Below are 72,089 nucleotides of genomic sequence, written 5' to 3' on the forward strand. Positions count from 1 at the left end.
GGTATACGCGCATGGGCATGGGCCGAAACATGTATTTTTTCCACTCTTGAACTTAGCACAGAGATGGAAGTAAAGCACCGCACAAAAAACAACAAGAAAAAGAAAAGTAGACCTAGAGATAGTCGCTGCTTGTGAGTTTTGAAAACAGAATTTCGAGTCATATTTATAGGATGAGATACTTGCAAATAAAGTTAGGTTTTGGTTTTCTTCAAAAACAAGTAAAAATCGTAAAAGGAATTTCCCACAAATAAAACTCTTAAGAAAATATTTTTGGAATTAATTTCTTAAAGAAAAATTTTCCAAAAATAAATACGAGTAGAAGAGGAACTTGGTGCATGGTATACGCGCATGGGCATGGGTCGAAACATGTATTTTTCCCACTCTTGAACTCAACAACAGGGATGGAAGTAAAACGCCGCACAAAAAACAACAAGAAGAATAAAAGTATACCTAGAGATAGTCGCTACTTGTGTGTTTTGAAAACAGAATTTCGAGTCATATTTATAGGATGAGATACTTGCAAATCAAGTTAGGTTTTGGTTTTCTTCAAAAACAAGTAAAACTCGTAAAAAGAATTTCCCACAAATAAAACTCTTAAGAAAATATTTTTGGAATTAATTTCCTCAAGAAAAATTCGCCAAAAATAAATACGAGTAGAAGAGGAACTTGGTGCATGGTATACGCGCACGGGGATGGGTTGAAACATGTATTCTTCCCACTCTTGAACTCAACAACAGGGATGGAAGTAAAACGCCGCACAAAAAACAAGAAGAAGAAGAAAAGTATACCTAGAGATAGTCGCTGCTTGTGTGTTTTGAAAACAGAATTTCGAGTCATATTTATAGGATGAGATACTTGCAAATCAAGTTAGGTTTTGGTTTTATTCAAAAACAAGTAAAAATCGTAAAAGGAATTTTCCACAAATAAAACTCTTAAGAAAATATTTTTGGAATTAATTTCCTAAAGAAAATTTCGCCAAAAATAAATAAGAGTAGAAGAGGAACTTGGTGCATGGTATACGTGCATGGGCATGGGTCGAAACATGTATTTTTCCCACTCTTGAACTCAGCAACAGGGATGGAAGTAAAACGCCGCACAAAAAACAAGAAGAAGAAGAAAAGTAGACGTAGAGATAGTCGCTTCTTGTGTGTTTTGAAAACAGAATTTCGAGCCATATTTATAGGATGAGATACTTGCAAATCAAGTTAGGTTTTGGTTTTATTCAAAAACAAGTAAAAATAGTAAAAGGAATTTCCCACAAATAAAACTCTTAAGAAAATATTTTTGGAATTAATTTCCTAAAGAAAAATTCGCCAAAAATAAATACGAGTAGAAGAGGAACTTGGTGCTTGGTATACGCGCATGGGCATGGGCCGAAACATGTATTTTTTCCACTCTTGAACTTAGCACAGAGATGGAAGTAAAGCACCGCACAAAAAACAACAAGAAAAAGAAAAGTAGACCTAGAGATAGTCGCTGCTTGTGAGTTTTGAAAACAGAATTTCGAGTCATATTTATAGGATGAGATACTTGCAAATAAAGTTAGGTTTTGGTTTTCTTCAAAAACAAGTAAAACTCGTAAAAGGAATTTCCCACAAATAAAACTCTTAAGAAAATATTTTTGGAATTAATTTCTTAAAGAAAAATTTTCCAAAAATAAATACGAGTAGAAGAGGAACTTGGTGCATGGTATACGCGCATGGGCATGGGTCGAAACATGTATTTTTCCCACTCTTGAACTCAGCAACAGGGATGGAAGTAAAACGCCGCACAAAAACAAGAAGAAGAAGAAAAGTAGACCTAGAGATAGTCGCTGCTTGTGTGGTTTGAAAACAGAATTTCGAGTCATATTTATAGGATGAGATACTTGCAAATCAAGTTAGGTTTTGGTTTTCTTCATAAACAAGTAAAACTCGTAAAAAGAATTTCCCACAAATAAAACTCTTAAAAAATATTTTTGGAATTAATTTCCTAAAGAAAAATTCGCCAAAAATAAATACGAGTAGAAGAGGAACTTGGTGCATGGTATACGCGCACGGGCATGGGTCGAAACATGTATTTTTCCCACTCTTGAACTCAACAACAGGGATGGAAGTAAAACGCCGCACAAAAAACAAGAAGAAGAATAAAAGTATACCTAGAGATAGTCGCTACTTGTGTGTTTTGAAAACAGAATTTCGAGTCATATTTATAGGATGAGATACTTGCAAATAAAGTTAGGTTTTGGTTTTATTCAAAAACAAGTAAAAATCGTGAAAGGAATTTCCCACAAATAAAACTCTTAAGAAAATATTTTTGGAATTAATTTCCTAGATAAAAATTCGCCAAAAATAAATACGAGTAGAAGAGGAACTTGGTGCATGGTATATGCGCATGGGTATGGGTCGAAACATGTATTTTTCCCACTCTTGAACTCAGCAACAGGGATGGAAGTAAAACGCCGCACAAAAACAAGAAGAAGAAGAAAAGTAGACCTAGAGATAGTCGCTGCTTGTGTGGTTTGAAAACAGAATTTCGAGTCATATTTATAGGATGAGATACTTGCAAATCAAGTTAGGTTTTGGTTTTCTTCAAAAACAAGTAAAACTCGTAAAAAGAATTTCCCACAAATAAAACTCTTAAGAAAATATTTTTGGTATTAATTTCCTAAAGAAAAATTCGCCAAAAATAAATACGAGTAGAAGAGGAACTTGGTGCATGGTATACGCGTAAGGGCAGGGGCCGAAACATGTATTTTTTCCACTCTTGAACTTAGCACAGAGATGGAAGTAAAACGTCGCACAAAAAACAAGAAGTAGAAGAAAAGTAGACCGAGAGATAGTCGCTACTTGTGAGTTTTGAAAACAGAATTTCGAGTCATATTTATAGGATTAGATACTTGCAAATAAAGTTAGGTTTTGGTTTTCTTCAAAAACAAGTAAAACTCGTAAAAGGAATTTCCCACAAGTAAAACTCTTAAGAAAATATTTTTGGAATTAATTTCCTAAAGAAAAATTTGCCAAAAATAAATACGAGTGGAAGAGGAACTTGGTGCATGGTATACGCGCATGGGCATGGGTCGAAACATGTATTTTTCCCACTCTTGAACTCAGCAACAGGGATGGAAGTAAAACGCCGCACAAAAACAAGAAAAAGAAGAAAAGTAGACCTAGAGATAGTCGCTGCTTGTGTGGTTTGAAAACAGAATTTCGAGTCATATTTATAGGATGAGATACTTGCAAATCAAGTTAGGTTTTGGTTTTCTTCAAAAACAAGTAAAACTCGTAAAAAGAATTTCCCACAAATAAAACTCTTAAGAAAATATTTTTGGAATTAATTTCCTCAAGAAAAATTCGCCAAAAATAAATACGAGTAGAAGAGGAACTTGGTGCATGGTATACGCGCACGGGGATGGGTTGAAACATGTATTCTTCCCACTCTTGAACTCAACAACAGGGATGGAAGTAAAACGCCGCACAAAAAACAAGAAGAAGAAGAAAAGTATACCTAGAGATAGTCGCTGCTTGTGTGTTTTGAAAACAGAATTTCGAGTCATATTTATAGGATGAGATACTTGCAAATCAAGTTAGGTTTTGGTTTTATTCAAAAACAAGTAAAAATCGTAAAAGGAATTTTCCACAAATAAAACTCTTAAGAAAATATTTTTGGAATTAATTTCCTAAAGAAAATTTCGCCAAAAATAAATAAGAGTAGAAGAGGAACTTGGTGCATGGTATACGTGCATGGGCATGGGTCGAAACATGTATTTTTCGCCCCACCCACTCCACCCACATTGTTTTACAACATATCCATGAACACATGGTTATATAGTGGAGCACCTCTTTAATTTTCCACAATGTGGGACTAAAGGTTCCATTTCATTCACTCAAAAATGAGTGAGTATCCTTAGACCCTTAGGTCATGAGATCAAACCACACCAAGACCAAAAATTCATTTATTAAATAACTCATTTTCTCCAATAATAATTAGGGGAACTATGGATGGGTGATGAAATTAGGGTTGAAGTTTAATTAAAGTTCTGAAGTCGACCTAATGATGAATTGTGAAAAGGCGAGGGTACCCAAATATACCTCAAGCTAAAACTTTTCCTACCTATAAGTCCTTTCTCCGAAAGTGATAGTCTATGGACTGAGTCGATACAATACAACTAATCGGTTCACACTTCGTGTGATCGTCTATGGATACGAGATTGAGACAATACAACAACGAAGTATGTTTACTTGATATAAAGGTTCGGACTTAACCAAACACAAAAGGATTGCTTATCAATTAAAAAGTAATTAACGTTTGTGTAATTTACTTTAATTATAATAAAACAATTGTAATGCGGAAAATAAAAGTAAATGACACAGCAAGATTTTGTTAACGAGGAAACCGCAAATGCAGAAAACCCCGGGACCTAGTCCAGAATTGAATACTCTCAGGATTAAGCCGCTACACAAAATTACACTTAACTTCGTATAGTTTAGACCAAGTAACTAACCCTATAGTTCACCTAGTTCCATCTGTATTCCCACGCCTCCGACTTATGAATAAGTCACGTACTTGGAACAATCCCTTTGGTTCTTATTCCAAACATTAAAGGAACAAGAAATCTGTTTGGTATCAATTCTATTCAACCAAGTGATATGAGTCGGACAAAGGCTCTTCCGTTTATCTCAACATAAACTACTTCGTCGGGTCTAGATCTATCTTATGTTCAATCAACTAAAGGTAATCGATTAAGATTAAGCCAACAACACCTTTAATCCGAAGAACCGTGTTGATGCCTCTATACTCAATTAATTAATACAATCTACCACAAGGATAAACCGATTATTAATTGGATCCACTTTTACCCAAAAATGTATTGTGCACACCAAAGATTATAAAACCCAAGTCAGATCTTCAATATCTTCTTTGTCTAAAAAATCTTCTTAAATTTTCAATAAAAACCTGCACACAATCACTTGAATCTCTTGTGATCAATCACGCACAGAACGGAGTCTGTTAACAATGGATTATCACAAGATCGTCTAGAACTAACAACAGTATAAAGATCCCTGTCGAAATTCTGAACTAGTTTGAGTGAATCTTATATCAGAAGAGAAGATTCTCAAGAATAAACAAACTAGATGCAATCAGATTTCAACCACCGTTAGTCAATCAAATCAATCGAAAACAAAGATAAACCGCAATTATCTAGTTTCCCACCAACGGGTCCAACTAGAGATTCTCAATCCCAAAGAAGACTTTAAAAAGAGCGGCCTTAAGATATTTCACCTAATTAGATTACTCTCCTCTCCAATAGGCGCCTTCACCAGTAACAAAGACAAATGAGAAAGTCTGTTGTTACGAAGGATTAGTTTGCTAGAAAGGAAAACTTCGTGTATTTATAGACAAGGAATTTTGGACACCAAGGAATTTCCAAAACCGAAAATATTCTCAATATATTCATAAATGCACAAATTCGATTTTCATAATTCCTGTAAATGCTCTGTCCAAAATTAACAACCGAAATCTCTCGGAAAATCTAATTAGTAAATGCACATTACTAATTCTGTAATTTCCCTACAAAGATAAATTAATAACCTTAATTAAAAGATTCTTAACTTACTTATGTTTCAATCCTGGGATTCTCTTCCCTTAGCCGTTAAGGAATATCTTTGAAAAATTATAGAAACAAACATTCACAGCACGTGTTCAAAGTTTGTCGACATCTTTACTTTGTAAGTTCTCTTTCACACTTACAACCTTGAAACCGATTTTCCACACTTCCAAACAAGTTTAGAATTGGTTCACCTGACTTTCAAGAACTATGTGATTGATCAAACCAGCATTCAATCACAATCATGGGTTTGCGGTTATACCAAAACAAGTTTCGGTTCTACCTCCATGCGAGTACTACACATAGTCACACTAGCTTCCCAAAGATTCGGTTGAATAGGTACTAGGATCGGTTCCCCACATATATATGGTATCTAACATATATGTGTTGCACATGTCCATAGGATCAGTTCCCTTTTCTGCTATAAACCTTGCTGCACTCCATACAAGGATCGGTTCCCCTTGATGTATTGCACCCCTTACTAGGATCGGTTCCCTTTACTCAAGGAAGACATAATCCAATCATACCACAGGTGATTACTTAATATTGGTTTTACTAATAAAAGTTATACCCATACAAAAGTCAAGACTTTGTTAATAGTTCTACCAAGAACACAATAAGTTGTGAGTGGTTATACTCTACCACACATATTGGTTGTTCATATGCAATGAATAAAAAAACCAATAACTCCTGGGAATTTCCTTTTCGGTTCACAAACAATTTTATGAACATACTTCCTTAGAACACATGTAAACATTGTTCCCTAGGATGAAATCCTCACCTCATACCCATACATAATCACAATAGCATTCAAATGATTATGACGATGTCTTATCTATAAAGTTTAATTGTTAAGAAATAAACCTCGTATTGTATTCCTTCATACTATGTCTATCTAGAGTTCATATATGCTTTACAGTTATGTTTTCAATATGCACGACTTGAAAGATACGTTAGGGAATGAAACAGTTCAAGTCAAATATCACTAACCTTAAGTGGAAGGATGATTGTTGTCCTTGTAGATCCTTGCTTCTTCACATCTTCAAGACTTCGCAATACTTGTAATGTCTCATATCCTAATGCTTTCAAGCTAACCTATACAAAGTTTAACTCTAGTACATAATCAAGCGACTCTTAACATGAGTTTTGATTCACTAAAATATGATAACCAAACTTGACATACCAACGCTTGGTGGGTTCAACCGAGCAATGCTCTAACAATCTCCCCCTTTGTCAATTTTAGTGACAAAACTCTTATATCATATGGATAAACAAATTACAAACATTCATTACACTCCGCTTGATTCCCGATTCAACAACACAGTAAAACTGCTTACATTCAATCATTGAAAATGTCGCTGTTGACGTTATAATAACAAAGCCAATACTCCCCCTAAGGAAGATATGTATATATTCAATCCACACGTCTTTTTTATACCAATCAATATGACATGTTACCCCCCCTTAGTCCGTGCTTTCACTCTTTCGTTAGATAAAACATTCAAGTACCAATGTTCTTTTCCTTAGTGATACCAATTAATATAAAATCAATGCCAGTATCACTTGTTTACTCCATATATTTCTCCCCCTTTTTGTCACAAAAATGACAAAGAAACTAAAAAATAAAGGACAACACGAAAAGAATCTTACAAATCTCAGAATAGACTTGCAAACCTGTAGAGTTAGGCACGAGGGTTCCACACATCACGTTCTGATAACCACTATCAAAACCAAAACTACAAGTAGTCTTATTTTTATATGTTACCAAGGAAACAATTGCCCGAAACAATTTTTTCCATTTAGTTTAGCAAACCAAAAACAACTAATCACATTATTCCCTTTGCTAAACTGATTGTTCAAAAACAACCGTTTAATTCGATAAGACCAAAATAAAGATAAATTCCATTTTTCTCACCATGTTCTAATTATCCATAAACTTAGACCTTTAAATTTTAAACAAACCAAATACTAGGTTAGTTAACTAGCATTTCCATTTTTACGCATTCGATTATACTTGAATAACTGAAACCTCACTTCAATAAGACAAACTAAGATCAGAATTAACTTAGTTTCTTATCCGAAATCGAATTGGACTAAACAACTCATCCCGTACACATATTATTTCGTTAAGCCATAAATAATTCATACAAACCAACATAAATCAACTTGCATAATTATTCACCTCAACCGGAAGCAATTGAAACAACATAGACATTAAAAGCACCGCAATTGCACCGTAATTTTGTAAGCCTAAACCATTGAAACTATACAAAAGCAAGATAACAATAGTTTTTCTTAACCGGAACCAATTGAATCACACGCACATCAATTGTACCGAAATTTTGTAAGCCTAAACGATTGATATCACACAATAAAGCAAGATAACAATAATTTTTCTTAACATGAACCAATTGAAACACACATCCACAGACACATCATGGAATAGATATCAATTGAACCTAAATTTTGTTAAGCAAAAGCAACAAATATATATAATATAAACTCAGGCTTTTCTTAAATAGTAAAACAATTAACTAACAAGATTGTTACCTCAAATTTCGCATCCACTTCTCCAATATGATAGCATCTTCGTCCAGGGAGAATTGATATCAAAATATCACCACATTTTCATCCTTATGCATAAACAAAAGAATAACAACACACCTCAACCTTTACCATAGAAAGGTTGAAAACCGGTTTTAACAATTGCAAGCAAAAGTTGAAAACCGTCGAAACACATATGCTTTTATGCTAAACCAAAACCGATTCAACATATTGTGACTTTTTCACATACTGTTTCTATTAGAACCCCTTATAATCCTTTGATAAATCGTACCTACTAGGGCTAGAACTTAATCCCGTTAAATCAAAAATTCACCCAAACCATGAGGGTTCACAATATATGAGATCGAATATTAAGGTAGTAAAACCGAAAACAAACATCTAATAAATCACTTTGAAATACACCATAAATATTCAATAAATAATCAACTATTTCAATTTCCTTTTTCTTGTAGGGAATTGAATTTCAAAAACAACGCAAAAAGAATGAGGTCATTCCGAGTTCGGACGAAGAAGTTATGTGCAAAACAGTTTTTACACTTCTTCGTAAGGGGACCTCTCACTAGGATCGGTTCCCTTACCATAACATGGTACTAGGATTGTTTCCCTCACCATAACAGGGTACTAGGATCGGTTCCCATGAGTTACTTGTGATAGATCACAACATTAAACTGTTTTCGACATAACTTTTGCATACGATGTCCGAATTCAGTGATTTTTGGCTCGTTTTAACCGTAAAAACAAGAACTACACATATATGATCAGTAGATATCAACATCATAAAGTCACAATTACCGTTTATATCAAAAACTCAAATAGAGATATAGAGAGTATGAGTATAGAAGAAAATAAATCTCCTAAAGATGTTAATTAGTCATATAATAACCGAGAGATCATGTGCTTCCTCACATTTCAAAAGATTTAGCACCAAGGTTAGCATGCACATTCCAACACAACTAGGTTGTGTTGATTTGATCCTTGTCTTGTTCGTCACGAATGACTAAGACCAAATCATCATTCTTGACCTCTTGCTTGGTTTGTTTTCTATTGTTCCATCTATTGTTTTTCTTATTTGAGTTGTGATGAAGAGTGTCATTATCACAATCTTTAATAGTACAAGATATTTCAGACATAATGTCTTTATTTAGTCTTTCAAGAAGACTCTTGTAATTATTGTCACCAACAATTAACAGCTGAGAGTCATTCTTGTGACTAACTTTTGGTCCCTTCTTGGCTATGGAGGACTTAGGGACCCATTTAGAGTTGGGTTTCGAAGGAGCAGCTTTCTCCTTCATAATACCATTAGGACGATTGTCCTTTTGCGAAACATCCTTTCTCCAATTTGGAACATCAAATTTTGTCTTTGCATTTGAAACGTCATCACTCTTTCTATAATTGGGTATTTTATGAGATGACCTTGTCGAGTGACATGTAAAATTTGAACTATCATAATAATAATTCTTTTGCCTAAACTTAGGACAATAACGATCTGAGTTCTTATGAGGAGAAAACTTAGCCAATTCATTTGATACAAAAGAAAGTGCATCTTGCATCTTACGAACATTGCATCCCCATTGCAAATGTCCTATATTAACACAATAAGAACAATGCTTAGTATAAATATAAGAAGTATGAGTTTTAATGTTACATTTTTGTAGATCCTCTTGCATTGGAGCTTGATAAGTTTTCTTCTTCTTCTTCTTCTTCTTATCATTGTTCAACGTTGTTGCCTTCTTGACAGACTTCTCTTATTTACAAGGAATATGAGCATCTTTGTCATCAGTGAAAGCCTATGATTGAGAATAATTTGTAGCTTTAACAAATTTTACCTCTTTGATAATATTTGAAGCATCTATTCCCTCATAGCCCAATTCTCGTGTATCACGATGATTTATACTTGCTTCTAACATTGAGGTTAACTTGTTGGAGCTTTCATTGGATTTTTACAGTTCCAAATTTTCTTTCTTCCAATGTATTGACTTTATCAAGAGCATCGGCAAGATCAGCCTCAAGGCGTTTTTCTCGTGAGAGATATACACCTTCTTTCTCTTCAAAACTCTTTTGTTGAGAGTTAATCCTTGCATCAGATTCAACAAGTTTCTCTTCCAACAAGTGAATTTTTTCAAGAGCAACTTCATGCTCTTTATCTAAAAATTTTGTTTGAGAGAGACTAGCACTGGATTTTTCTTCAAGACCCCGTACTTGTCGAGAATTAAACATTACTTCTGATTCAGCACGTTTCTTTTCCGACAAAAACAGTTCTCTTCGAAGATTTTCACATTCTAATTTCTTAGAATTTAGATCGTTTGTACGATCTTTAAGAAGATAATCACAGTTTTGGTAACCAATATAATATCCTTGAAAAACTTTCTTCAATTTCTTGTTCTCACGACAAAGAGGAGTCATAAAACCAAGAAAATCCGAAGTTCTCAGCTTTTCATTTTTCAAGGGTTCCAGCAGTTTAGAGTATTCTGAGATATCCTCTTCTACTTCTTGTTAAAAACCTGAGTCATCATCATCGAAAATTTCATCTAACCCTTCTTGTAGACGTATTTTCCAGTCGTCATCGGTTTCTATATTATTAACAAGATTAACTTGTCTCGTAGAATCTCTAGAGATGATTTCTTCATATATTGAATCGTAGATGCCATCATCAAGTGTTAATTCAGAACTCTTGATGTCTTGCTTTACGTTAACTGAATCATTCATTAAATTCAATTCTTATAGGTTGGATCTCACCAAACACAGATTGTTAGATATTTTCGTGTTTTCCTGCTCTGATACCAATTGAAAAGGCGAGGATACCCAAATATACTTCAAGCTAAACTTTTCCTACCTATAAGTCCTTTCTCCGAAAGTGATTGTCTATGGACTGAGTCGAGACAATACAAATAATCGGTTCACACTTCGTGTGATCGTCTATGGATACGAGATCGAGACAATACAACAACGAAGTATGTTTACTTGATATAAAGGTTCGAACTTAACCAAACACAATAGGATTGCTTATCAAGTATAGGAATTAACGTTTGTGTAGTTTAATTTAATTATAATAAAAAAATTATAATTCGGAAAATAAAAGTAAATGACACATCAAGATTTTGTTAAAGAGAAAACCGAAAATGCAGAAAACCCCCGGGACCTAGTCCAGAATTGAATACTCTCAGGATTAAGCCGCTACACAAAATTACACTTAACTTTGTATAGTTGAGACCAAGTAACTAACCCTATAGTTCACCTAGTTCCGTCTATATTCCCACTCCTCCGACTTATGAAGAAGTCACGTACTTGGAACAATCCCTTTGCTTCGTATTCCAAACAGTAAAGGAACAAGAAATCTGTTTGGTATCAACTCTATTCAACCAAGTGATATGAGTCGTACAAAGTCTCTTCCGTTTATCTCAACATAAACTCCTTCGTCGGGTCTATATCTATCTTATGTTCAATCGCCCAAAGGTAATCGATTAAGATTAAACCAACAACACCTTTAATCCGAAGAACCGTGTTGATGCCGATCTACTCAATTAATCAATCCAATCTACCACAAGGATAAACCGATTATTAATTGGATCCACTTTTACCCAAACAAATATTGTGAACACCAAAGATTATAAAACCCAAGTCAGATCTTCAATATCTTCTTTGTCTTCAAATCTTCTTAAATCTTCAATAAAAACTTGCACACAATCACTTGAATCTCTTGTGATCAATCATGCACAGAACAGAGTCTGTTAACAATGGATTATCACAAGATCGTCTTTAGAACTAACAACAGTCTAAAGATCCCTGTCGAAACTCTGAACTAGTTTGAGTGAATCTTATATCAGAAGAGAAGATTCTCAAGAATAAACAAACTAGGTGCAATTAGATTTCAACCACCGTTAGTCAATCAAATCAATCGAAAACAAAGATAAACCGCAATTATCTAGTTTCCCACCAATGGGTCGCGCTAGAGATTCTCAATCCCAAAGAAGACTTTAAAACGAGCGGCCGTAAGAGATCTCGCCTAATTATATTACTCTCCTCTCCGATAGGCGCCTTCACCAGTAACAAAGACAAAAGAGGAAGTCTGTTATTACGAAGGATTAGTTTGCTAGAAAGGAAAACTTCATGTATTTATAGACAAGGAAGTTTGGACACCAAGGAATTTCCAAAACCGAAAATATTCTCAATATTTTCATAAATGCACAGATTCAGTTTTCATAATTCCTGGAAATGCTCTGTCCAAAAATAACACTCGAAATTTCTCGGAAAATCTAATTAGTAAATTCACATTGATAATTATGTATTTTACCCACAAAGATAAATTAATAACCTTAATTAAAAGATTCTTAACTTACTTATGTTTCGATCCTGGGATTCTCTTCCCTTAGCCGTTAAGGAATATCTTTGAACAATTATAGAAATAAACATTCACAGCACGTGTTCAAAGTTTGTCGACATCTTTACTTTGTAAGTTCTCTTTCATACTTACAACCTTGAAACCGATTTCCCACACTTCCAAACAAGTTTAGAATTGGTTCATCTGACTTTCAAGAACTATGTGATTGATCAAACGAATATTCAAAGTTGAATAAGCTATGACCCTCTTTGACAATCATGGGTTTACGGTTCTACCTCCTTGTGAGTACTACGCATAGTCACACTAGCTTCCCAAAGATTCGGTTGACTAGGTACTAGGTTCGGTTCCCCACATATATATGGTATCTAACTTATATGTGTTGCACATGTCCATAGGATTGGTTCCCCTTCTGCTATAAACCTTGATGCACCCCATACAAGGATTGGTTCCCTTTGATGTACTGCACCCCTTTCTCTTACTAGGATCGGTTCCCTTTCCCCAAGGCAGACATAATACGATCATACCAAAGGTGATTACTTAAGATTGGTTTTACTAATAAAAGTTATACCAATACAAAAATCAGGACTTTGTGAATAATTCTACCAAGAACACAACAAGTTGTGAGCGGTTATACTCTATCACATATGGTTGTTCATAAGATATGCAATGAATAACAAATCCAATAACTCCTGGCAATTTTCTTTTCGGTTCACAAACAAGTTTATGAACACAATTCCTTAGAACACATGTAAACATTGTTCCCTAGGATGAAATCCTAACCTCATACCCATACATAATCACAATAGCATTCAAATGATTATGACGGTGTCTTATCTATAAAGTTTGATGGTTAAGCAATAAACCTCGTATTGTATTCCTTAATACTATGTCTATCTAGAGTTCATATATGCTTCGCAGTTATGTTTTCAATATGCACGACTTGAAAGATACGTTAGGGAATGAAACAATTCAAGTCAAATGTCACTTACCTCAAGTGGAAAGATGATTGTTGTCGTTGTATTTCCTTGCTTCTTCACATCTTCAAGACTTCGCAATACTTGTAATGTCTCATATCCTAATTCTTTCAACCTAACATATACGAAGTTTAACTCTAGTACATAATCAAGCGACTTTTAACATGAGTTTTGATTCACTAAAATATGACAACCAAACTTGACATACCAATGCTTGGTGGGTTCAACTGAGCAATGCTCTAACAAATTGAAACTAGGGTTTCATGTTCTTCCCAAAATCAGGTAAAATGGGTTTCACTAATTTGAAGGTTTATTTATTTTAATTTGATTGACTAATCGAGTAATTTTTGATGGGTTTGTTCTTAATTAAAGTATAATTGGATGTATTAGGTTTAATTTGAGTTTATTTAGGATAATTGAATCTCAGGATAGGGTTTTTAAGGTTGAGCAGTTGTTGTTGAATCTCTGATGAAGAATTGATTTTCCTATAACTAGAAGATAGAGGTTACTTAAGAGTGGAAGATGTGTTGAAGATCTGGATGAGTTATAAGATTAATTATAGGTAACTACAGGATATAGAGGTGGTGTTGTAATTGCAAATGGTTTAGAGTTAGCCTGGAACCTTTTGTTGTGATACCATGTTGTTACTTATGCTGGATTGAACTGCTGGTGGTTAGGATGTTATTACAGATATGATGAAGATGTTTCTCAAGGAAGAAGATGTTTGGATTGGTTTTAGCTATGGATGTGAACTGTTAGTTGTATACAAATAGAATGAGATATGAAAATGAAGTTGGGATTGATGTTGTGTTTATGAGATTCTGGATGGAGCATGTTGAGTACAATGGATGGTGTTGCATCTGCAACTAATGTTGATAGAGATATGAAGTTTAAGTGATGTTGTTGATGGATTGTGCAGTAGGTGCTTCTATAATGAATGAGATGGAGGAATTTTCTATGGAAATGTATATCCAAAGATGGAATTCTAGTTTATAGAACTAGAGTTTTTGAATGGGTTTGTTGTGCTGGTTCTGAAATTTCTTAGACTGTAGTTGAGATGGTGGTGTATTGGTTTTGATTGCAGTGTTGTTTGGATGAGGGATTGAATGGCATGGGATTGTTGGTGAAGGAAATGAAGAGCTAGATATGATATGGTGTGTAGTGAAGCTGTATAGATACTTAAGATCAATTGTTGTGAATTAGTATAAGCTGGGATGAGTGGCGGAGAAGAAGATTTAGTGATCTGAGGATGTATTGCGGATATGAAGATCGTAACTTTGAAGTTAGTGTTGTTGAGTTAGAATTGGTTGTGTTGGTTGAACTGATTTATATGTGTATTAGAAACTTGAGCTTGTAGTGTTAAATTGTTGTAATTGGAATTTGTTCTCTTAGTCACAGAAAACTGATAAGCTTAGGTGACTCGGACCAGTCAACTGTCTGATTTTAGCTTACTCAGTCTTAGTGACTGAGTTGAATCGGTGTGACTCAGAACAGGCTCAGTGAGTCAAGACCAGACCAGACCTTGACCAGTTGACCACCGACTCGATCTTTGACCCTGGACTTTCACTTGACGTGGACTGATAGTTGACCCTTTTGACTGTTAGCGACCATTAGTTGACCTGGGTGATCAAACTTTAAGTTAATGAGCTTGTTTAGTGAACTTGGGCTTAGGCATAGTTTTTCCTATTTTGATAAGTTGGACCCTTATGGTCTGATTTAGCTCTTGGTTCCTTATACAAAGTTGTAGATATTCTTTATACTTACCAGATGGACTGTACTATCAATTTAATTGAATTAGTAAACCTTTAGATATGCTAAAGATAGATAATCAAAAGGTATGGAACCATAAACGAGCTTAGAATCATTAGATAGTTCACTTAGCTTTTAACTAGAGAATTGTATACGATTATGTTATGAACCTTGTATGAGCCTTTTGGATAAACTCGTAGATTTATTGTGTGATTAACAGTTAGTCCTTTATTAAAAACGATCGATCCAAAGGATGAACCAGTGGATTGAAGATCTCGATGTAGGCGAGGCTTATCATCAAAACAGGTTGGGACTCTTATAACCTTCTCGTAATCATTGAGCATTCTTTCTATCTGCGAGCATGATGGGTCTTTGTTACTTTTGGACGAGTTTTGTGTATATAATTATTGTGTTAATGATTGTGTGTACTTTGATGTGTGTGTAGTGTGTGCGTGTGATTTCCCCGCAAGGAGTGCCTGTGGTTTCCCCGCATATCCTTGCTAAGTCGATGTAGGCCGGGGAAAGCCGGTTGAATATTACGCACTTTACTTTTTAATAGGCCGGGGGAAAGTTGGTTGAATATTACTTATAGTTTGTATATGAGGGAAACACACGTATACATATCATAATTGATTGTTTAAATTACTGTTACACGGGAAGTGTGTTAAAGTTAGCATGTTGATTGTTTAATTACTGTTCTTAGATTGTGAAGCATGTTAGTGATTACTTGAGAGTTATTTATTTCTATTGGGCACCCCTTTGGGATGATATGCTTACTTGCTCCCATTTCAGTTTTCAGTAATCATAAGAAATGGAGCGCCCGAAGATATCCATTCGTAGATTAGAGCTTTATCGAATCTAGTGTTGTTGTATATCTTTTACTACATGTATTATTTCTCTAAACAACACATTAATATATTCTTAGAACTCGAAAGACTTCCATTTATATAATATCAGAGAGTTTGGGTTTTGTTATTAAAACTTTTTTTGTAATTATGATTATTAAAATCGGTAATCTAGTTTTGATGCTTCAATTAGGTGGTAATCCTTTCAGCTAAGCACGTTTAGTATTTTGGGCGTCATAGTATCCCCTTCTGAAAAGGCAGTTTGACTTATATGTTGTTACTCTTTCTTGTTTAAATGCAGTTGAAATACTCAAATAGCTTCATCATGCAGTTGTATACCATCAAATAACGCAATGTAAACACAGGCATTATCAAGGTGAATTATTTTGGCATAATCAAAAATCAAATCAAAGTCATACATCTTCAGTTCAATGATGGTGGGTTTGGATATAGAATTTTAAAGGTGGGATTTATGGGTCCATGAGATTTGGTGGAATTACGTTTCCTTCGGTATGTTTGGTTGCCCAAATGAAAACACGTTTCCCACGGGAATTAATTTTCTAGCAATCCTCCATATAGAGTTCGACCTCTCCCCCCTAAGTTTGCTGGAAAACTTATCAAGGGATTTATGGACCCACTTTTTCTTAACTTTATATCTCATATATATACGCTTTAGTACCAAACAATATATGAACTTTAAACCAAGATAATTCTATGAATCTTAGGAATTTTAAATGAGTTACCAAACATACGAGGGATTTACATGAATCCCAGAATTTGTAATCCCATGGAATTATAAATCCTCGAAGCTGTGAATTCTGCAAACAAACCCACCATGATAGTATTTTCCGATAATCATTCATCAATGCTAACAACTATAATCGAATCACTCCTTTTGAATCACCCAGAAAAACCCCAATTTTCAAACAAATCCGAATTTCATTTCAAATAAATTCTCTTTTAAATCTATGAATCAAAACAATTAACCAAATGGCTGATTCTAAATATTCAATTACCAAATTTAAGCTGTTTATAAAATTTCAATTAACTGATTAGATCTTCCAAAAATCAAACACAACAAGGTGTTAATCACAAATATGGTTTAAGAATCGATCTATTTGAGATTGAGATATGAAACAAAAGAGAAAAGGATCTGGTAGTGGTAGAAGAGGAAAACGTTAAGGGAAGTAAACAAAATTCTTGTTTAAGTTCTTTTCTTCAGAGACGTGGAATAATAAACAACAAATCGCTTGACGACCTCACCCAGCCATCTCCATCGCTCATCAGCGAATGGATGAAGCGAAATTTAATGAATATCGAAGACAAAAACTAATTACACTTCATCCTGAAGCATATTTCCCTTTTGTTTTACGAATCAAAATCAATAGATCCCCGAAAATCAAACACACCCAGAATATCAACCACGAATAGTGTCGAATAGATCGAGTTGAGATTGAGATGGGAAACAAAGGAAAATGATCTGGTAGAAAGAGGAATGAATTACTTTGTCAAGTGAAAGAGTGAAAGAATTATCTTTTGATTTCTCTCTCTCTTCAGATTATTGACGTGGAACAAAGAAAAACCAAATCATACCAGGTCACGCAACCACCTCAGCATGCCGGTAAGAGACGAGCAATTAGCAATGAGCCTAGCCCTACTGTAATCTTTTTTTATAATAAGAGACCCCCAAAATATCACATGTCATCATCATAATAAATTTTGATTTTGGTGAAGCCAACTCATCACTAGAATTCAATGTCATCGCTATTTGATTGGTTGAATCTATTAGACACAATCCAATAGGAAACCCAACAGTCACAATCGCTTATTAAAGAGACACATTTCACAAATAACACGTCTCTTTGTAACCTCCCTTTTTCAAATTAAAAAGGTTCAGAAAATAGTTGTGGGAGTAAAGACACCTTTTCACGCAGTAATTTTGCTACGACACAACCATTCACCGTCATTAGTTTTCTGATTACAGTAACATTTTTCCTTAACCAACAAACACAACTATTCACCATCAGTAGTTTCTCGATTAAAAAAACATTTCACTACTAAGCATCCTAAAAATTGGGATGAGAGTTTACCATATCTACAATTTGCTTTCAATAGAGCAGTTCACAGTTTTTCAGGAATATCTTCTTTGAAAGTGCTACGGTTACTTACCACCTAGCCCTTTCGATCTAGTATTTTCTAGTGACACCTCAATGGGGGGTAAGGAAGGAAGTGAACGACAAAAGGCACATAAGTTCTTGGAGAAGATATCTCAGATTCATGCGACCGTCGAAGCACAATTAGAGAAGTCACAAGCCAAATACAAAGCAAAACATGACAAGCATCTTGTGCCTTGTAATTTCGGTGTTGGTGACTTGGTATGGTTAAAATTAGGTAAGAAACAACTAAAGGAAGAAGGTAAGAAGTTGAAGCCATTGAGGTATGGACCATTTCGTATTCTCGATCGGATTGGTGGCAATGATTTTCGTCTGGATTTACCACCTTATCTAGGAATGTACTCAGTTATAAATGCTGAATATTTGAAGTTGTTTGACCCACCATTATTTGATGATGACGATGACGACACTATGATCTTACCACAGTAGAAGACTTATGGTTTGATAGAGAGGACCACTCAAGGAAGGCTGCATATTGGAGCGAAAAGTGACTAAATCACGACAAGGGTAGAAATAAGCTTTTCTAATTGGATGTAAAGGTCAAGTTCCTAGCAAGTCCAAGTGGTTTAACAAGGAAAAAGGAACTCTCGAGTTCCCTGACCTTCATTTTTAACTCTCACGGGAGATCAAGTTCTTAAAAGGGGGACCCATGATACAGGTGTATCCGTACTCCTTTAGGGAACTCAGTTAACCTCAAGCTAAGTTGAGAGAAGAATCCTATTCTAGGCAGAAATCCTTGTTTAGGCAGAATTCCTAGTTAGGAAAGAGTTTTGTTTTAGGTAATTCTCTTAGTTTAGGAAATAGATTCCTAATAGAAGTCCTTGGTCGGCTGAGTACGATGAAGGCTATAAATAGAGGGCTTTGGCTAATAGCTAAGGACAGATACCATATACAGAAACCTAAAGAAAGATGGTGGAGAATAATCAAAACTAGCTTAGAAAACAGTTTAAAGTTGATCTACTGTTTAGAGAGATTGTGAGCGTAACAAAAAGTGTATTGTAATCGTTTTCTTTTTCATAATTTAGAGAAGATATTTTTCTTCGAACTACTACCTTGTGTTCTGTTTTCTAAGTTTTTCGTCTATTATTATTATTATGAATTCCGCCTTTATAATAATAGCTAGAAAGGTATAAAGATCGTACATATCAATTAACAATCACACATCTACAGTTTTGGCGTTGCCTTGCTTGAACTTATTTCAGGGCGTGACCAGTCTCACTGATTAAGTGAGCTGTTTAGTTGTTTATTCACATACATTTACATGCTCAACAGATGTTGTCCTGTGGATTGAGAAAAGACCAGCTTATTGGATCCTTCTATGGATCATATAATGTCTACTATCAAGGTTCCTAAAGGAGTTATCTCAGCCATAAATAATCTTAGACGCAATTTTCTCTGGACGGGCAGAGAGGGTAACCACAAAATGCATGCAATAGGCTGGAATAAGGTGTGTAAACCCATTGAAGATGGTTGATTAGGCATTAGGAATTCCACAATTTGCTTTTCTATCTAAAACAACAAGGAAGGTAACAATGTATCCGTATTCGATTACTAGCCAATTGTTTAAAGCTAAATGCTGCAAATTCTAATTTATGGGAGGTTTCACCGACCTCTAAGAGCTCTTGGTGTTGGAAGAGCATTATTAAGGTAGAGAAATTATTTAAGTTGGTTTGAAATGGTTTGTAGGTAATGGAGAATCCATTAATGTTTGGGATGATTCATGGGTCAGCCGAATCCCCTTAAAAGATTTGGTGACAAATGACTGCTCTCATCTACAAGATCTTAAAGTCTCCGATCTTATCAGCCCTCTTACTGGTACTTGGAATTTATCCATTCTGTATAATACAATAACACATGAGTTAGCTATCCCCATTGGTTTTCAAAACAATATACCTGATAAGTTAGTATGGGCTACTGATGCAGGACGGAAGCGTTGAATAGAAATAATACTAAAACCACATGTTTCCGAGATACCAATCTCCTGGAAAACACTACGTACTTTTTAGTTCATCCAAGTCTTTATAATACCAAAACATGGAACTCCTTATATAGATAACTCCCTAACAAATAATAATTAATTTCCTAATATATCAAGATATTATTATCTAACCATAAAATATAATTCCTAAATAATAAAAGAGAAAATCACCTGATTAATATTATAATATACTTGATAAATTATCATATGTTAAATAATTATAAAAATATCCAAGCATATATTTTGGTTCCCTAAATATACTTGATGCCATAAGTGGAGAGGCTTTGGTCTTTGCACTGTCCTCCTCATGTTAAACATTCTTTTATGGTTACTTGGGCATCAAAAAAATCTCGTTAGAGAAAATTTATGCAAGAGAGGGGTTCCTATCTCTGAATTCTGTCCTCTATGCAATTCTGCCACAGAATCCATCAACCATCTCTTCCTCCAATGTCGTCTCTTAGCTCCTGAGTTTGGGATCTGTTATCGTCACAATGGAACCCCATTGTTACAAGATCGAATATGGATCTGGATTGGATTCTCCCTTTTTGCAGGATATCTCCGACGCAGTTGCATCATTTAAAAGGTGTTTTCATTCCTATTTTACTTTGGGAAATATGGATTATTAGGAATGCAGTAGTGTTTCAATCTCAGAGTTTCCGATGTGAAGTGGTGGTTCAAAAGGCTTATACGAAGACCACAAAGTATATAGCCACCTTAGTTCCTTCGAGTTCTGCGAATTATCATTCCGTGGTTAAACACATTGAATGGTCCTACCCACCTGCAGGTTATCACAAATTGAATACGGATGGTGCAGCTAATGAGTTTCTTGATGTAGGTATTGGGGGTGTTATTCGAGATGATGCGGGGAAGTTTATTGTAGCCTTTGCAGAATACATATACAAAAATGGCAGCGCTATTCGCCAAGGGTTACAAATTGCAGAAGCACTGAACATACAAAACATGGAAGTATCTAGTGATTCTGTCTATATTACTAATCTGTGTAATCAGGAAGGTGCAGTTCCATGGTATTTTGCTAATATCCTGAATGATATTTTTCCCTTAGCTAAGAATTGTTAGGACATCTCGTTTTTGCATAACTGTCAGTAATAGGATAGTTACTACTTGGATAACTAGTACTACTTATTTTCTGCGTAATCTGCTGGATGATGATCTCAGAGGGAGGGCCTTCCCTTGTTATGTAAGGTCGTATAGTTTGTTAACTAGGGTCCAGATCGTCTGTGCCACTGCTTGGGTGTGCCCTATGTGCCACACCAATAAAAACACGGTATTTTCTCTTGGATTTGTAATATCTTCTTTAACTAATTAATTATCTTTCCTAATTGATTAGTGTTGTATAAATAGAAAATCTATTTAGTTAGTCATGGTTAATGAGAGGAATGATGTGGCGTGTTTCTATTGGTATGGTACATAGGGCACACACAAGCAGTGGCACAGACGATCTCGACCTCATCTGATGACCTTAAAAAATACCCTTACCAAAAATAATAATACCCCTACACTGAAATCCCGAGATTAGAGATTACAGATATACCCTTACATAATAACACAACACATTGGTCCACGATCTAATTCGGCCATTTTTTTCGTTTATGTTTTTGGTTTCTCTCTCTCTGTGCAGTGGCTCCACACGAAAAGAAACTAGATCCAGAAAAAACTAAAAGAAAATCGTGCAAAATCAAACCTAAAATTGAGTTGTTGATTGTGTTAGAACATCAACAAGATCAATTTAGAGGAGAAAATCAAAAAAAAAAAATCAAAAAGCTGAAAAATTAGGGTTTAGAAATCAATTTTAGTGTATTGATCCGACGGTCTTCTTCAACAACAAAAATTTGAAGATTCAAAATCGAAGGTAAAGATTGATATATACGAGTATAAATTTAGTTCGCATTTTTTTGATTTAGATTTTTTAGGATTTGGTAATGATTTCATCTGTTTAAGCCGTAGATAAGAAATTTTGATGGTAGGTGGTGGATATGGTGGTGCTGGTGGTAGAGAAGACGGTGGATACGGTGGAATTGAAAAATCCACTTGAGGTGATTCGTATATATTCATTAGTGTATTGATCCGTTTTTAATTCATTTGATGTTAACTGTTATGAGGTTTCCTCCTATGTTTAATTAGCTGTTGCTAGGATTTTTTGATCTATACGATAATATAACTTTAACTTCCTTGAAATCTGGAAACAGAATCGTAGGGAAACATGGGTTTTATCCGCATTGCAGGTATAGCATTGTCCGATTTTAGTTTATGTTGGATTGCCATTGTATGAGGCAGTTGGATTGTACATAGGAACGAAAGTAACTGCATCTTTAGGAACATATAGGGACACAAAATGGAGGGCCTACCAGCTACTTTTGTATTTTTTTTTTGTTGGTTTATTTGCGTCTGTTGTGGTGGCGGGGGTAATAATCCATATATCATAATACATTTTCTTTGTTGGGCAATACTTGTTTTTGTTGCTGCAGTGGTACTTGCTGTACTTCTCGTTGAGTAGGTGAAAGTGAAACTGAATTTTCATACAAGGAGCTATACCACAAGTATCATTTGATGTGGATGAGAAAATAGGTATAATCACATTAGCAATTTCTGTTGGTGTTGTAGTAGTAGTTGTAGGTGCAGGAGTCATGATGGAGCAGTCTTGACGAGTATTTAATGACAATGGTGCTGATGTTGCTGCCAAGAAAAATAGTAGTTTATGGTTTGTTAAATACTATACATTCTCCTTGATAATTAGTACAGTAATTTGTTCGTCATAATTTGTCATAATTGTACTCATGGTATTTTGGTTTAGTAATTTCATTTCTTTGAATAGTGTGAAATTGAACCGATCATGTGGTGCAATGGTAGCACAACTGACTTCATGGCAGAAAATGCGTGTTCGATTCACGTCAGGTTCAGTAATTTTAGTACATCATTTTTTTGGGATCAACATTGGTTGTTGATACCATATTTTGGGGTCAACATTGGCTGTTGATACCATAAATAATCTGAACATTTTATGAATTTTTGATATTGGGGATCAACTTCTGTTGTTGACACTATATTATCTATTATTTTATTTTCTGATTTTTGTTTTGGGTATAACTTCGGTTGTTGACACCAAATTTTTTTTTTATGATTTTTGTTTTTGGGATCAATTTCGGTTGTTGACATCATATTATTATTTTTATTTTCATTTTCTTATTTTTGTTTTTTGGATCAATTTCGGTTGTTGACGCCATATTTTTGGGATCTACTTTGGTTATTGATGCCATATATCTTAGTCTTATTTTCTGATTATATTTTTGGATCAACTTTGGTTGTGGACACAACCGGTGGTGGCGGCGGCGATGGTGGCGGGGTGATGGTGGTGTTCCGATGGTGGAGTGGTGGTGGTGGTTAGTAGGTGGTGTTCGTTGAGCGGTGATGGTGGAATGGTAGTTGAATGTTGGAAGTGGTGGATATGTGGTGGTGCTAACGGTGGTTGTGGTGGCGATCGTGAAGTGGTAGAGAAAGAAATTTGTTGTATTTTGAAATTAAAAAAAAAAATATATGAGTGAGGGTATTAAAGTAATCTTTTTTTAAACGGATAAGGTTTTTAAATGATATGGGTAGTTTTATTGTTATATAAGGTATATTTGTTGGGTGTCAAAACTAAGAGTATTTAATTAATATACCCAACTGAAGATTTCTCCAGACTTGGACAGGGTATGTTGTGAATGTTCTGTCAAAATTTAGCTTCTGCAATTTGCATGATTGAAAAAATGAAAATTTTACTGTCTTCATCTATTTTGACAGCTCCGTGTCCCTTTATTAATTTCAAGAAATGTTTTACGGTGTGTTATATTCCAGTTGAGTTGAAGTAAAAAACAAATTGTACAAAAATGAACTGTTGACAGTGGGATTTGAACCCACGCCCTTTCGGACCAGCGCCTTAAGCTGGCGCCTTAGACCAACTCGGCCATATCAACATTGTTGTTCGGAGCTGGCAGATAACAAATACAAGCAAAGATAGATAAGAGTGTACTCCAGAAATGATGAAACAGGAATTAGCCGACTTGGCTCAGTGGTAGAGTATTTGTTTAAAACCAAGAGTAAAAACACTGCATTTATGCATGATCTCATCTCAAATCTGTAAGCACTAACTGGAGATGGAAAAACCTCATTGTCTTCTTAGTTGGGTGCAGGGAATAATTCAGCATTCTAGTTTGGTGCAGAAATGCTTTTCGGTTTCGGGTGCACCATCGACTGGTTTCCTTCCTGCTAGGTAGCACAAAATTGGATTTTGAGTGCTGATGATGGAAAACCAATCCATACTGATGAAGGTTAGCTAGTATTTTTTTTTTCTGATCGGTAAAGAATTTGATGCTAGCGAGTTTCGAATTCAGGTCGCTGGTACCATCACCTAGTGACTTTACCACTGTATCACAGTGGCACCGACTGAAAAGCCTCCAAACAGTGGCATCGGTAAAGAAGGTTAGCTAGTATTAACTTAGTGATGAAGCTGCAAAACGTTCTCCTCCTGGCCATCATCTGAAAAGCCTCCAAACTTCGGACAGGAAGAAACTAAAACTGAAGAATAGATTGTAAGCTATAACTGCACCTGAAATTACATAGCAGAGTCAAGTAATGGAGACCACCGCTGTCAGTTTTATCGCAGTGAAATAGCAAAAACGTCCCCATAATTTATCTAAGCGGATAGATGCCGAGAAGCACAATGGCCCCATGGCCACACCTTTGTAACTCCAAATACCAGGATTTTGCTTACAAGTACCACTCGCATATGAAGATACGAGTATGATTCATGGTTTAGATAGCAACCAGCTATCTGTATCTCCTGGGTTCGCACTTCAACTGCATTGAAAGCAACTATAACTTTTGGGCTTCGTATCTAATGGATAATTCCATTTGAAGTGGCCTTGTCAGAGACGTTAGCGCGATATATATTGTAAGGTAAAAAAATGTTTGCTTACAAGTACCACTCGCATATGAAGATACGAGTATGATTCATGGTTTAGATAGCAACCAGCTATCTGTATCTCCTGGGTTCGCACTTCAACTGCATTGAAAGCAACTATAACTTTTGGGCTTCGTATCTAATGGATAATTCCATTTGAAGTGGCCTTGTCAGAGACGTTAGCGCGATATATATTGTAAGGTAAAAAAATGTTGGCAGAGAACAAAAAAAAAAAAGAAAAACAGCAATGAAAGAGTCATATTTTAAAAGAAGTAAAAAAATCCGACCTACCGGATTCGAACCAGTGACCTAAGGATTATCTGCTACAACTACAGTCCTCCGCTCTACCAACTGAGCTAAGGTCGGTTGTGCTCATTTTCCATGAAACAGACATATGAAAGAGAATTTATAACCACGTTTTTAGACCATTTGGCTACGGAATGCTGTGGAAACTTCTAGGTCGGAAGAAATACACAAAAATGGCCTCCTACACATTCATAATGTACAAGAGTATGTTTTCACCTACCAAAACATTAACTATTTACTATCTATGGTTCTTCAAAAGACTTACAAAATTCAAATGGCATGAGTAAATTTCATTCTAACTTGTTAACTCAAACTAAATAGAAAAATAGACAACCATACAAGGAAAATTCTGAATTTTGTGATTGGATCCACTAGATTTTCTTGGCTTACGGGTCACCAAGAACGGTTTTAATGATATAAGAATCCCCTGGGGAAAAATCACGTAAAATAAATGTCAGGTTGAAGAAAAAAATGATATTTTTGTCTCACCTGGATTAATGATACTTGTGCATGAAACACGATAATATCGTCCAATAGCTGTTCCCAAGTCGACATTATTTAAACAAACGAAAAGGATTCAAAAATATCATCAACGTGAAAAATGTTAGAGCATTGCTCGGTTGAACCCACCAAGCGTTGGCATGTCAAGATTGTTTGTCATATATTAGTATCAAAACTCATAAGTCGTTTGATCAGATTATTAAAGTCAACTTTCTTAAGTCGGACTAGGAAGTCTATAAATGTTCAGACATACAATTATTACTCTAAAGATTTGAAGATTCCGAAAATGTATCGACAACGACGATAACATCATCCTTCCACTTGAGGTTAGTAATACATGACTTGACTTGTTTACATTTCTCTTTCGTAAGCTTTCAGGTCGTTTCTGATTAAAAACATAACATGAGAAGTTATATACATGAAACTCTAGTATAATATACTTGATCATACTATTGTGATAATAGTGTCAAGGAACAATATATCAATAGTGATAAGTGTTTTATATTGGTATATTGAATGACGAAGTATAATGCTTATTTTTTGGAATTCGTAATTGCGACATCAACATAATCTTTGAACTCGTTACTAGATTGTGTAGTGAGCATAGGTTTGATTTCATACCTAGAAAACTATGTTTAGTTACATGATTTTAAGGAAGTGGACATACGAACTTGTTCTTAATTAAAAGGAAATCAAAAGTGAAAACACCGGTGAGTACCAAAATACACCACCAACTTTTTCGCAGGCAATCTGTGTGGACAAACTCAACACAACTCCGAGACTAAAAACTCAATCAGGGAAAGTGTCTAGAGTTATATCTCAATCTCTCTTGCGATTAGAACGTTTAAAGAATTGAATCCGTGAGCCAAATCACAAAGAGAGTTCTTGGACGGTACCAAAGACCATTGTCCAAGGATCAATCAAGTTGTATCCAACGAACTAGGTCGGACATATGTACTTTGATTGATCAACGCATAACCTGTGATATTTCAATTATAAAGATAAACAATATAATGCGGAAAAAGAAATAACACAGACACTAGAAATTTTTGTTAACGAGGAAAGCGCAAATGCACAAAAACCCCTTGGGATCTAGTCCAGATTGAACACCAAACTATATTAAACCACTACAGACACTAGCTTACTACCAATTAACTTGGGTCTGAAATGTAGTAGAACCATAACTCAGTCTCCCACTGATTCAGGAACAACCATGCTCCTTACGCCTCTTAAATCCCAGTAGGACTCCGCACAATTGATTCCCTTAGATGACGTCACACCAACTAAGAGTTTCTTCAACTCAATTGAAGACTTTAAACTAATCTTCCTCCCACAGATTAAGACTATATAATTGATTTCCTGATTTACGATCGAAACGGATGATCAGATCAAACATAGGATCAAGGTGATGGAAATCGATAGCAATTTGACAGAAGTCTTGCTATCCTGAAAATCCGGACTTAGGCAACCCGAAGTGCAACCTAGATTATTATTCACCACATAAGTATAAAACTTTTGGAATCACAAAGTTGAGAGAAAGAGAACTTTGTGATTTTTATTTATCTTGTTCAAGTGATAAATCAACAATCGAACAAGATCAGGATACTCAGGTTATCAAGATAAAAGATAACTTGACTTGGCTTCACGAATCCTAATGAAGTATTTGATAGTCACTAAACCCTAAAAGAGTTTCTGGATAGGACGACTCAAGATACAACTAGGACACACCAAAAAGTAGTGTCATGATTCAAAGATCCCAGTTTCCAAGAGTTCCCCTTATATATAGATAACCGAAGCATACACTACACCAAATTCTGGGATTCGTAAAAGGTTCAAGCCGTTACGAATCGGGGTTGTAACGGCTTTCTCATGTTTCAAAAGTGGCTGTTAATTCTTCGTAACGGCAATGCATCCGTTACGAATTTTGATTGTAACAATGTGAGTAACATCTGGAGACCGTTACGAAATGCCACGTAGTAACAGCGGAGCGCCGTTACGACATTTTTTGTAACAACACGGTCCTAACAGGCTTGAGCCGTTACTACGTGCAAAATTAGTAACGTCTGTCATCCGTTACTACTTGGAAAGTTGAAGCAGCTAAGAGCCGTTACGAACTTTTCGTAACAGCAAAAAAATTACTGCCAGTCAACCTTGACCTGGTCAAAACCAGTCAATAACGACCAATTTTGACCAGGTCAATATTGACCGGCAGTTCACTGTCGTCCTGAAAGTACACCGGAATTCCAACTGCATACACTTTACAGTATCCATCGTCCACACTCAACAATAGTTTCTTCCATCAATACATTCATAACATCAAGTTCAATCAATTCATATCAAAAAAGAACTCAAATTCTCTAAGTACCAAATTGTATTTTGTGAAGTATCAGACTCTAAAGGAATACATTAATTTCCAAATCATTTTTACCTTATAAGTTCAGCTCATACACTACATAGTAACCTACTCAAAGCTTGCAGATACTTCCCAAACACTAGTTGGCAAGAATTCTTCATCAAGTTCTTCATAATCCCTCGCTTTAAGTTCATAATACCCAACCCATACTACATGAAACAAACCAGAAAATCTATAAGAAAGGCTACAAAATTTATGAAATTTACAAGCATAAAAACTGAACACACAGAGAGGTCACAGGCTCTCAACATTGTAGATCATACAGAAATGAAATAGCAAGAATATCCACACCCTATATAGAGCTACTATTTGGTATGTGACACACAACAGTTCAGATTCATGGCCATGCCAAGATTTTCGGATGCCTAAATAACACAAAAGTGGGTCAAACATTTTTAACAACAGTTGTTTTTGATAGAATATGAACACAACAAAAGACTAATGATGCAAATATATTTATTTCAGCTGGAGTATTTTAAATAGTTGGAACATTCATGTCAACTATAGTTTTACTAAGAAGCACATAAAGCAATTGGGTAGACATACAATTGATGACTAAACTGGTTCTAGGCTTCAGGTTAATCAAGTAAACCATGAAGGTCAGAAGTCCAATGAGAAACAATTAAGGGCATTGAGAACATCTGTTTCTTTACAGTATAATTTTAGTAAGGATTAGCTTTAGAAAATACACGGATTTACCTCCTCCTCCTCAAGCTTTTATTTAAACGCATGGAGATGCTCTAACGATATTCCTTTTAAACTGCACAAAATAAACCCAGAATAGCTTAGTTGCTTGAACCAATCTAGGTAGGGGGGATAATAAGAATCCAAAAAAGTAAATACAACAAGGATAGCCAAGATGGGGGTCACAACTGAGAAGTACTTGAGAATATTTAGTATGTTGAACATGGGTATATCGGGTAAACCGTATAATTTACCATACAAGTTGAGCAATTGGGTAGAGATATACAATTGATGACTAACTGGATGGTCAGATAATACTTACAGAACTTAAAAAAAGAAAGAAAAAGAATCCATAACTTGCATGAAAAAAATCTCTTATATTTTGCTAGTAGGTGAGTGAGTATGATATTTTCAGTAAGGGGTGAATAATTATGTGAACATCAGGTCAATTTGGGATTTGGCCCAACAAAAAGGTAGCCGCCAACAAAATATGTCAATTTGGGATTTGGACCAACAAAAAGGTAGCCGCCAACAAAATATAATCAAGCAAAGTAACCAATAAAACCATTTGTCCGTCATTTTACCAAGGCATAAGCACAATATGCAAGAATAACCACAACGACGTGCCCGAGATCCTAAAGGTATCTTGACCAAATATACGTGGCTGATGTAAATAGTGAATGGTATTTCAATATACATAATCAGCAACAATAGGGTGTTTTGACTTTGAAACACGAACAAGAGACAATATACTACAGGGCCGTCTTTATATGTATGTTTACCAACCTTTTCACGTGCAGAAGTGGTGGCTCATCTGGGTACTTTTCAGTGTGAGCAAAAACTAAAGCCAGCAGAACTGCAGCATAAAAGAACATAAAAATGTTAAGTAACACGATTAAAGTAACAAAACTTAGCGTAATGCACTAAATTAAAATTGTTTAATGTGTATTTCTACTATCCTGTCCTTTTCTATCAGCAATACCGCCATACCTTTAGATGTCTCCTCATCATCTTCTTCCTGATTACCAGAAAACCCAAGCTTTAGGGTTCACTTCTATATGCCCAGACATAAAAATAAAAATTAAATAATAAAGTAAGAAAAATCTTACTTGTGGAGAGATTGTAATCTGGAAGCACCTATTTGATGTGTTTAATCCACTATCACTAGCATCAATTTCTGAAAACAAAAACATTAAATTCTGTAAACAAATTTCTATGGCGGTTTGATTAAGGTCATCAAGTAAGCAGGAGGAAAAGATAAATCAAGATATGATTGAGATTCACAAAGAAACCTTCAAATTCATCCATGAGGATAGCTTGTAAAGATTCAAACTCCATCTCTTGTTCTTAAGCATAGTCTATACAAATCAAACAATCCAAACTCCACAAACTCAGAACAAAGTTACGAATTCAAAAAGAAAGTACACGACCAAAAGAGCACACTACAATATGTTAAAATTACACAATTCATTATCCCAAAACTTTTACATGAACTTCATTCAGGGCAACCTTTTTCAACCACATAACCGACAACAATTCTGCAAAATTCATCTCAGCTAACTATCATAAACTTCATTCAGGGAAACCGTTTTTAATTCGAATCAGTCACAGACTCACAATCAGGATAAGTACAACAGAACAATTTATATACTATTGAAAATCATACAAGAAATAGCAGCATGAATATCCACTCTACATTAAGCTACTTTTTGGTCTGAGCCCCTCAGTTCAAACAAGACACTTGAGTTTGACAATTTGGGGTTTCCTAAATATCATGCAATAGAATACCGACTGCAACGTCTTCTTCCAACAACCATAACCAAGTACACAACCCATAGAGCACAGTCCCTCTTCAACAATCACAATATGTTAAATTGTTAAATAAACTTACACAATTCATTCTCCCAAATCTCTATCACAAACTAGTTACATCGATGGACAAGTAGTGCTATAAGGATCAAAGCTCACCTCCTTAACTTGCTGAGCATCCCAAGCCTGCAAAATTTCATCTTCAGGCGGGGAATATGTGACAAGAACAACCCAATAAGAGCAGTTTTCATCAGAAAAAAAATTGACAAGGAATCAAAACCCTAGACAAACCTCAGTTCTATAAGCACCAACACCCAAATTCAACTTGATAGGACTACGATTATATCTTGAAAAATGAAAAATAAAACACGATTATATTTATCAGATCTTTAAAATACGAATCTGAGAATCGAAATACAAAAAAAGAGATAAGAATAAGAATACCTAGAAAAATTAAATTCTAAATCATCCTAAATAAACTTTTCATTTGAGAAACCCTAAACCAACCTACCATTTCTGCTGAGTTGAATCAACACTTGATTTAACAACACCACCATGAATCACCTGGGTTCTCAACAGATCCATCATCTTCCCATGATTTCTTCACCTCAAGAATAAACCCTAACCCTAACTCTCTCCTTGATTCATCACCTCACACAAAGAACCTAAAACTCATACTGTTTCTCCTTCGTACATCAACAATTACACCATCACCCTCATCATCTATACAGATTCATTCATCAACAATAACCAATCAACGATTTCTATGATGAAACTAGGGTTTCATCGCCTGAGTGGAGAGGAGAGAAGAGCAGCAGCAGAAGAGAGAAGAGCAGCAGCAGAAAATGAATCTCGATATGTCGAACTGCTGAGATATCCTCAAAAGAACCCATGTGAATCGCACACGCATGGGAGGAAATATCCTTTCGTCTAACTCATCTTGGGTGGAAACATAATTCCACGCATGTGAATGGCACACGCACATTCTAAAGGTGCTACGTCCGAAGTGTGACCAAGCGTGCGACTGGTACGCCTATAAAAAAATTCGTAACGGATTAACCCTGTACGAATTTTTTAAAACTTAGTAACGCCTAAAGCCTATTACGAAATTTTGTAACGGCCATTTGTAACGGGAACTTTGTAACGGCCACGAACCGTTACGAATTCCTATTACGAATCCAGGAATTTGGTGTAGTAATAGGTTGCTTTAGGTTTACGCTAAGATATCTTTGGAACCAAGCAAACAGTATTCACAGTTAGATAAAAACTTTGAATCTTATTCACATAAACAAGATATACACTCTGGTTAGGTAGACCTTAACCGAACCGTGTACAAAGACTATGTTCAACATGGTTGGGAGAAACTAGCCGGTTTGAACTTAAAAGATTAACACTCATTTTCATGAACACAAATACATTAATCTTGAGTCACAATCATGTGCTCAAATAAGTTTGGTGTTTTTATATAATTCATCTTGTAGAAATAATTTAATCTCATTTGAACACAATAAGCATAGTTTGTAAATGCACAAAGTACAAATACTTGAGTCATTCCTGAATCGGTTGATTCATGGTATGCAGACCGCTTTGCAACTTATTAGCATAACCGAGTCCCGGAGTTGACAAAACTTTTTCAGTTCACGTACCGGTTTGCAAACTTTGAGTTTTGGAGTTGACAAAACTTTTCCTGTTTGCGAACCAGATTGTACCTTAAGACTTAACCGGTTCCGGAGTTCATAGAACCTTTTCAGTTTGCGTGCCGATTTGGGTACTAAACTGGTTCAAGAACATAGAACTGTATTGGTTCGCATACCAGTTTGAATAATTAAACCCGGTTACCTTACCACAGTTCCAAAACTGGTTTGTATATGAATACACATACCGATCCGGATCATGAATAAAACAGATTTTCCCATGATGTGCATACGAATATGTGTATCACATAAATCTGGAAGTCGATATATAGCTACTTCACTACGTGTACGAGTACATATAATACGGCTTTAGACGTATAACAGTTTTCTCTGTTTATAAGACTGATAGCATTGTCTTGTATTCTAAATATAGTAGTTCTATATTTCTCTAAATCAATTCGAAACATTCCCGAATAACATCAATGACACATATCACTGTTCCAGGCTATTATATTTTCGAATAGTTCCAAACAATAAGCTGTTCTCCATCGAAACTGATCAAGTATGAACAAATGTTCATTAAGCTTAGTCATTATATTTCGAGAAATTCGTAAACTAAATAATTCGTTCTCGACTTGAAGTTCTCCAAAAGCTTCGGTTGATCTTCGCCTTCAAAAGGTAAAAAGCAAATAATGACTGGTTTGTTTCTCAACTACCTCTATCCTACACCGAGACTTAACTAATTGTAGACTAGAAAGCAAGATATAGTTTTGAAAACTAAACTTTACAACAAGCTTGAGATAACAACACTTGTGAGTTCGACCGAGCAATGCTCTAACAAAAAGGATGGATGGTCCGATCTTCATTGAAGATATTAAGTTTGGACCAATGCTAACCTATATAGAACATCAAGGTAGAACCAATCCTAGCTTATGTTGGGAGTCAAGGTAGAACCGATCCCTACCTATATTAGGAATCAAGGTAGAATGGGTCCCAATAGGAGAAACCGTTTTTTCTAAGTCACATACACTTTAGGGTTTGTGTGATTTGTATATTGGGTTTGCAAAATATGAATGTTCAAGATGTCGACATAGTTAATTTGAACATATGCAGAAATCTTATTTCTTAATTATTCAAAGATATTCCTTGATACTCAATGTGAGATCCCAAAACCGAAATAGTAGAAAATCTTTGAGAGATTTTTGAAATTCATATGTTTGTTTTACCAGCAATTAAAACATACCTCTAGAAAGATATATTAATTATGTCCTAACTAATATTGAGTTGTCCATGGAGATTTCAGTTACACAGTTGGATATTGGTTGGAATTTCATAAAACCGAATTTAGGTGTTTTATCGCATATCTTAAGAATATCTTCAGTTATGCAAATTCCTTGGTTTCCAAACTACCCTGGTTTGTAAATAGTGAATCTTTTTTCTTCTTATAAACTTATCCTGAGCCAGGCAAACTTCATCTTTGTTATTTCTGGTGTAGCCGACTAATAGTATTCTCGTAGTACTATCTTGGAGAGGAGAGTGATCTAATTAGGCGAAATCTATTACGTATACTTGTTTGAACCATAAGCAAAAGTGCCACATAATGGGCCAAATTGGTACTTGAATCATCTTTTACCCCTCATCCATGCCCGCTAACCAGTCAACCGAAGCATCCCACCAGCCTGCCCAGCATTACATAAATTCAATGACCAGTCAATGGTCAAAGTCAATGCCCGGTCAATGGTCAAAGTCAACAACCGGTCAATGGTCAAAGCCAACCATTAGTCAATGTCAAGGTCGTGTTGCCGATGGTGCTGCCATGCAGTTTCCATCCGTGTTGCCAATGGTACTTCCATGCAGTTTCCACTCATGTTGCCAGCGGTGCTGCCAACAATTTTCAGTTAGGTATTATGCCACACTTCCAGCCAGTCTCTACCCATGTTGTCAGTTGTGCTCCAGCCAACATCCATCCATACTGCCAGCCATTATGCATGTCAGCCAGTCAATCCAGTCTGCCAGCCCACTATGCATGTCAGCCATTCAGTCTACCATGCAGAATTAACACAGGGAGGCATGCAAGGACAGTTTCATGTGAATTAACACAAGGAGGCATGCAAGGACAGTTTCATGCGGATTAATGCCAGGAGGCATGCAGAGCCAGCAAGTGCAGATTTAAAAAAGGAAGGCAGTTTCATACAGTTCCATGCAGAATTGATTCCAGCATGCATGCAAGCACTTTCGTGCAGAATTGATTGCAGGGCATATTAATGTCGTTTAAGTCTATCTCGAAATTAGGTGTTAAAACTATATAAATAGGGATGCCCTGATAGAGGCCAGAAGGGGGCTGATACAAGAAAAGAGCACTGTAATTCTAAATATCAATAATAATCACCTCATAAGGGGAATTCGTCCGTGGATGTAGGCAAACCATGCAGAACCACGTAAAACCTGTGTCTCCTCTCTTTATTCTTGTTTCATGATTTTAACCCTGTTTTCATCAACAACACCAAAATCATCGTGTTTAGTGCCCGGAAATATTTCTGGGTGCAAACATTGGCGCCGACTAAGGGGATTACGAGAAAAATGATCGTGTTTTCCCGTTGAGAAAAGTAGTTCTGAAAGCTTCAAAATCAGATTTCTGGTTGCAAACAATACTATTTTAAAGATTTATTTAGGATCAAGAAGCGTATACTAGTATTGTTGGTGGGAAACTATAATTTCATTATTATTTTAGTTTTTGATTATTGGTTTGATTGACTAACGGTTGTTATTTCTTGATTGCACCTAGTTTGATTATTGTTGAGATTCTTTTCTCTTGACATAAGGCCACTCAAACTAGATCAAGAGTTTAACGTTGACTTGTGGTCGTTCATTGTGACTCTCTTATATACGTGATCGATCATAAGTTAGGAATAAAGTTTGTTATTGTGCCGGTAATAAGAGTATTGAAAATTGAAGACAAGAAGATTTTTATTATATGTTTTGTATCTTCGTGCACAAACTTGATCGGATGGGATCCAACTAGATCTACTTTATCTTTGATACACTTATTATTTATTGGTCGTATTTAGATCGACAAGCTATTATTTGGTGGTACTCTTTAGTTTCCAAATCTGATAGTTCTGTTTGAATCGATCTGGTTAACTTGTTTAATTCAGATCTTTGAGGATCTAAAACCTTAAGAAAAAAAAAGATTTTAATTTATCTTAAATATAAAATCCTTTGTCACACTCAACATAAATATCTCCAGTTGACTTCCTGAGATAGGAAACTGGTTACCAAATATTATCCATTTATTGTTGAAAGGCGATCGAAAGGGTTGAGTTCTTAAAATCTTCAGAGAGACTGAAGCAACTTAAGATATTTGAATTTACCTTAGGATTCACGTGTACTGGCCAATTTGGTTGTAGGCACAGGTGAAAATGCGGGGGTACCAAAATACACCACTAACTTTTTCATAGGAAACCTGTATGGAATAAACTCAAATATAATTCCGAGAATTACAAATTAATCAATCTCAATTATGAATTATGTGAAGAGTACATATCTATTTCTCTAAGAATCAATATGTAAACGGAAACAAGTTTGTGAACCTGATTATACCGTGAGAATTTTTGGACGATTCCAAATATCAATATCCAAGATAAATCAAGTCGTACCCAACAAGTACGATGGACGTTTCTACTATAATTGACGTATGATCTGTGATATTTCAATTATAAATATAAACGATACCAATTGAAAAAGCGTGGGTCTAAAACCACCACCCAATATTTCGCTTAGCAATCTGTATGGACTAACTCCGAAATACTTTCTAGAGAATCAACTAGACAGTCAGACTCAATCTAGGTAAAAGTATCTCAAGGAGTTAATATATCTCTCTTGTTTTGATTTAATCGAGCTAATAGAAATCAGCGAGTCTTTAATCAAACACAAGGAAAAAATTGGATGGTACCAAAGACCAATATCCAAGGATCAATCAATGACAATCAACAACCAAAGGTTGGATTACTCTAATTGATGATCTAACGCACAACCTGTATTATTTCAATTATAAAGATAAAACAATATAATGCGGAAACTGAAATAACACAGAAACCAGAAATTTTGTTAACGAGGAAACCGCAAATGCAGAAAAACCCCGGGACCTAGTCCAGATTGAACACACATTGTATTAAGCCGCTATAGACACTAGCCTAATCCAAGCTAACTTCGGACTGGACTGTAGTTGAACCCCAATCAGTCTCCCACTGATCCAAAGTACAGTTGTACACCCTACGCCTCTGATCCCAGCAGGATACTGCGCACATGATTTCCTTAGCTGATCTCACCCACAACTAAGAGTTGCTACGACCCAAAATCGCAGGCTTTGACAATAAACAAATCTGTCTCATACAGACAAGTATATCAAAGGATCAATCTGTATCCCACAGAAAAACCCTAAAGTTTTTTGTTCCGTCTTTTGATAATAATCAAGGTGAACAAGAACCAATTGATAATCCGGTCTTATATTCCCGAAAAACAGCCTAGATAAATCAATCACCTCACAACAATCTTAATCGTATAGTAGCGAAACAAGATGTTTCGGAATCACAAACAATGAGACGAAGATGTTTGTGACTACTTTTTATATCTTGCCTATCGAAGATATCAATCTCAAGCCAATCAATCTGATTGTACTCGTACGATAGAAGATGCAAGATCAGATCACACAAATACGATAAAAGTAGTACCGGTCTGGCTTCACAATCCCAATGAAGTCTTTAAATCGTTAACCTGGTTTTAGAAGAAGAAAACCAAAGGTTAAAGGAGACACGACTCTAGCACGCAAACTAGTATCACACGTGAAGTGTGGGGATTAGTTTTGCAGAGTTGCTAGATGTCCCCTTATATAGTCTTTCAAATCAGGGTTTCGCCTTGGTCACAAAGCAAACAATATCCACCGTTAGATGAAAACCTGATTTAAATTCAAGATAATATTTCTCATCTGTTAGATCGAAAACTTAGCTTGTTATACAAAAATGAAATGCACGCTTATAGGTTTGTTGACTGTACCCAAACGTGTACATTGTTGGTTCAACAATAGAGTACCATAAGGTTAGCCATATGGGCATTTCATACCAACCATATTCTTCTTCACCATAACTAGTTCAAATGAATCAAATGAACTAGTTAGAGAGTTGTTCAATTGCAAGGAAATCTTATGTACTACACAAGACACAATTGAAGCAAAGATGATTTGATTCACTCGAATCGGTTCATGAACTTTATAGCCACGGTTTGCAAATTGCATTCCTTAGTCTTTATAAGTTTAAGTTCAGAAATCATCTTCAGATATATAACCTTCTTAAGTTCACATAATAGGTTCGCGGACTTAAGAAACCGGGAAGAGTTTACAAACTCCAGCAGAAATCTCGGCAAAGACTTTCCGCCGGTTCGCGGACTGGGTTCGCGGACTGGTACTCACGCAACAAGTTTGTCAACTCCAGCAGAATTTCTCGGGATGAGAAGTTCGGCAGTTCGCGGACTTGGAAACAAGCCATTCTTCCGGTTTCTCTTGATCAACAAAGTTCCCAAACTTTGGTTCAAGGATAAGACTTATGCACATATGTGTTTCCACAATAATACTTATGTCCGTCATTGGTTATGTAATCTAAACTGTCATTCCAACCATTGAAACATTCTTAGAGGACGTTATATAGTTGTTACACTATTTCTCGTCAAAGAAATTTTCAAAGTGATTGAAACATATCATGACTTTCGTCACTAGGTAAAGATAAACATGGTCGAAGCGAAACGCTTACCAATACATATTTCGAGATATAGTATACTCGGCTCAAAATACCAAATGTATATAATCTAAGTCTATATATAGCATACGACTTTTTGTCTCAAGAAGTAGGAGATAGAGTAGATAGACTTTTGAGTGACAGATAAGTTCAAGTCTTCACATACCTTTTTTTCGAGAAGTTCCACCGGTTCCTTGAGTAGTTATTCTTCTTGTGTGATGAATCGCCATGAAGTCCTTGAGCTCCACTACACTTTCTATCCTAGTCCGAGACTTAGCTATAGTAGACTAGAAATCAAGACTTATAGTTTTGATCACTAGCATTGACAAACATGCTTGAGATAGCAACGCATGCGAGTTCGACCGAGCAATGCTCTAACACTTCTTGTAATCATTAAGTTTATTTTATCTAAGATCATCATGCATCTTTACCACTTGTGAGCATATTTGTGTGTAGTTGGATGGGTATGTTAGGTGATATTTATGTGGTTCCCCTCTAAGAATGCATGTGATTTCAAGACGACTCCTTACTAAGTTGTGTAGAACGGGGTCAGCCGCTAGAATATTATTAATAAGATGCGAATATCCGGTTGAATATTATTTAATTTATCAAAACAATAGGGAAGATTAGCCTCTTAAATGTGATTACAAAGCCAAGAATATACGATTGAATATTTTATACTATTTTATTATAGGGAAATAACTTGTGTGTATATTATCACCGATTGCAAAATCTTATAGATTTTAGTGGTAGTTCTTGTTAGAGAACTGCTCGGTTGAACCCACTAACGTTGGTATGTCAAGTTAGTTGTCAATTTTAGTTGCCAAAATGCATTCTTGATTTAGCATACTAAAGATAGTTTCAGACTAGATTAGGTCTAAGAAGTTGAATTGAAGCTATCCTTAAAGGTTGAAGATTGAAGATTGAAGACTATAAGAAGACATCAACAAGTACTTCATCAACAAAGGTATGTGATTTATTTCATTTGGATTCTTTTTAAACTCTACCTTTCTAATCTATCAAGATATATGCTTACTCTATGGAACAATTCCGATGATGGTAAATGTACATTTATGTATATATACTTGAGGTTATTTGATTCACGAACTTGGAGACAATAACCTATCCTTATAAATAATCTCATGTTATAGTGAATGAGCTTACGAATCCAACGAGCCAAGAATCACTCAATTCCGAGTTATAACGATTCATGGGTTGTTTGTAGTAGTTCATGGATTTGGGCCCAATTCGTGACTAAAAGCTATTTTTGGTCAAGTTGGTGATGTTTCCTTGTCTAGGCAAGATGGCTATTATTCCAAATATATTTGATTACTTAAAGTGTTTGAGATAACTTTTAGTTCATGCCTAAGTTAGAATGTGATTTATTCACATAAATAAATATTTGCTATTTAATTATTTAATTAATTATTTATGCATAATATTTATAACTTAGGAAAGACTCCCATAATTAGGAGAGTCTTGAAAAAGGAAAATAGTTTTGCTTAGCTTCCAAGCTATTGTTCACTATAAATAAAGGGTTCGTGAGTTTACACGTTTTTCATCCCTGTTTGGAAATTTGGCGTAAGCTTTGCAGGTTGTTTCCATGTCTTCTGTTCTTCGTGAACAAGAGTGAGATAAAAGTCTTTGTATTGGGGATCACAAAGCCAAGTTGGATTTAATCTCCGTGATTGATCATACAACTTGTAATCTAGGTTTTTCACCTCTTGTCTATTCTAAGGTTTTCTCTTCTGATATAAAACCATTCAAGAGTTGTTGATCATAAACCCTAGGTTTTGATAGATTTCAGTTTCCGATCGTATACTAACACTTGTTAGTCGAAATCAGAGACTAGAAAGAAAAACCTCTATTGAGGCATCTCGTAAAATCCTTGAGAAATTTTAAACAAGATATCTCTAGATTTATTCTAGTTGTTCTTGTTGTAGAGTTATTAGGTTTCTCTTCCTATTTTTGAAGAGTATAATAATCCCTAATCTACAAGTTTGTTTTGATATTACTTTTACCTAGTAATTGTTTGTATCAAAATAAATACAAGATTTCCAAAACCTTGATTCACATCTAAAAGGAAATCAAACTGGTGTTTTGTGCAAACAAAATATCAAATCGTATCAATCTTGTTGGTGTATCTTCTAAAGAGAACTTTTGATTCTGCTAGAAGATTTGTGTGAAGAGTTCCTAAAGATAATCGGTATTCTGCTAGGAGTTCTATAAGTGCTGAAGCATGTATTATATCTAGTCCGAATAGGTAGTAGGAAATTGGTGTAACAACTTTTAATCAGTGTGTGTTTATTCTGGACTAGGTCCCAGGGTTTTTCTGCATTTGCGGTTTCCTCGTTAACAAAATTCTGGTGTATATGTTATTTATTTTCCGCATTATATTTTATTTATATAATAGAAATATCACAGGTTGGGCGTTAAGATCAATCAGTTCTTGTATCCGGCCTTTGGTTGAGTGAATTGATTGACACTTGAACATTGGTCTTTGGTATCGTTCAAGTTAATCCTCTTATATTCAATCGGGCTCGCAAATTCCTATTTGCTGATTACGGATTGAATCAAGATATAGAGCTATAAAACTCTTCGATATACTTTTTATAGATTGAGTCTAACTGTCTAGTTGATTCTCTTGAAAGTATATTGGATTTTGTCTATTCAGATTGCCAAACGAAATATTGGGTGTAGTTGTTAGACCCCCGCTTTCTGAGTTCCTAAATCGGTACTTTGTGTGGATGTCGTTATTATTTGAAACTGGAGTTATTATAGCCTCATCTTCTCCAACGAGTAAGGCGAGGTCATGGAAACATATTTTTAGTTTGTTTTACTGTCACTTCTGTGTATCATTGGATATTGTCATTATGGTACGGAATATGTGAGAGAGGTGGGGTTAGAATAATATATCTTTAATGATAATCATATATACGATGTTAGTGATTATATGAAAGTTGTGATTCCACTGAACACCCCTTTGGATGATGTACTTTGGTGCTGGAATGAAAGGGTTCATCAAGACATGGAATACTTGATTATCTAACCTGGTAAGAACTTTCTGAACATCTACAAAAATAAAACAGGTAGATTTATATATTAACATAGGAAAATAGGAAAAAGATAGTTTATAAAAAGTTAATAAGAAACCATAACCTACTATCAAAACTTTCAGCCACCTTCAATATTTAGTTGAAATAAGGCATGCATTACAAAACCCCTTCGCAAGAGTTTTAATTGAGGAAGACAAACACAAATATTAATTTTTAAATAGTAGTCTATATTACTCGATCAACATTGATGAGTGATGTAGTTTTTTAAGTGGTAAATGAAGTTCGTTCAACTCGGACTTGTATAGACTCAATTTCAGACTTAATAACAGAAAACAATAAAAATAAAGAAAATATATACACAAGGTTTGTCACAATGTCGAGAGATTACTGAGACTCAGGATTCCACCAAACCTCATACCATGTGGTTCAAAAATCAATTCTTAGACAATTATAGCTCTTGTTTATTGACTCTAATTCTTTGCCAGGGTAGATTTTAAAAAGATTAACTGTAAATCACTAGCATGATGCATCAAAAGAACTTAGACCGAGCTTACATCATCATACGACTTCACAACTAATTAAGAAAAATCATAAAACGATTAAATTAATGCAAAAAGTCATAAAAAGAATTAAATATAATTACCACACGTATGAAATACGACTTCCTCTGTCATCCCAGTATTGGGGTTTAGCTCCTCATATTAATCATGATCTCAAAATATGTGTTTGTTGCTCAAAAGATGATTAAAAGAGTGAAAAGTAATAACACAGAATGTTTGCAACAGTGTATTGGTGTTGCAAAACAGCTGTTACAATAGAACTGTTACAGAAAAACTGTTGCTTTGTCGCTGATTTAAGACTGCCCTGTAATAGACTGTCCCCCGGGGGTCAATGTTCTTCAGCTGTTCTTCTTCTTCAACAGCAGCAGCAGCAGAAACAGAGTTTGGTAAAGCTCTGATTTCTTCTTCTCTGGCTCTTCTTAGGTTCCCAAACTCTCGACACATCTTCTATATGACCCAAGACATCTATTTATATCAAAAATACCGATGGAATCTCTCCCAAATCTTCCAAAATCTCTTTCCTTCTCTTCACTGCCAAGTTGCGACAATTTCTTGTTTTAGGATTTCTACGCGTTTCTGAGCTTTTCTTTTTATTTTAAACTCTTCCTTAGATAGATACAAATCTTTGGGAAGGTTTACAGCGTTTTAATCACTCTAAAATTCTCTAAAACAGGTCACACACGTGACTTTCCATATTTTCTTTGTTGTGAGAAAAATCCGTCGTTTGAGCCCATTCTAATCGATTTAAACACCCATATCAGATTCCTAGACCCATAAGGAGTCTATCCTATGAAAATCAGAGGTTTAATCGACCTCAAACTCCTCCAAATCACGATCACCAAAACTGTTCTTTAACTGCACTATTTTTCCCGCCAATTTTCTGGTTTTTGAATGTTGAAGATGGTTGCCCCTTATCCAGAGTAGGGGTGCGATTAGAAGATGCCTGGAAAAGGGATGCCCCTTAGTAATTAGGTTACCCCTTATCCAAAGTGAGAGTCCGAATAACAAATGTCCTCCGGGTGCTTTCCGACAACTTTTCGAGCCAATTTTTTCCAAAAATGTTTATTAGCCAAAAATACCTACAAATAAATAAAACACCATAATAAGTACAAAAATGGGCCCTAACAATATATAGAATCGAGACAAATCGGACACAAAAATGTGTCTATCAATGAGCTGAACAACAATCTTAAACTCATGATTTTATGGAGTAAAATAAAAAGAAAAAACATATTACATTTGAAAAAGCAGGGGTACAACAACCACACCCAATATTTCGTTTAGGCAATCTGTATGGACTAACTCCATATATATCCAAGAGAATCAACTAGACAGTCAGACTCAATCAAGGAAAATACATCTAAGAGTTATATCTCTATTTCTCAAATTAATCTTTAATCGAACAGATAGAAATCTGTGAGCCGGATTAATATGAGAAACAACTTTGACGGTACCAAAGACCAATATTCAAGTGTCAATCAATTTCAATCAACAACCAAAGGTTGAATTCACCAATTGATTGAACTACGCACAACCTGTGATATTTCAATTATATAAAAATATAATGCGGAAAAGAAATAACACAAATACCAGAAGTTTTGTTTACGAGGAAACCGCAAATGCAGAAAAACCCCGGGACCTAATTCAGTTTTGAACACCACATTGTATTAAGCCGCTACAGACTCTAGCCTACTACAAATTAACTTTGGACTGGAATGCAGTTGAGCCCTAACCAATCTTACACTGATTAAGGTACAATCGCTTTCCTTTCGCCTCTAGAACCACGTCGGATTCTGCGAAATTGATTCCCTTAGCTGATCTCACCCATAACTAAGAGTTGCTACAACCCAAAGTCGAAAACTTGATAAATAAATATGTTTCACACAGAAAAGTCTATTGGAATAGATAAATCTGTCTCCCACAGAAATACCTACGAGTTTTTGTTCCGTCTTTTGATAAATCAAGGTGAACTGAAACCAATTGATACACTGGACTTATATTTCCGAAGAACATCCTAGTAATATCAATCACCTCACAATAACCTAACAATATGGTAGTCTAAAAAGTTATTGTGAAATCACAAAGAATGAGATGAAGAGCTTTGTGTTTACTTTTTATATCTTATCTATCACAGATAAATCTCGAGCAAATCTTAGATAAGATAGTACTCAATATGATAGAACAAAGTAAGATCAGAACACACATATACAGAGAAAATAGTTGGGTCTGGCTTCAGAATCCCAATGAAGTCTTTCAGTCGTTAACCTATTAATGGTTTTAAAAACACCTAGGTTAAAGGAGAATCGACTCTAGTTACAACTAGTATCACACATGAGGTGTAGGTATTAGGTTTCCCAGTTGCTAGAGTTCTCCCTTATATAGTCTTCAAATCAGGGTTCGCAATCAATGTTACCTTGGTAACAAAGTATTCAATATTAACGTTAGATGAAAACCTGATTAGCGTCAAGCCAATATATTTTAACCGTTAGATTATCTTGGCTTGTTATACACAAATGAAATGTTCCTTCATTTAGATATGGGTAACCGTACCTAAACGTGTACACTTGGTTGGCTCAACAATAGTTAAACGAAGTTAGCCATATGAACACTTCCATATCAACCTTGTTCATCTTAATCACAACTAGTTCAAATGACTCAAATGAAACTAGTTATAGAGTTGTTTAGTTGTTTATATTCTCATAGAACTATACAATACACAATTGAATCAAAATCGGTTTTGATTCACTTGAAACGATTCATGAAAATTATAGCCACGGTTTGCTAAGATTGCGTTCCTTATTATATAAATGTATTTTTTCATGAGTATGTAACCATACTTAACCGATTTTAGAATATAACCCACTCAGGTATGAAAACAGGTACGCATACCTAAGTTCCCGGACTTGGTATTTGTTTGCCAGTATGTAAACGGGTACGCATATTGTTGTTCACGACCGAACTCAGTTGAATCAGTACACGTACGGGTATGCATACTATAGTTCCCAGACTTCAACTGTTGAATCAGTAAGCGTACGGGTATGCATACTAAGTTCCCGGACTTGGAATACATTTGCAAAGTTAGCATACAAGTACGCATACTGTGCTATATCCAATCAATGGTTAGTTGTTCTAAACTCCCATTTCAATCATTGAAACATTCTTAGAAGAAGTGATAGCTGTGTCACACAAACTATTAACTTCAAAGAAATTTTCAAGTGATCAAATAATCAATATGAAACATTCGGAGTCTACAATCAAATGACTGTCTCAAACAAAGCATATAAGATGTTACCATGCGATTTTCACATGATCATCGTTTGACCTTCGTCAAGAGTATAAGATGAACTTGGTTAAATCGAAAGCTTACCAACACATATTTCGAGAAATATGTAAGCGAGTTAAACTCATCTGGAAATATCAAATGTGTATAATGTAAAGTCTATATAGTTATACGACTTTCGTCTCAATAGGAGATAAAATAGATATAGAATTTTGAGTGATAGATGAGTTCAAGTCTCCACATATCTTTTGCTGATGAAGTTCCACAAGCTCCCCTTAGTAGTTCTTCGTCTTCAATCGATGAACACCATGAAGTCTAATGCTCAACTACACTTTCCATCCTAATCTGAAACTTAGCTATAAGTAGACTAGAAAGCAAGACTTATATTTTTGGTAACTAAACTTGACAAACAAGCTTGAGATAGCAACGCTTTCGAGTTCGACCTAGCACTGCTCTAAAAATCTCCTCCTTTGTCAATTTTAGTGACAAAACTATCAATACATATGGATTACAAAATAAACTTTGTAGCTTCTAATCTAAATGCTTGATTTCCCTGGTCCTCAACATTACTCGAAATCTTCGTCACTTCCAAGTAGTCCAGTGATTCTAAATGTGTTCAACTCTCAGCATCATAGTTGTTGAAGATCCGTAGCTATAACAATATATAAAAACAAGATGTTTTCGTACTGTTATACGGTGTCATAGTATTATTACAAAGCATCAAAGTTCAATTGTATCACAACTTTGACAATAATACTATGGTGATATGTATCACTCCCTCTTAGTCAATACTTCATCTCACAATGAAAACCACTCCCCCTTACATAATGATCCGTAAACCATATGTATATGTAGTCTGAGCTACAAAATAATTCTCCCCTTTTTTGTTAATATAAATTGGCAAATGTACAAAAACTAGCGGGATTATTATGAAATTTTCAAAGAGATACTTCATGACTAAAAGAGAACATATCAACTTTGTTTAGATGCAATCAGTTGAAACTAAATGCATTCGCCAAGGAGTTTATAAAGATACAAGATAACTCCTACAATATTCCACAACTGCACTCTCCACAAAGATTTGGCAATTAAGCACAAGTTCAATTAAGAACTCTCCCCCATATAATGTCATTCCCGAAAGAACAATAAGAGCGACCTTACTTTTACAAAGAAAAAAAGGATTTCTTTGGACATTAACAAAATACATGAAACATGAATTTGTATCCAAAATACTCAATTAACCTGAACTTACATGTACTCAAAATACTAATAAAAGTTGTCAGGTTCGGCTGACAGTTGGTTTATCTCTTAAGCAAAGCCTGACATATACTTAAAATACCAGGTGTAGTTGTCAGGTTCGGCTGTCCCATAATTTGGATTATGAGCCGAAACTTATGACATCTTTGGTAAAATCATTAATAAAATTACTTTCTACAAATTTAAATGAATTACAAGTGTTTACATAATGAAAAAGCTCACATATATATGTAATTACGGAAGCGGTATTGAGCATCGTGTTCGAAATTGTTTCTTTTCCATCTTTATAATTCAGCTCGAGATCGCTCTTCAGTTTTCGGCAATGGTTTCGCCTCTAAGTCGATATCGACTTGTAATCGACCTAAAGCATTAAAACGTTCTAACTTGTTTTCTTATTTCAAACAATCGACAAAACAACGTGGTACGATCTCGATTGTAAGGATTACCGGTGTCGGAGCAGATGTTATTACGAATTTTTCCCCAATGACTCTGACTCATTATACCATTTTGGTGGCGTTCTTTACCCCTTTCGTGACTAAAATAGGTGTAAGTTGCATGAAAAGCTAGGTGATGATTTGTAGTTGAGCCACGGCCGTCTCACTCTAGCTAATTAGAGGTGCAGGGAGGCTAGAACCACTTGCATTTTCTTTTTTTAGCCAGCTAGCTTAACGACAGTGTTTAATAGACTAACGTACGTGTGCACAACAAAATTCTCCAGGAATAGATCGAGAGAGATTTCGGGGTAGGGTTTTGTTAGAGAGAGATCTGGAGGTTGGGGTTCTTGTGTTAGCTGCTGACAGGAAGAGATGGCGGCAAGAGCTATCACCAACAAGGTTTATTTGAAACCTCGAGCATTACTATTATCAAGTAATCATGTTTGTGTATCCCCTGAAAGAACCATTACTAGACGACCTTCGTCTCCAGCCGTAACAACAACACTAACAGATCTCCGAGGAACAAAAGAATGGAAGATTCAAAAATTTGATGAACTTGCGCACGCAGGTATTAACCTACTCCACAAGTTTCAAAAACAAGGTTTGGAACTAGACGAAGAGGAGGATATGCGCGATGCGGGTGTCATGTTGATCACTTGTCTAAAAAACTTGTGGGAGGAAACGATGCTAGAGTGGAAACGAAGACACCTACAAGTTGGATGGGCATCTTTGAGAGATTTCTACGCAGTACAGGAATGGAAAATTCCCATTGTAGACTACTGTTATCTATCAAGCATTTGGAGTCAAGAGGACAAGGAGAAGAAGACATCCTTGAATTCGCAGCTGCTTCACCTGAAAAAGGGTTACTAGTCTTAGGAGATCAGTTGTAATACCGCGTCGCAGTCCCTATGAGTTACCAAGATAAACAGTGCGCAATGTTGCATGCATCACCACAAAAGATGCATTTCTCTTGTATGATCCTACAACTGGTGATACAACGCCTTGGATTGAAACCACCACCACCAACACTCTTCAAGGAATAGCTAGACGCCAAGTTGAGTCCATCGCGCTAGGGTGTTCTTCTAAAAGCTGTACACATAAAGTTGTGTGCATATCGAGTTACGAGAAGAAAAGGAAGAGGTTTGTTCCTGAAAATGAAGACGACCATGAAGAGCGTCTGGTTGTGGAGGTGTTGAGCGTCTGGGGTAATACATGGGCTACCGGTGAACATGAATGGAGAAGATTGAAGGTTGATGAATCCCCGTCCGCTTACGTGTTGGGACATAGGATTGCGTTCATTGGCTAATCCGTCATGACAGACAGGATTTATATGTACTGAAGTTCGATGTTGAAACTGAAGACTTCAAGTATATTCCAGTTCCTGAATTTATAATTGAAGAGTTCATGGATTCTGCACGGCATGTTCGGTTGATGCTGATGGAAGTGGATAGGGAAGTAGCTATATTGATGAGTACATCATGTCAGGAAACTTCTACTTTGTGCATATGTCATCCTCAATTTGAATCTCAATGTGATGAGCACAGTTGGACGGAAGAGAATGTCTTGGTACCTTACACTTATGTATGTCCAGGTTATTCCATTGAAGCTCTTGCCAGGACAGATCTAGGGGTGTAAATTGGGTCGGGCCGGGAAGCCCGACCTATTTATTAAATGGGACGGTATAGGGCGGGCCGGAACGTCTCTTATCCATGAAATTAAAAGGGCCGGACGGGCAGGGTTATTTATCTACAGTTAGTACCCATGGCCTACCCAAACCTGTTTTGTAATTTGGGCTCGGGCGGGTAGGGCCGGGAGGGCCTTGAATATTACAAACAAATATATATATTATACATATATATTGTTAAAAATAAAAAGAAAATAGTAATAATACACAAGTTTTACTTAAAATTAATAATCAAATACGAGAATTGAGATGGGAATAAGATAAACCAAACTTCCTATAATTTTTCCTGAATTGAATCATCAGAAAAGGAAACTGCCTTAGATTTTGCTCAATATTTTCTCTATATGGTTAACAAAATTAGACTCCAATGGAATAAAAGTTAAGAAATACATATGAAAACTATGAGGGTTGACTGTATTAAGTATATGTACCAAGTATATTCTAGGATAAAACAAATGAGAACAGTCACTTAGGCTAGGTAAATGGATAACACTGGCGGGCTAACATGGCGGGTAGCATTGACGGGATAATAGGGAGGGTATTGGGGCGGGCAAGAAAATTTGAATTGTGGCTTGTGCCGTCCCTCTTATTTAAATGGGCTAGGTCGGGCCAGCCCGTAAAGGGCCACGATCACCCATGGGCTGTCATGGGATAGGGCGGACGGTACTGGGCCTCGGGCTGTCGGGCAAAATTTACACCCCTAGACAGATCTCATATTTATGCAATCAGATTGCCGTATGGAGTACTATAATCGAAAGACGGGGGAATTTCCATCCTTTAAGATACCACTTTGGTGGGGGAAGGATGATGCAGTTGCAGTAGTAATACTAGAAATCATTTCCCAGCTAATCTATAGGAGTATGGTTGCCAATTGGTTGTTGTGGGGCAAGGTTGTGTCGCAAGACAGATCTGGCAACGCGGTCCTGACTAAGCTGGTGCCTGCGGTCGGTATTCACATATCTCTTATGCTTCTGCAGGACCCTATAGAGCTACCATTTTATCTTTCCAAACCTTTTAGTCATCATTTATGAAATGCCATTTTGTTATCACGTTTCTATCATGGTATAATGATATTTGGCAGAACTGTTCATCATTCCTGCGATATACAAAATCATAAGAAGCAAAATAAAAATGGAGATGCAGGGTATCGAACCCTGTACCTCTCGCATGCAAAGCGAGCGCTCTACCATTTGAGCTACATCCGAATAGTGAAAAGTTGGTTATTCTCAGGAAGCTCGTAGTAAATCCTAGTATCCCTTCTTCCTTGTCGTTAAACTCTGCGGTTGAAACATTTTTTTTTGTTGAATTTACGCACTGTGGATTGAGAAGAACCAACACTTCCTCCTCCTACCGGTCTACTCTCACTGGTAGAATTTTATGATGGTTTAGCGTTTTGAAGCTAAGGTAAATACATGTGTAGTGTGAGGGCGACCCTAATTTTAGTTTGTTATTTGCAGTTGGTTGATTAACTTATTGACGACAGTAAAAAGTTGAAAATATTCTGCATGTTAACATTTTTTGTACACTAGTTGAATACGAAAGTGAGCTTGGTAAATCGTTTCAAAATTTTCAGCAACCATTTGCCATGCCAAATATTTATAATCTGAGCAAATATTGCTCATTTGATGAATTACTGAATATTGATAGTTGAATCAATATTGCTCGCCTGAGCAAAGATTGCTCATCTGAGTAAATATTACTCGTTTGAAGAATTATTGAATATATTGATAGTTGAATCAATATTGCTAATTTGAGAAAGTATTGCTCACGTGTATATTTAAATATTGATAGTTGAACCAATATTCCTAGCCTGAGCAAATATTGCTCGTTTGAGCGAATACTGCTCGTTTTATGAATTATTGGTAGCGTGACCAAATAAAATATTAATTTAAAATATTGGTAGCTGGACCAAATATAATTAATTAAAATGTTGATTGCTGGATCAACATAAAAACATTGGTGTTTGAACCTGTTCAGAATTATGCTTTGCAGAGAATTTGGTTCGAAACCCTAATTTTGATCGATTGCTGATCAATTGATGATTTACTGAAAATCAATGAGTGAGAGGGTATGGTTACATGGGATGATGGGACGACCATGTAGAGCCCAGATGCTCGGATGAGCAAACACCAAAGTCTTTTGTAGACCAGTTGGTGAAAGAATGATTAAATGCTGGTTTAATCATTTATTAAAATAGTGCTCGTCTGAGCGTTAGGTAATAAAACCTAATTATGGAGAGACGAGGACCGATCAAAGGGGTATGAAAACCGGTCCTGGTGGTCGTGGGACCAACTGATGGTCGTTTGATCAAATTCCAAGTCATTTGGACCCAATGTGAACTGTAGAAGACAAATTAGGTCAAATTATGAAGAGGCGTGGGACCGGATCCTTGCAAGACAAAGGGGTGACCTTGGTCGGCTAAGTTAGCATGCGCCTATCACGATGTTTCTCTTGGCTCAATTCTGAGAATTTTGATATTTTCTGCTGCGCGTTTGAGCAATATTTTGGATTTTCAGAAGAGTTTGATCTTGACTGAAACTTTCAATTTTGCTTGAACGAGCAAGTAGGACATTGCTCGTGCGACCAATATTTTAATAGTATTAAAATAATAATATTTTAATATTTGCGTGAGAATCCTAGTCATCCATGTGACCATTTGACTTTTGGACTTTTTGCTAGTTTGATCAGAGTCTGAATTTGTGCACACTCCTTAACGAGTGTGCACGTAACATTTCAATCTCTACCCTTGATTTAATTTAGGGAGTTATGTAACGAGGATCGTGATTCTAAACATGAAGGGTAATGGGGTCATCAATTAAATAATCGACCAATCAGAAGAATATGTGAAATATACACTCGTTAGAGAAGTGTGAACAAATTTGGACTCATTTGAGCAATATTGGTGAAATATTGAAAATTAGGGTTTTTTGATCGAACAAAGGAGTTTCATGAGATGAGAGAATGAATAATAATAAAATAAGGAATAAGAGAGGTTATGGGACCGGCCACGGCATGGTCGGCCTGCTAGTAGTCCCGGTCCCGTGACACTCTTCCTTATTTTATATTATTTTTATCATGTGAGGAAACATGGAGAAACTAAGAGTTTTGCTCGAACGAGAAAGTTTGCTCGAGTGAAGAAGTTTTCATGAGATTACGAAAAATAATAAAATAAAGGAAGAGGAGTGGGATCAGCCACGGCGGCATGACCGGCCGATTGAAGTAACGAAATATTATGATTAACGTAGAATTTTTTCTTTTATAGCTGTCAATTCCAATATGGTTTCGCTTTTAAAACCTTATTTAAAGGAGTTATTTTCCAACAATAAGTAGCAGTTTGTTTGTTCTGTGCTGAGGACGTTTTCTTTTTTTAAGCATGTATTTAACGTATATGTTTGTTTCAATGAGTAAAGGTTCATATCGGTTGATGCTGATGGAAGTGGATAGGGAAGTAGCTATATTGATGAGTACATCATGTCAGGAAACTTCTACTTTGTGCATATGTCATCCTCAATTTGAATCTCAATGTGATGAGCACAATTGGACGGAAGAGAATGTCTTGGTACCTTACACTTATGTATGTCCAGGTTATTCCATTGAAGCTCTTGCCAGGACAGATCTCATATTTATGCAATCAGATCGCCGTATGGAGTACTATAATCGAAAGACGGGGGAATTTCTATCCTTTAAGATACCACTTTGGTGGGGGAAGGATGATGCAGTTGCAGTAGTAATACTAGAAATCATTTCCCAGCTAATCTATAGGAGTATGGTTGCCAATTGGTTGTTGTGGGGCAAGGTTGCGTCGCAAGACAGATCTGGCAACGCGGTCCTGACTAAGCTGGTGCCTGCGGTCGGTATTCACATATCTCTTATGCTTCTGCAGGACCATATAGAGCTACCATTTTATCTTTTCAAACTTTTTAGTCATCATTTATGAAATGCCATTTTGTTATCACGTTTTTATCATGGTATAATTATATTTGGCAGAACTGTTCATCATTCCTGCGATATACAAAATCATAAGAAGCAAAATAAAAATGGAGATGCAGGGTATCGAACCTTGTACCTATTTGGAAGAACTGTTCATCATTCCTGCGATATACAAAATCATAAGAAGCAAAATAAAAATGGAGATGCAGGGTGTTCATCATTCCTGCGATATACAAAACCATAAGAAGCAAAATAAAAATGGAGATGCAGGGTATCGAACCCTGTACCTCTCGCATGCAAAGCGAGCGCTCTACCATTTGAGCTACATCTCCATGCTTCTACCATTTTTCATATTTAGAGACAACCAAATACCACGTCGCAAGATTTGTGAGTATTCTTTTTTTTTACCTCTTTCTAACCACTTCTCTCACTTCACGATCAGTATTATTTTTTCTTTACTCTTATCCAGACTAGTACTAGTAAAAGCCTCAGCCCCTATACAAATAGTACCATCGTCACTCTATTTTACTTTAACCACACCGTCACTCTGAAGGCATTATCATATTGGAAACAAATTCCCACGAAATTACCACTGTAAAATAAATATCGAACAAAATCTAAGGTATTCAAGCAGGTGATTCGGCTGATAGTAACTAGACAATTTGGGATTCAAATTCTTCCTCGAAATAAATTTGGGATTTAACGGAAACAGTTTAGCTAAGATATTTTTTTCTAATTCTATTTGTATTATTTTTTGTCATAAAACAATTTTGCGATTAAATGAGTTTGTGTTGGTTGGTCTGGTGGGGTCCAGTTCGTTGAGTTATATGTTTGGTTTGGATTTGATATTTGAAATCTTCCTTATAGGAAGAACTGAAAAAAAAACTTCCTAATAATAATAAGAAGAAGGGGGTGGGGGTGGCACACACATACATCATACGTTGGCAACATGTTACTACACCAATGTGCAACATGGTGCAATACCAACACCAATAATGATATGTTGTTTACAAATAAAAATTAATCTTTTACTACATAGATCCATGATTCGTACTCATTTCCCTAAGTAAAATTGTCATAATTTCATGGTTAGTTATTCTAGTTATGTCAAAACAACTTCAAACCAAGAAGAATGACAGTAAATCACCATCATACCAAAAATGCAAGTAATAATCAACTGAAGGATTGAATATTTATTTTTAAAAAGATCATGGAAAAACATTCAAAAAGGAGCAAAGAGGCTGTAAGAATCGGTTGTTATTGGAGTTTAAAATTTTCTTAATAAGATTCTTTTTGTCGTTTCGACCCAAAATTTATTCCCTTTGATCCAAATTCCTTCACTCTTGTGTATTAATCTTCATTAAGTGTTGTTTGAGAATTTTTAAGGTTAACACTAGATATTAATTTCAACTAGTGGTGTAATTAGTAGGTTTCTTATTTATTTTCTATTAATAAGTTTTATTTTTTCGATCCAAAATCTATTCTTTTTGAACCAAATTCATTTAATATTGTGTATTAAAAACAATATAAATTATTTTAGACTATATTTATTATTTTTCTTAACAATTTAATCTTCACCATCAACAAGGAATGATTGTAAAAAACTAGTTGCAAAATTTAGACTTGTTAATGCTTATATAATTGTTAATTTTAATTATTTTTGGTGGTTTTCATGTTATTTCTTAACCAGTTTGCTCAATTGGGTTATTTTTTTCATTTCAACCCAAAAACTATCCATTTTACCCATTTCTCCAATCTTTATGTATTAATTTTATTTATACATTCTTAAAGACTTGTTAAAACTTGTGTGCTCAACGTTTTGTTTATTTATTTATTTTGCATTTCGACTGAAAATCTACTTTTTTCGAACCAAATTCCTTCATTATTTTGCGGTAAATATATAAAATATATATATATATATATATATAGGTAAGTTAAGGCTTACATTAGTTGTTAATTTAAATGTTTTACGGTGTTTATCATTGTCTTTCTTCGGAAGGTGTATATATAGCTAGATAAACAAATATTGGTATCAGAAGATGTTCTAAATGCACAAAACAACACATTGAACTAAGATGTATTATAAATTACGGTTGACAAATTTGTATTTGTCATATTCCAAAATAAATTTCACAGGACATGCTCAAACAACATGGGTTCAAGAAAGACAATATGTGGCATAAAAATAGTAAAAATAAAAATCAAAGTATAGGTTCAAATTTAAAGATTGGATATTAATTTAATAACTTGGACCCTAATCATAAACTGATTTCCAAGAAAACAAGCAATAAAGTAGCTTTATAATTAATTGACCTTGAAGGGCATGAGGAAACATGAAACTTCTAGTACTTAAAGATTCCCATAAAATTCTTGATTCGTTTGCAGATACTTCTTACCCAGCGTAAATATATGTGAACTTCAAATCGAGAGAACATACTGCCATCATGTTCCGTGTTATGTTTCATTTCCTATTGAAGTAAGGTGTTTGTTGTGTGGGTGAGTGGTACGATAACTTTAATATGAGTTTCTTCTATATCTCCAATGCATACTTTCAAAATATGTATGGATATATACAATATAAGTTAAAAATGGGGCAAAAGCCAAGAAACCACCATAAGCGATACCATCTACATCAACATTCTGACGTACCTCGAATCATGGTTAATATCTAAAGTTGTTGAGGTTTTAAACTGGAGTCTCAGAAAAAGAAAGAGGTTTTTATGATATGCTTGGAGAGTTCAATCATACCTCTCAATACTTCATCGAAGCATCTACCTACAGTTTTGCCGGAATGGTAAAATATTTCTTTCGATATTTTGTTATCTTCATTATTTCTTTCGATATTTTGTACCAAATTCCTTCATTCTCTTGCAGTGAATTATTTAACACACTTTTTTTTCTTTTATCTATTAAGATATTCGTTAACTTAAACTAATTTTTGGCAATGTCCAATACAAAGTTAACGCAATTAGACTAGTCAAGAGACGTCTTAGTCGATAATTACGCGATTAGTTTAACACGAACATTAATTAATAGGAATAAATCTAACAAAGATCTATATACAAAACTAGTATCATTAAATAGATCTCGAAAAGTTACGCGGAATGGACTACTCGAACGTGTCAATCGGATACCAGACGAAGAAGTAATCATCATATTGGTTTGAAAGGCAAAATGGTATTTTCACAAATAGACTGACCTGGGGTTCCCTTAGCAAAGAGAGTTGGGGAAATAGTATTATCCTTGATCTCATTTTCACCCTTCAAGAAGATAAGTCTTCTTTCTTTTCTTTTTCTTTCTTATTCTCTTTTCTTTTCTCTCTTTCTTCTCGTTCTTCTTCTTCTCTGGCGATTCCGAGAGGAATTATCCGATGAGAAACCCTTCCAGAAAAATTAGTGAGATCAATCAACCGATTGGGGTATCGATGAGTTCATAGTTTGGGTTTGGTTAGAATCATGGATTGAGTTGAAGAGAGGTGTTCATGTGAATTGAGTTAGGGTTTCTGGAGAAGATTGAATTTGTGAGAGGTTGAGGATGAAACCGAGATTTAGATTATGGGTTTTCATTATGGAGAACAAGGAAGAAGAATTATTCATTGAATCAATGAATTTGGATTTCTCAGGATGAACTGGAAGTCGATTTGTGATGAATAAGATGAAATTAGAGATGGGTTTTATTTGAATTAGAGTTTGAGGTTGTAGATTAGCTTGAACTGGCAGTTAGGGCTTGGATCTGTTTTAAGGAAGATTTGGGATTTGAATTGGGATTAATTGAGAACCGATGGTGATGATGGGTATGTTTTATGTTGAATGAACTGAATTATGGTGTTGTAGTTGTTCTTGAGATGAATTGGTAAATCAAGACAAGCTAAGATGAAGAATCTGATTTCAGTTGCTTGTGAGGAATATTTTTGAGGAGATATATGAGGTTGTGGTGGTGGAGACGAAGAATGGTGGTTTACTGTGATGAATGAAGTACATGATGGGATTCAGTTTAATTGTATATGGTCATTGGTGATGAAATTGAATAAATTACTAGTATAGGAAGTGTAGAAATTGGTGTTGAGGTTGTTCTTATTGAACCAAAGAGATATGGCTGCGGGCTGTGAAACCAGGAAGTTACTTAGTGGTTGTGTGACAACTGAGGTTAATGGAATTTGTATTGAATATGGATAGGAACTGAATAGAGTGTAGGTTCAGTGGAACATCTCAGTTCATAGAAGTGGTTCTGAAATTAGTAAACAAGGTGGTAGTGAAGGGTGTATGGATATAGAATGAAGAGTAACTAAATGGAATGTGATGCAGATGGCATGAACTACAGTTCTGTCGATTTTTGCAGGGGATTGATGAAATAGTGGAATTCTTGAATATTGCTTATGCGAGTTGTGGTTGTACAGTTTTGGTAGTAATGATAGTATTGGAATTGATTGATGAGTACTGAACTTTGGAAGCAATAATGGTGGATAAGACAGTGTGGATGTGAGGATAATGACTGCGGTTATAGTGAGTATATGTATTGATGAGCTGAACAGCTTTGAGATGAATGTAGAAACAGTGGAGCTTAGAGCTGCAACTGCAGGTAATTAAGCAGTGATTATGTTTGAAATTTGATTCTGAAGTTTGCTTAAGAATTTATGAGATGAAGTTGTATATGAGTTATGATTTGTACATTAATCTTATCCTGAGTTCTTTCAGCTTAGCTGACTCGACCTAGTGTTTCTGACTCAGTCTATCTGACTGAGTTAACTCTGTAACCAGGTTTTGACCCGTCTTGACTCAGAGACTTGACCATTGACCCTAGACTTTGGACGTTGACCGTTAATTGACCTTTTGACCGTTAAGTTTGACCGTCAATTAACCCAGATGGACCAGGCCTTAGTTTAAGGGGGTGTTTGTTGGGCTTGGGCTTAAGGCTAGTTTACCTATCTTGATGAACTGGACCTCTTATGGTCTGAATCAACATTTGATTCCTTCTATAAAATTATAGATGCTCATAAGACTTAGCTATCTGACTATAGAACCAACCTAATGGAATTAGTAAAACTAAGCTAAGCTAAAGATAGAGAATGAAAATGTATAAGTCATAAGTGGACTTAGAAACATTAAATAGACTTGTATGTTTCTTGTATGAGCCATTTTAGCTAGATTCTTAGAGTTTTTGTGTGATTAACAATTAGTCTATTTTAAAAACGATCGTTTCAAAGGATGAACCAGTGGATCGTGGATCTCGAGGTAGGCGTGGCTTGTCATCAAAAGAGGTGGGAACACATTTGACTCTTTTGTAACCATTGTTGTTTCTTTTACAAAAGTTTATGCTTAACAAACTCATGCATTGTCTACTGCGCATTCCATGCTTTGTTTAAATTGCTTTACTGTACTTATGTTGATTTTTTTAATCTTTCCATGGTTTGAAAAGCACTTGTAATGTTTGTTTGTCATTTGAATTGTTATGGGAAATACAAATTTCCACTTGTGGTATATAGGATATGCTCCTTCACATTTATATCTACATGAATTCAGCTTTTATTGCTTAGAGTGGGTCATCATGGTCTTGGTGATATCAATAGATAATGAGTGTGGTTAGCACGAATATTATACATTGTTTGAAGAAGGAGTTTGTCCATATAAATGTTTGTTTATATCAGTGACTTGGTCACTTTTTAATGTTTGGGAAAACATGTATTGTTTTCCAACTCTTGCTTTTGATTACATGAAAGTTAAATGTTATTTCCATTGGGCACCCCTTTTAGGGATGATATGCTCACTCATTCCCACTTTTAGTTTCAGAGACAGATCAGAGTTGCGCAGCGAAAAATTCGAGGAGTTGAGTCTGTTTGTTAGATTACTTTTACTATGTTTATTATATTGCATATTGTATTTGTAAACCAAATGACTATTGTATATGTATCATTTGAGAGGAGTTCTTGTATATAAATTTCAGAGTGGGCTAGTTTTGGGTTAAGTTTTGTAGCAGATTTCATAAAATTGAATGTTTAAGTAAATGATTTAGATTCTTAGTGCCTCTTTATTTAGTTAATCTCTTGGATTAGTCAGCTGCTAGCTTAGGGGGCGCTACAGTGTTGGTATCAGAGCTCACTATTAGATTTATTTGGGAATAGAAATAGCTAGTGCCAGTTAGTGAACTAGATTATTTTAGAACTGGGTTGGGTTGTGAGATAAATCTTAATTACTAAAATCTATCAATAATTAAAAGAATTATTTGATTGCTTGATTTGTTTGTGTGATTGTTTGTTTATGTGTTAAACTAAAAATCGTAGGGTACCCCAATAATAACTTAGGATAATAATGATTAGAGAGTAATTAGTCTAAAAGTATGTACACGTAAATAACTTAATACTAAAAACAGTAAGATTAGTATTATTGGTAAATCTTGAAAATCACATAGAATTTTATTGAGTATCTTGACTTATATGAAGAATCAACAATTTAAAATTATATAAGTAGGATTCAATAATGTTTGTAAGAGTAGTTAGAATAATAGTTTGACCATTAATGTTAATTATACAAATATTATAATAGTAATTATAAATAAAAATAATAGTAATATAAATTTAATAAAGTAATGTTATCATTTATCATTAGTAGCAATTAAACTTAGTTTAACTAAAATTTCAAAAACGATATAACGATAAAAATAATAAGTTACGATTAAATATGTATGGAAAATTTTTAGGTCTATCTATGGTTAAGTTTTGTAAAGTTAACTAATTACAAATTAGAGATATATGTTTGCGGTTAAACTAGATAATTAATATAATACTTGTTAGGCTTAAGAAAGCGAGATATAATGCATAAAATAAAATACTCAACTTAGTAATCTTGTAATGAAATATCTTTAGTCTAGCAAATGACCCTGTAAATCTTTAAAATGAAACAACTATACATGAAGTAGTAACCATGGTATTCGGATGTTTAGTGTAAGATTATAATTCAAAGAAAATAAACATCATATATTAATAGGATGCTTTACACTAATAGCAAAATCTAAAGTCTATTAAGATGTATTATAATTTTATGCAAACACAAAATTTAGATCATATTAAATTACCAACGCCAAAATTTAACAAGATATAGTATATGGGTTCAATCTGAATGAATAAAATCCGTTATATCAACTTTTACGTGAAAGTAGAATTATATTTACAATACTAAGGTTTTTGTATCAGCCGTACTATCAACTTAAGAATAGTGAGAATTATAATACAGTTGATAATAGTATGCGAATAATTAGGCTGGTAGTAAGTTTATAATAGATGATATTGGGAAAATTTATATACGGTATTACAGTAAAGTTAAAATTATGAAATATTATAAATTGACGTAAAATCGAATTGAGATTACTATAATGATAAATAAAAATAAAATAAAATAAATTTTGATGATTAAATTGCTTAAAACGATGTGAACTATTTATATATTTTACGAAGTAAATTTATCAGAATTACATCAGTTAAGATAAAAGTTAAAGACTAATTGATCTTAATAAATTAATACTTAGTTAATCCAACACCGGGGAATAGTGAGGTTGATAATTCTGATGTGTTCGGATGATACTTGTTACGTAGGAAGGCATTGTCAGGCGTCGCGAACCTAGACAAGGCAACTGCATTCTTGTATCACTAGGCATAAAAGGAAAACTTGCTTCTGATAGTGAATTTTTAGATCCAAAATTTTATTTAGAAGCTTATATAATATTTTCTCCCGTAATTAGAACCAATAACTTATTGAAATGGAAATTTAGCAATAAGAATTTAGAACTAGTCATCTGTTAGAAATTAATTCAGCATAGTGAGCTTAGAGACAATCATCTTATGTCTTATGAAATATGAATTTAGTCTATTGAACCTAGATCCACACATTTTAGTTGTAAAAAGCCATATAGGTTGTGCTTTGCTTCATGCTGTTTGCGCTTAGACAAGAGATGGATTTATTCTATAAGGTGGGTAGCTTTTTTGAAGACCAGAAGGATGGTTGATTTTCGAGGACGAAAATGTATAAGGTGGGGATAATGTAAGGACCCTCAAGCTCGTCAACGCAATTAGACTAGTCAAGAGACGTCTTAATCGATAATTACACGATTAGTTTAACACGAACATTAATTAATAGGAATAAATCTAAAAACGATCTATATACAAAAATAGTATCATTCAATAGATCTCGAAAAGTTACGCGGAATGGACTACTCGAACGTGTCAATCAGATACCAGACGAAGAAGTAATCATCAGATTGGTTTGAAGGGCAAAATGGTCTTTTCACAAATAGACTGACCTGGGGTTCTCTTAGTAAAGAGAGTTGGGGAAATAGTATTATCCTTGATCTCATCTTCACCCGTCAAGAAGATAAGTCTTCTTTCTTTTCTTCTTCTTTTTTATTCTCTTTTCTTTTCTCTCTTTCTTCTCGTTCTTCTTCTTCTCTGGCGATTCCGAGAGGAATTATCCGATGAGAAACCCTTGCAGAAAAATTGGTGAGATCAATCAACTGAGTGGGGTATCGATGAGTTCATAGATTGGGTTTGGTTAGAATCATGGATTGAGTTGAAGAGAGGTGTTCATGTGAATTGAGTTAGGGTTTCTGGAGAAGATTGAATTTGTGAGAGGTTGAAGATGAAACCGAGCTTTAGATTATGGGTTTTCATTATTGAGAACAAGGAAGAAAAATTATTCATTGAATCAATGAATTGGGGTTTCTCTGGATGAACTGGAAGTCGATTTGTGATGAATAAGATGAAATTAGAGATGGGTTTTATTTGAATTAGAGTTTGAGGTTGCAGATTAGCTTGAACTGGCAGTTAGGGCTTGGATCTGTTTTAAGGAAGATTTAGGATTTGAACAGGGATTAATTGAGAACCGATGGTGATGATGGGTATGTTTTATGTTGAATGAACTAAATTAAGGGGTTGTAGTTCTTCTTGAGATGAATTGCTAAATCAAGACAAGCTAAGATGACGAATCTGATTTCAGTTGCTTGTGAGGAATGTTTTTGAGGAGATGTATGAGGTTGTGGTGGTGGAGACGATGAATGGTGGTTTACTGTGATGAATGAAGTACTGTGGTGGGATTCAGTTTAATTGTATATGGTCATTGGTGATGAAATTGAATAAATTACTAGTATAGGAAGTGTAGAAATTGGTGTTGAGGTTGTTCTTGTTGAACCAAAGAGATATGGCTGCTGGCTGTGAAACGAGGAAGTTACTTAGTGGTTGTGTGACAAATGAAGTTAATGGAAATGGTATTGAATATGAATAGGAACTGAATAGAGTGTAGCTTCAGTGGAACATATCAGTTCATAGAAGTGTTTCTGAAATTAGTAAACAAGGTGGTAGTGAAGGGTGTATGGATATAGAATGAAGAGGAACTAAATGGAATGTGATGCAGATGGTATGAACTACAGTTCTGCGGATTTTTGCAGGGGATTGATGAAATAGTGGAATTCGTGAATATTGCTTATGCGAGTTGTGGTTGTACAGTTTTGGTAGTAATGATAGTATGGGATTTGATTGATGAGTACTGAACTTTGGAAGAAATAATGGTGGATAAGACAGTGTGGATGTGAGGATAATGACTGCGGCTATAGTGAGTGTATGTATTGATGAGCTGAACAGCTTTGAGATGAATGTAGAAACAGTGGAGCTTAGAGCTGCAACTGCATGTAATTAAGCAGTGATTATGTTTGAAATTTGATTCTGAAGTTTTCTTAAGAATTTATGAGATGAAGTTGTATATGAGTTATGATTTGTACATTAATCTTATCCTGAGTTCTTTCAGCTTAGCTGACTCGACCTAGTGTTTCTGACTCAATCTGACTGAGTCAAGAATCAGTCTTGTTGAGTGAGTTAACTCTGTAACCAGGTTTTGACCCATCTTGACTCGGAGACTTGACCATTGACCCTAGACTTTGGACGTTGACCGTTAAGTTTGACCTCCAATTAACCCAGATGGACCAGGCCTTAGTTTAAGGAGGTGTTTGTTTGGCTAGGGCTTAAGGCTAGTTTACCTATCTTGATGAATTGGACATCTTATGGTCTGAATCGACATTTGATTCCTTCTATAAAATTATATATGCTCATAAGACTTAGCTATCGGACTATAGAACCAACCTAATAGAATTATTAAAACTAAGCTAAGATAAAGATAGAGAATGAAAAGGTATAAGTCATAAGTGGACTTAGAAACATTAGATAGACTTGTATGTTTCTTGTATGAGCCATTTTAGCTAGATTCTTAGAGTTTTTGTGCGATTAAAAATTAGTTTATTTTAACAACGATCGTTTCAAAGGATGAACCAGTGGATCGTGGATCTTGAGGTAGGCGTGGCTTGTCATCAAAAGAGGTGGGAATACATTTGACTCTTTTTTAACCATTGTTGTTTCTTTTACAAAAGTTTATGCTTAACAAACTCATGCATTGTCTACTGTGCATTCCATGTTTTGTTTAAATTGCTTTACTATACTTCTGTTGATTTTGTTAATCTTTCCATGGTTTGGAAAGGACTTTTAATGTTTGTTTGTCATATGAATTGTTATGGGAAATACGAATTTCCACTTGTGGTATATAGGATACGCTCCTTCACATTTATATCTACATGAATTCAGCTTTTATTGCTTAGAGTGGGTCATCATGGTCTTGGTGATATCAACAGCTAATGAGTGTGGTTAGCACGAATATTATACATTGTTTGAAGAAGGAGTTTGTCCATATACATGTTTGTTTATATCAGTGACTTGGTCACTTTTTAATGTTTGGGAAAACATGTATTGTTTTCCAACTCTTGCTTTTGATTACATGAAAGTTAAATGTTATTTCCATTGGGCACCCCTTTTAGGGATGATATGCTCACCCATTCCCACTTTCAGTTTCAGAGACAAATCAGAGTTGCGCAGCGAAAAATTCGAGGAGTTGAGTCTGTTTGTTAGATTACTTTTACTATGTTTATTATATTGCATATTGTATTTGTAAACCAAATGAATATTGTATATGTATCATTTGAGAGGAGTTCTTGTATATAAATTTCAGAGTGGGGCTAGTTTTGGGTTAAGTTTTGTAGCATATTTCTTAATTTAATGTTTAAGTAAATGATTTAGATTCATAGTGCCTCTTTATTTAGTTAATCTCTTGGATTAGTCAGCTGCTAGCTTAGGGGGCGCTACACTGTTGGTATCAGAGCTCACTATTAGATTTTATATGGCAATAGAAATAGCCAGTGCCAGTTAGTGAACTAGATTATTTTAGAACTGGGTTGGGTTGTGAGATAAATCTTAATTACTAAAAGCTATCAATAATTAAAAGAATTATTTGATTGCTTGATTTGTTTGTGTGATTGTTTGTTTATGTGTTAAACTAAAAATCGTAGGGTACCCCAATAACTTAGGATAATAATGATTAGAGAGTAATTAGTCTAAAAGTATGTACACGTAAATAACTTAATACTAAAAACAGTAAGATTAGTATATTATTGGTAAATCTTGAAAATCACATAGAATTTTATTGAGTATCTTGACTTATATGAAGAATCAAAAATTTAAAATTATATAAGTAGGATTCAATAATGTTTGTAAGAGTAGTTAGAATAATAGTTTGACCATTAATGTTAATTATAGAAATATTATAATAGTAATTATAAATGAAAATAATAGTAATAATAATTTTAATAAAGTAATGTTACCATTTATCAATTAGTATCATATTAAACTTAGTTTAACTAAAATTTTAAAAACGATGTATAACGGTAAAAATAATAAGTTACGATTATGTATGGAAATGTTTTAGCGCTTATCTATGGTTAAATTTTGTAAGGTAAATAATTACAAATTAGAGATATATGTTTGCGGTTAAACTAGATAATTAATATAATACTTGTTAGACGCTAGGCTTAAGAAAGCGAGAATATAATGCATAAAACAAAAACTCAACTTAGTAATCTTGTACTGAAATATCTTTAGTCTAGCAAATGACCCTCTAAATCTTTAAAATGAAACAACTATACATGAAGTAGTAACCATGGTATTCAGATGTTTAGTGTAAGATTATAATTCAAAGAAAATAAATCATATATTAATAGGATGTTTACACTAATACAAAATCTAAAGTTTATTAAGATGTATTATAATTTTATGCAAACTCAAAATTTAGATCATATTAAATTACCAACGCCAAAATTTAACAAGATATAGTATATGGGTTCAATCTGAATAATAAAATCCGTTATATCAACTTTTACGTGAAAGTAGAATTATATTTACAAGATTAAGGTTTTTTGTATCATCCAGACTATCAACTTAAGAATAGTGAGAATAATAATACAGTTGATAATAATATGCGAATAATTAGACTGGTAGTAAGTTTATAATAGATGATATTGGGAAAATTTATATATGGTATTACAGTAAAGTTAAAATTATGAAATATTATAAATTGACGTAAAATCGAATTGAGATTACCTATAATGATAAATAAAAATAAAATAAAATAAATTTTGATGATTAAATTGCTTAAAACGATGTGAACTATTTATATATTTTACGAAGTAAATTTATCAGAATTACACTAATTAAGATAAAAGTTAAAGACTAATTGATCTTAATAAATTAATACTTAGTTAATCCAACACCGGGGAATAGTGAGGTTGATAATTCTGATGTGTTCGGATGATACTTGTTATGTAGGAAGGCATTGTCAGGCGTCGCGAACCTAGACAGGGCAACTGTATTCTTGTATCACTAGGCATAAAAGGAAAACTTGCTTCTGATAGTGAACTTTTAGATCCGAAATTTTATTTAGAAGCTTATATAATATTTTCTCTCGTAATTAGAACCAATAGCTTATTGAAATGGAAATTTAGCAATAAGAATTTATAACTAGTCATATGTTAGAAATTAATTCAGCATAGTGAGCTTAGAGACAATCATCTTATGTCTTATGAAATATGAATTTAGTCTATTGAACCTAGAGCCACACATTTTAGTTGTAGAAATCCATATAGGTTGTGCTTTGCTTCATGTTGTTTGCGCTTAGACAAGAGATGGATTTATTCTATAAGGTGGGTAGCTTTTTTGAAGACTAGAAGGATGGTTGATTTTCGAGGACGAAAATGTATAAGTTGGGGAGAATGTAAGGATCCTCAAGCTCGTCAATGCAATTAGACTAGTCAAGAGACGTCTTAGTCGATAATTACGCGATTAGTTTAACACGAACATTAATTAATAGGAATAAATCTAAAAACGATCTATATACAAAAATAGTATCGTTCAATAGATCTCGAAAAGTTACGCGGAATGGACTACTCGAACGTGTCAATCAGATACCAGACGAAGAAGTAATCATCAGATTGGTTTGAAGGGAAAAATGGTCTTTTCACAAGTAGACTGACCTGGGGTTCTCTTAGTAAAGAGAGATAGGGAAATAGTATTATCCTTGATCTCATCTTCACCCGTCAAGAAGATAATACTTCTTTCTTTTCTTCTTTCTTATTCTCTTTTTTTTTTCTCTCTTTCTTCCCGTTCTTCTTCTTCTCTGGCGATTCCGAGAGGAATTATCCGATGAGAAACCCTTGCAGAAAAATTGGTGAGATCAATCAACCGAGTGGGGTATCGATGAGTTCATAGTTTGGGTTTGGTTAGAATCATGGATTGAGTTGAAGAGAGGTGTTCATGTGAATTGAGTTAGGGTTTCTGGAGAAGATTCAATTTGTGAGAGGTTGAAGATGAAACCGAGCTTTAGATTATGGGTTTTCATTATTGAGAACAAGGAAGAAAAATTATTCATTGAATCAATGAATTGGGGTTTCTCTGGATGAACTGGAAGTCGATTTGTGATGAATAAGATGAAATTAGAGATGGGTTTTATTTGAATTAGAGTTTGAGGTTGCAGATTAGCTTGAACTGGCAGTTAGGGCTTGGATCTGTTTTAAGGAAGATTTAGGATTTGAACAGGGATTAATTGAGAACCGATGGTGATGATGGGTATGTTTTATGTTGAATGAACTAAATTAAGGGGTTGTAGTTCTTCTTGAGATGAATTGCTAAATCAAGACAAGCTAAGATGACGAATCTGATTTCAGTTGCTTGTGAGGAATGTTTTTGAGGAGATGTATGAGGTTGTGGTGGTGGAGACGATGAATGGTGGTTTACTGTGATGAATGAAGTACTGTGGTGGGATTCAGTTTAATTGTATATGGTCATTGGTGATGAAATTGAATAAATTACTAGTATAGGAAGTGTAGAAATTGGTGTTGAGGTTGTTCTTGTTGAACCAAAGAGATATGGCTGCTGGCTGTGAAACGAGGAAGTTACTTAGTGGTTGTGTGACAAATGAAGTTAATGGAATTGGTATTGAATATGAATAGGAACTGAATAGAGTGTAGCTTCAGTGGAACATATCAGTTCATAGAAGTGTTTCTGAAATTAGTACACAAGGTGGTAGTGAAGGGTGTATGGATATAAAATGAAGAGGAACTAAATGGAATGTGCTGCAGATGGTATGAACTACAGTTCTGCCGATTTTTGCAGGGATTGATGAAATAGTGGAATTCGTGAATATTGCTTATGCGAGTTGTGGTTGTACAGTTTTGGTAGTAATGATAGTATGGGAATTGATTGATGAGTACTGAATTTTGGAAACAATAATGGTGGATAAGACAGTGTGGATGTGAGGATAATGACTGCGGTTATAGTGAGTGTATGTATTGATGAGTTGAACATCTTTGAGATGAATGTAGAAACAGTGGAGCTTAGAGCTGCAACTGCAGGTAATTAAGCAGTGATTATGTTTGAAATTTGATTCTGAAGTTTGCTTAAGAATTTATGAGATGAAGTTGTATATGAGTTATGATTTGTACATTAATCTTATCCTGAGTTCTTTCAGCTTAGCTGACTCGACCTAGTGTTTCTGACTCAGTCTATCTGACTGAGTCAAGTATTAGTCTTGTTGACTGAGTTAACTCTGTAACCAGGTTTTGACCCGTCTTGACTCGGAGACTTGACCATTGACCCTAGACTTTTGACGTTGACCGTTAAGTTTGACCGTCAATTAACCCAGATGGACCAGGCCTTAGTTTAAGGGGGTGTTTGTTTGGCTTGGGCTCAAGGCTAGTTTACGTATCTTGATGAATTGGACCTCTTATGGTCTGAATCGACATTTGATTCCTTCTATAAAGTTATATATGCTCATAAGACTTAGCTATCCGAGTATAGAGCCAACCTAATAGAATTAGTAAAACTAAGCTAAACTAAAGATAGAGAATGAAAAAGTATAAGTCATAAGTGGACTTAGAAACATTACATAGACTTGTATGTTTCTTGTATGAGCCATTTTAGCTAGATTCTTAGAGTTTTTGTGTGATTAAAAGTTAGTTTATTTTAACAACGATCGTTTCAAAGGATGAACCAGTGGATCGTGGATCTTGAGGTAGGCGTGGCTTGTCATCAAAAGAGGTGGGAATACATTTGACTCTTTTGTAACCATTGCTGTTTCTTTTACAAAAGTTTATGCTTAACAAACTCATGCATTGTCTACTGTGCATTCCATGTTTTGTTTAAATTGCTTTACTATACTTCTGTTGATTTTGTTAACCTTTCCATGGTTTGGAAAGGACTTTTAATGTTTGTTTGTCATATGAATTGTTATGGGAAATACGAATTTCCACTTGTTGTATATATGATACGCTCCTTCACATTTATATCTACATGAATTCAGCTTTTATTGCTTAGAGTGGGTCATCATGGTCTTGGTGATATCAACATCTAATGAGTGTGGTTAGCACGAATATTATACATTGTTTGAAGAAGGAGTTTGTCCATATACATGTTTGTTTATATCAATGACTTGGTCACTTTTTAATGTTTGGGAAAACATGTATTGTTTTCCAACTCTTGCTTTTGATTACATGAAAGTTAAATGTTATTTCCATTGGGAACCCCTTTTAGGGATGATATGCTCACCCATTCCCACTTTCAGTTTCAGAGACAGATCAGAGTTGCGCAGCGAAAGATTCGAGGAGTTGAGTCTGTTTGTTAGATTACTTTTATTATGTTTATTATATTGCATATTGTATTTGTAAACCAAAGGAATATTGTATATGTATCATTTGAGAGGAGTTCTTGTATATAAATTTCAGAGTGGGGCTAGTTTTGGGTTAAGTTTTGTAGCAGATTTCTTAATTGAATGTTTAAGTAAATGATTTAGATTCATAGTGCCTCTTTATTTAGTTAATCTCTTGGATTAGTCAGCTGCTAGCTTAGGGGGCGCTACAGTGTTGGTATCAGAGCTCACTATTAGATTTTATATGGGAATAGAAATAACTAGTGCCAGTTAGTGAACTAGATTATTTTAGAACTGGGTTGGGTTGTGAGATAAATCTTAATTACTAAAAGCTATCAATGATTAAAAGCGTTATTTGATTGCTTGATTTGTTTGTGTGATTGTTTGTTTATGTGTTAAACTAAAAATCGTAGGGTACCCCAATAACTTAGGATAATAATGATTAGAGAGTAATTAGTCTAAAAGTATGTACATGTAAATAACTTAATACTAAAAACAATAAGATTAGTATATTATTGGTAAATCTTGAAAATCACATAGAATTTTATTGAGTATCTTGACTTATATGCAGAATCAACAATTTAAAATTATATAAGTAGGATTCAATAATGTTTGTAAGAATAGTTAGAATAATAGTTTGACCATTAATGTTAATTATAGAAATATTATAATAGTAATTATAAATGAAAATAATAGTGATAAGAATTTTAATAAAGTAATGTTACCATTTATCAATTAGTATCATATTAAACTTAGTTTAACTAAAATTTCAAAAACGATATATAACGGTAAAAATAATAAGTTACGATTAAATATGTATGGGAAATTTTTAGCGCTTATCTATGGTTAAGTTTTGTAAGGTAAACTAATTACAAATTAGAGATATATGTTTGCGGTTAAACTAGATAATTAATATAATACTTGTTAGGCGCTAGGCTTAAGAAAGAGAGAATATAATGCATAAAATAAAAAGACTCAACTTAGTAATCTTGTACTGAAATATCTTTAGTCTAGCAAATGACCCTGTAAATCTTTAAAATGAAACAACTATACATGAAGTAGTAACCTTGGTATTCAGATGTTTAGTGTAAGATTATAATTCAAAGAAAATAAATTCATATATTAATAGGATGCTTTACACTAATAGCAAAATCTAAAGTCTATTAAGATGTATTTTAATTTTATGCAAACTCAAAATTTAGATCATATTAAATTACCAACGCCAAAATTTAACAAGATATAGTATATGGGTTCAATCTGAATGAATAAAATCCGTTATATCAACTTTTACGTGAAAGTAGAATTATTTTTACAAGATTAAGGTTTTTTGTATCAGCCGGACTATCAACTTAAGAATAGTGAGAATAATAATACAGTTGATTATAGTATGCGAATAATTAGGCTGGTAGTAAGTTTATAATAGATGATATTGGGAAAATTTATATATGGTATTATAGTAAAGTTAAAATTATGAAATATTATAAATTGACGTAAAATCGAATTGAGATTACCTATAATGATAAATAAAAATAAAATAAAATAAATTTTGATGATTAAATTGCTTAAAACGATGTGAACTATTTATATATTTTACTAAGTAAATTTAACAGAATTACACCAGTTAAGATAAAAGTTAAAGACTAATTGATCTTAATAAATTAATACTTAGTTAATCCAACACCGGGGAATAGTGAGGTTGATAATTCTGATGTGGTCGGATGATACTTGTTACGTAGGAAGGCCTTGTCAGGCGTCGCGAACCTAGAAAGGGCAACTGCATTCTTGTATCACTAGGCATAAAAGGAAAACTTGCTTCTGATAGTGAACTTTTAGATCCGAAATTTTATTTAGAAGCTTATATAATATTTTCTCTCGTAATTAGAACCAATAGCTTATTGAAATGGAAATTTAGCAATAAGAATTTAGAACTAGTCATCTGTTAGAAATTAATTCAGCATAGTGAGCTTAGAGACAATCATCTTATGTCTTATGAAATATGAATTTAGTCTATTGAACCTAGAGCCACACATTTTAGTTGTAGAAAGCCATATAGGTTGTGCTTTGCTTCATGCTGTTTGCGCTTAGACAAGAGATGGATTTATTCTATAAGGTGGGTAGCTTTTTTGAATACCAGAAGGATGGTTGATTTTCGAGGACGAAAATGTATAAGGTGGGGATAATGTAAGGACCCTCAAGCTCGTCAACGCAATTAGACTAGTCAAGAGACGTCTTAGTCGATAATTACGCGATTAGTTTAACACGAACATTAATTAATAGGAATAAATCTAAAAACGATCTATATACAAAAATAGTATCGCTCAATAGATCTTGAAAAGTTACGCGGAATGGACTACTCGAACGTGTCAATCAGATACCAGACGAAGAAGTAATCATCAGATTGGTTTGAAGGGAAAAATGGTATTTTCACAAATAGACTGACCTGGGGTTCTCTTAGTAAAGAGAGTTGGGGAAATAGTATTATCCTTGATCTCATGTTCACCCGTCAAGAAGATAAGTCTTCTTTCTTTTCTTCTTCTTTCTTATTCTCTTTTCTTTTCTCTCTTTTTTCCCGTTGTTCTTCTTCTCTGGCGATTCCGAGAGGAATTATCCGATGAGAAACCCTTGCAGAAAAATTGGTGAGATCAATCAACCGCGTGGGATATCTGTGAGTTCATAGTTTGGGTTTGGTTAGAATCATGGATTGAGTTGAAGAGAGGTGTTCATGTGAATTGAGTTAGGGTTTCTGGAGAAGATTGAATTTGTGAGAGGTTGAAGATGAAACCGAGCTTTAGCTTATGGGTTTTCATTATTGAGAACAAGGAAGAAAAATTATTCATTGAATCAATGAATTGGGGTTTCTCAGGATGAACTGGAAGTCGATTTGTGATGAATAAGATGAAATTAGAGATGGGTTTTATTTGAATTAGAGTTTGAGGTTGCAGATTAGCTTGAACTGGCAGTTAGGGCTTGGATCTGTTTTAAGGAAGATTTGGGATTTGAATTGGGATTAATTGAGAACCGATGGTGTTGATGGGTATGTTTTATGTAGAATGAACTAAATTAAGGGGTTGTAGTTCTTCTTGAGATGAATTGGTAAATCAAGACAAGCTAAGATGACGAATCTGATTTCAGTTGCTTGTGAGGAATGTTTTTGAAGAGATGTATGAGGTTGTGGTGGTGGATATGATGAATGGTGGTTTGCTATGATGAATGAAGTACATGCTGGGATTCAGTTTAATTGTATATGGTCATTGGTGATGAAATTGAATAAATTACTAGTATAGGAAGTGTAGAAATTGGTGTTGAGGTTGTTCTTGTTGAACCAAAGAGATATGGCTGCTGGCTGTGAAACGAGGAAGTTACTTAGTGGTTGTGTGACAACTGAAGTTAATGGAATTGGTATTGAATATGAATAGGAACTGAATAGAGTGTAGGTTCAGTGGAACATCTCAGTTCATAGAAGTGGTTCTGAAATTAGTAAACAAGGAGGTAGTGAAGGGTGTATGGATATAAAATGAAGAGGAACTAAATG

The 72,089-nt window shown here is 34.8% G+C and overlaps 1 protein-coding gene and 4 non-coding genes across 5 annotated transcripts; 1 reads left to right on the top strand and 4 right to left on the bottom strand.

Moving 5' to 3' along the window:
• The first annotated feature begins 20,730 nt into the window (after positions 1-20,730).
• LOC113315527 lies at positions 20,731-21,288 on the top strand. Its single transcript, XM_026563793.1, has one exon. The coding sequence runs from the start codon at positions 20,731-20,733 to the stop codon at positions 21,286-21,288; it is 558 nt and encodes a 185-aa protein (XP_026419578.1).
• A 2,813-nt stretch (positions 21,289-24,101) lies between these two features.
• On the bottom strand, positions 24,102-24,182 carry TRNAL-AAG. The gene has a single exon. It is a non-coding gene; the product is annotated as a tRNA-Leu (tRNA).
• A 1,267-nt stretch (positions 24,183-25,449) lies between these two features.
• On the bottom strand, positions 25,450-25,534 carry TRNAY-GUA. The gene is given in 2 exon segments: positions 25,450-25,485; positions 25,498-25,534. It is a non-coding gene; the product is annotated as a tRNA-Tyr (tRNA).
• Positions 25,535-49,704: 24,170 nt separating this feature from the next.
• TRNAA-UGC lies at positions 49,705-49,777 on the bottom strand. The gene has a single exon. It is a non-coding gene; the product is annotated as a tRNA-Ala (tRNA).
• Positions 49,778-52,761: 2,984 nt separating this feature from the next.
• On the bottom strand, positions 52,762-52,834 carry TRNAA-UGC. Its single transcript has one exon. It is a non-coding gene; the product is annotated as a tRNA-Ala (tRNA).
• Positions 52,835-72,089: the final 19,255 nt, after the last annotated feature.

The sequence above is a fragment of the Papaver somniferum genome, chromosome 10 (assembly GCF_003573695.1).
Source record: "Papaver somniferum cultivar HN1 chromosome 10, ASM357369v1, whole genome shotgun sequence".
Classification (NCBI taxonomy): Eukaryota; Viridiplantae; Streptophyta; class Magnoliopsida; order Ranunculales; family Papaveraceae; genus Papaver; species Papaver somniferum.

Excerpts from the sequence above, each read along its gene's own strand:
- LOC113315527 (XM_026563793.1), top strand. The coding sequence starts at position 20,731 with ATGGATCTGGATTGGATTCTCCCTTTTTGCAGGATATCTCCGACGCAG.